The sequence below is a fragment of the Paroedura picta genome, chromosome 16, assembly GCF_049243985.1.
Source record: "Paroedura picta isolate Pp20150507F chromosome 16, Ppicta_v3.0, whole genome shotgun sequence".
Classification (NCBI taxonomy): domain Eukaryota; kingdom Metazoa; phylum Chordata; class Lepidosauria; order Squamata; family Gekkonidae; genus Paroedura; species Paroedura picta.
In genome coordinates, this window is record NC_135384.1 from 18,350,699 (window position 1) to 18,407,593 (window position 56,895).

General features: G+C 46.8%; 2 protein-coding genes across 6 annotated transcripts; one reads left to right on the plus strand and one right to left on the minus strand.

Moving 5' to 3' along the window:
- The first annotated feature begins 479 nt into the window (after positions 1 to 479).
- Positions 480 to 34,763, plus strand: SCAF1 (SR-related CTD associated factor 1). Of its 3 annotated transcripts, none has more exons than XM_077315929.1 (11): positions 480 to 635; positions 5,266 to 5,423; positions 16,672 to 16,738; positions 17,210 to 17,337; positions 17,677 to 17,795; positions 21,389 to 21,501; positions 22,790 to 26,026; positions 28,469 to 28,551; positions 31,219 to 31,503; positions 34,171 to 34,299; positions 34,388 to 34,763. In XM_077315929.1, exons 2-11 carry the CDS (start codon positions 5,286 to 5,288, stop codon positions 34,562 to 34,564), a joined length of 4,476 nt encoding a protein of 1,491 aa, XP_077172044.1. In that variant the 5' UTR covers positions 480 to 635; positions 5,266 to 5,285; the 3' UTR covers positions 34,565 to 34,763. The 3 variants fall into 3 exon arrangements, with proteins under 3 accessions (XP_077172044.1, XP_077172045.1, XP_077172046.1); XM_077315930.1 differs by having other exon boundaries at positions 492 to 635; positions 5,266 to 5,337; XM_077315931.1 differs by lacking the exons at positions 480 to 635; positions 5,266 to 5,423; positions 16,672 to 16,738; positions 17,210 to 17,337; positions 21,389 to 21,501.
- A 2,308-nt stretch (positions 34,764 to 37,071) lies between these two features.
- Positions 37,072 to 55,026, minus strand: IRF3 (interferon regulatory factor 3). 3 transcript variants are annotated; one of them, XM_077315932.1, is made up of 10 exons: positions 54,845 to 55,026; positions 53,916 to 54,106; positions 52,497 to 52,671; positions 52,299 to 52,378; positions 51,684 to 51,738; positions 47,833 to 47,943; positions 46,899 to 47,015; positions 43,190 to 43,558; positions 40,383 to 40,501; positions 37,072 to 37,821 (listed from the first exon to the last, which is right to left on the minus strand). In XM_077315932.1, exons 2-10 carry the CDS (start codon positions 54,078 to 54,080, stop codon positions 37,651 to 37,653), a joined length of 1,362 nt encoding a protein of 453 aa, XP_077172047.1. In that variant the 5' UTR covers positions 54,081 to 54,106; positions 54,845 to 55,026; the 3' UTR covers positions 37,072 to 37,650. The 3 variants fall into 3 exon arrangements, with proteins under 3 accessions (XP_077172047.1, XP_077172049.1, XP_077172048.1); XM_077315934.1 differs by having other exon boundaries at positions 47,833 to 47,940; positions 54,845 to 55,002; XM_077315933.1 differs by lacking the exon at positions 54,845 to 55,026 and adding an exon at positions 54,786 to 54,805.
- Positions 55,027 to 56,895: the final 1,869 nt, after the last annotated feature.

The following is a 56,895-nucleotide window of genomic DNA, read 5'->3' on the forward strand; positions in this document are numbered from 1 at the left end:
TTTCCGAACCTGGCCCTGGCAACCCTAGTTAAAAGACAGCATCTGGCCTAAGGAGGTGCGGTTGTATGGCATATCTCGACTGAACCCCTTCCCTACACTGCCCCTCGCCCAAATCGCCCAGAGAGGAGGCTCCCCGCCCGAAATCAGCCGCATCCCCATTTTGAACGCACACAAAATTCCATGCATCGCCACTCTCCCCGCACATGGAGGACCCTAAACAACTGTCACTGGAAATCTTCGAGCACTTGGAAGACTGTAGCCCTTAGGTCTCGCACAGCACCGCGGGAGTGACGGTCTTACTGGCCACCGAGGGCACGACAGACTCGTTACTACATCTCCCATCGCACCGTGCACACCGTTTCCCTCAACGGAGGTATGAGGCATTCCGGGAGGTCTAGTCCATTTGGACACTCCTTGTGCGAGGTATGGCGCCCTTGGGACTACACTTCCCAGCATGCTCAAGAGCTCTGTCGCCCCGCCTTTCTCAACTACCCTCCCCGCAGCAGGGCCGAGCTGAGTAAAATGGCTGCCGCAGAGGCCGGGCCCGGGCCGTGTTGGCGGCAGTGGCTGAGCGTCCTCCTCTTGTTGTGCTGAAGAGGGGCGGGTGGAAGGGCGTAGCTTTGCGGTGGAACCAGGTAATTATGGCAACCTACTGAGGAAAGGCATTACTGAAGAAGCTAATATTGTGGCCGGGGGTTAGGGGAGGTGTTGGGGGGGGGGGTGATATTAGGTGTGCGCAATGCAGGGTTGAGGGCCTGAAAACAACAGGGCGGCTTTGGGGTGGCCTTAGAGAAAGTGGTGAGACTCTAAAGCATGGGCAGGGGAGTGTGGGACGGGTGGTTGGGGGCTTAATTTGAATTTGAGAGGATCCCCCTACTTGTGGCGGGGGAACCCTTTGGAGCAGTTGCATCTGAAGGTTAGGAATTACGAAGGGAAGGAGGCAGTAGTCTACGGAGGATACGCCATGTATTTCTCTTGGGCGAGGAAGATCTTGAAGGGTCAGTGTGCGTTTTAAGGGGCCTGTCTTTCGAGGGAATCACTGGAGTGTTTTGCGGCCCGCTCGTCACTGCGAGCTGGTCGAGCTGGGCACTTCTTAACGTGGCTTGGGGATGCAGCGTAGGGCTTTCGTTGGCCTTGGCAGGATGGGGGGGGGGCTTTCTCTGTGTTAGGAGCAGGTCATTGAAGAATTGTGGTAGTGTCCAGTTAGCGGCCTGTAAACCTAAGGTTGGGGAAGGCTCCTTTTAATCCTCTAGAGCAGGGGTGGCCAGACTGTGGCTCTCCATGGACTACAATTCGCATGAGTGCCTGCTGGCACAGGAGAGCCACAGTTTGACCACCCCTGCTCTAGAGCCTAGATGGTTAGAGGATATGTGTGATTAATGGAATTCATATATACCAAAGGAATTGTGGGCCTGAGATGCAGGTTATGGAGAAGAACAACTCTGGCCAAATGCAGCTTGAGAGTGAATATGGATGAGAGCAGGAAAAATGAGAATAGGAAGTGCACAGTGAAATGATAGTTACAGCTGCTAACAGGCTGTTCAGAATGTGGGATTTTGGGGAGTTCTGTTTGATGCTTGTCAAGGGAGGTGATAGCCAGGTGTTGTAGTTTGGTATGAGAAATTGATGGGTTGGTGGGTTAGTGTTCTGGTGGTTGGTGTGCATGCATATGTGGAGGAAGAGGCAGTCCTGAGTGGGATGACCTTTAAAAAAGAGGTTGGATGAAGAACTGTCATGAGTTTAGCTGTGAGCTGTTCTTGGGGACAAGAAATGGGGCAGATGACCATCTGCTGGGTGGCTTCCAGCTGTCTGTGCTTTTTGCAATATATAACAGCAATGTGCATCTTGTGGTTCTGCTAATGTGTAGCATCTAACAAGCAATGGTACAGGGCTAAAGTTATTTAATAAAGGGAGAACTTTGGAAAACTAGGAGAGCAGTTGAGGCACTTTGGTCCTTCCCTCCTTAAAGTATAGAAAACATTGTGTTGAATGTCTTAATCCTTCCAGCATATCCCAAGTGGTATTTTGTCATTCTCTTGATTTGCTTTGTCATTCCAGTGCTAAAGATCCCACTGCTTGGACACCTTCTGCCTCCCATTTGAATTCCCTCCTGTCACTTCCCCTGATGTGCTTGTTGCTGTTAATTCTCAAGTTGTCCCATCACCAGGCTTTTATAAAAGGAAAGGATTGAGGTGTCCAGTGGAGAAAAAAGTCACACTGGAAAAGGCAGAAAGATGCTGTTTTATGGGCAAGGGGGGAGGGGCACAGCAAAGAGCCTATAAGCATTGTGGGCTGAGTCTTATATGGAAGTCAAGCAACTATGGAGGAAAGTTCATGTGTGGATAGTTTTTAACGATAGGAACCTGATTTAGCAAGTTAGATATAAGGGCTACAGAGGAGGGAATTAGTAGCAGAAGCCATGTTTCAGGCTTTAGCGTTTAAATGTCAACCTATATAGCATTTTCGTATTTAGCATTTCCCTACCAAGAGAGGGGCTCTTAAAGTTCACCAGTGCTCATCCTTAGAACACTTCTGGTTAGAATCATAGAATCATAGAGTTGGAAGGGGCCATACAGGCCATCTAGTCCAACCCCCTGCTCAACGCAGGATTAGCCCTAAGCATCCTAAAGCATCCAAGAAAAGTGTGTATCCAACCTTTGCTTGAAGACTTCCAGTGAGGGGGAGCTCACCACCTCCTTAGGCAGCCTATTCCACTGCTGAACTACTCTGACTGTGAAAAACTTTTTCCTGATATCTAGCCTATATCGTTGTACTTGAAGTTTAAACCCATTACTGCGTGTCCTCTCCTCTGCAGCCGGCAGAAACAGCATCCTGCCCTCCTCCAAGTGACAACCTTTCAAATACTTAAAGAGGGCTATCATGTCCCCTCTCAACATCCTTTTCTCCAGGCTGAACATTCCCAAGTCCCTCAACCTATCTTCATAGGGCTTGGTTCCTTGGCCCCAGATCATCTTCGTCGCTCTCCTCTGTGCCCTTTCAATTTTATCGACGTCCTTCTTGAAGTGAGGCCTCCAGAACTGCACACAGTACTCCAGGTGTGGTCTGACCAGTGCCGTATACAATGGGACTATGACATCTTGTGATTTTGATGTGATGCCCCTGTTGATACAGCCCAAAATGGCATTTGCCTTTTTTACCGCTGCATCACACTGCCTGCTCATGTTTAGTTTACAATCCACAAGTACCCCAAGGTCTGGTTCACACACAGTGCTACCTAGAAGCGTATCCCCCATCCAGTAGGCATGCTTTTCATTTTTCTGACCCAGATGCAGAACTTTACACTTATCTTTATTAAATTGCATCTTGTTCTCATTTGCCCATTTTTCCATTGTGTTCAGATCTCGTTGAACTCTGTCTCTATCTTCCGGAGTATTTGCCAGTCCTCCCAATTTGGTGTCATCTGCAAACTTGATGAGTAGTCCCTCCACCCCCTCATCTAGATCATTAATAAATATGTTAAAAAGTACCGGGCCGAGCACCGAGCCCTGAGGTACCCCGCTACTCACCTCTCTCCAGTCTGATGAAACACCATTGACAACAACTCTTTGAGTGCGGTTCTCTAACCAATTCCCTATCCACCTAACTATCTGAACATGCAGATTGTAGTCCTTCAACTTATCCATCAGAACATCATGGGGAACCTTGTCAAAAGCTTTACTAAAATCCAAGTAAATGACATCAACCGAATTTCCCCGATCCAGCAAACCTGTGACTTGGTCAAAAAAGGAAACTAGGTTGGTCTGGCAGGACCTGTTGGAGACAAATCCATGCTGACTTCCTTGGATCACCAAATTGTCCTCCAGATGTTTGCAGATCGCTCCCTTCAATATCTGCTCCATTATCTTCCCCACAACAGAGGTCAGACTCACTGGTCTGTAGTTTCCAGGGTCATCCTTCCTCCCTTTTTTGAAGATCGGAATAACGTTTGCTCTTTTCCAGTCCTCCGGGACATCTCCAGTCCTTAAAGAGGTTCCGAAGATGATGGACAAGGGCCGTGCAAGTTCTCTGGAAAGTTCTTTGAGTACTCTCGGGTGCATTTCATCCGGACCAGGGGATTTGAACTCATCCAGTGCAGCTAAATGCCTCTCGACAACCTCTCTATCCATGTTAACCTGCCACCCAGACACTATCCTTTGGCTACGGCCATCTCTAGATGTGCCTAATCCCTTTGACCTGTGGGAAAAAACAGATGTAAAATAGGCACTAAGCCTTTCTGCTTTCTCTTTATCTTTAGTTAGAGATTTATCCATTCGCACCCAACAGTTCTAACCTCTTACTATATTCACAAAGGAACAGATTTTGTTTTTAAAAATGCCAGGTGTGCTTTTGTTGCTAGTATATGTAGTAAGCGAAAGAGTCCTGTTATGCACAATTTCTGGAGAGAAATGCTGATATTTTCCCCTTCTTCCTGCCTCTAGCTTGCAGATGTGCCTGGAACATATTGCAACCTTTTTAACTTTGAGAAACCCCTGAAACATTTTTTAGGCTTCGAGAAATCCTAGAAGTGTCACAATTGTACAGAATATGGTTAAGAAGCATAGCTGTGTATACACTCACCTGGGGCCCCTCCCCACCCCTCCAGGCTGATCATTGGCCATTTTGGGAGGGAGGGCAGGTCAACATGACCATATATCATCATACCACCCAGTAAACCGCCCTGAGCCGTACGGGAGAGTGGTATAAAAATCTAAGAAATAAATACATAAATAAAAATAAATGTTGAACACATTTTAAAAATATGTGAAACATTAATAAACTCCCACCCATTCGGGAAACCATTCCAAGGCTGTCAGGAAACCCCATGGTTTCACAAAGCCCTGGTTGAGAAAGCCTGGTATCTGCAATAAGAAGCTTTAGTCTGATTTAAATACCGAGGCTTAATATGAGGCAACTGTTCAATGTTCTGTTATGGTATTTTCTCTTGTTCACATTTGGGTAATGCCCTGAATATCTCTTCAAGAAAGCCAGATGTGAGCTTATCCATCCCTAGCCCTTCCGCCTCTCTCACAAAATGCTTACCCCTGAATACAGGTGATAACAAACCTCAACTCTATTAGAGCAGGGGAGGGTGATTTCCTGAGAGGGGAGTAGGATTTGGTGAGTAGAAATTCAGGTCAGGAGCATATCTATGCATGTTCCAGGTTCGAATGCCAGGATTTCTGAATTCTGTGCAAGAAATTAGACTGAAGCATTTAGGGGATCAGATGCTAGACTATTGCTGATTCTTCCTTTCTTGGTCACTAGGATTTGCAGTTCTTGCAGACATGGAAGAGGAGGAGAATCAACACCCCCCAGTAAGGGAGAATCCTGCACGAGGTGGGGAGAAGCCGGCTGCTGAAACATCTCTTGATGCAGATTGGGACCAGTTGGGTGCCTTCTTTGCTGGCCAAGTTATCATTTTGGTAATGGATGCCTGTATTTCTTATGTGTCTGTTATGGATACCTCTTCTGATTGTGGTTGGCAGATGTGACCCATGCTGGGAAACTGCCTTGATAGGTTGAGATTTTAAGAATGGGAACAGCCATTGTGGGATAATGTGGTTGACAACAGATAATTTTGGAGATAGACTCCTTGCCGGTTTTTTGGAAGGGTTTGTCCATCTAGCCATCAATGTTCATTTGTGCAAACTTTTGTCTTGTACTCTGCCTGGGACACAGGAATCTGGAAGAGGTGGCTATATTCATACATGGCATCTTTATTTTTATTTTTTATTTTATTTATTAGATTTTTATATCGTCCTCCCATACAGCTCAGGGCGGTTTACATATAATGTCACGGGGTGATACATGGGATGACCTAAACACATAACATAATCAAAAGTAACATTAACAGTAATCCAACAGTGGTTCTAAATCAACACAATTTCAATGGTTTTGATCAACAACATAACAGGAACGACAACCTAGATAAGGCCCCCAGAGAGGTCAGACTGGTTTAGGCCATGTAGGGATATCTGAGGGGGACCTGTGGATGTTATTAGGTTTGGTTGGTCTCAGGCAAATGCCTGGTGGAGGAGCTCCCTTTTGCAGGCCCTGCAAAATTGTGGGAGTTCAGGCAGGGCCCTGATCTCTTCAGGAAGCTCGTTCTACCAGGTGGGGGCCAGGACAGAAAAAGCTCTGGTCATTGTTGAAGATTGACGTGCTTCTTTGGAGCCAGGAATCACCAGCCAGTTGGGGGTGGTGGAGTGTAGTGTTCTTTTGGGGGTGTAGGCAGAGAGACAGTCTCTCAGGTACACTGGGCCCAGACTGCATATTGGCTTGAAGGTAAGAACCAAAACTTTAAGCCTGATCCAGAATTCAATTGGGAGCCAGCTGAGTTGTTGAAGTATAGGCCGGATGTGGGATCTCCATGTTGAATTGGTGAGAATCCTGGCTGTGGCGTTCCAAACCAATTGCCGTTTCCGGGACAAGGATAAGGGTAGGCCTGCGTAGAGTGAGTTGCAGAAGTCCAGTCTAGAGGTGACCATCACATGGATCACTATAGCTAGGTGTTCTGGTGCCTAGTAGGGTGCTAGTAGCTTAGCTTGGTGTAGATGGTAGGCCAGCCAAGCTACTCATGTGACCTGCACCTCCATGGAAAGGAAGGCCTTGAGGATCACACCCAGGTTTCTGGCAGAGTAGGCTACTGCTAGACTTACTCCGTCTAGGTTGGGTAACTGCGTTTCCTCACTTGGTCCCTTCCTACCCAGCCACAGGACCTCTGTCTTTGAAGGGTTGAGCTTCAGATGACTCTGCTTGAGCCATTTTGTTACTGCTTCCCAGCATCTGGCTAAAGCTTCTGTGTGGGAAATCGGTGTGGTCATCCATCAGGAGAAAGAGCTGGGTATAATGTGCATATTGGTGGCAACCCAGCCCAAACTTCCATATCAGCTGAGTAAGAGGGCAAATGAAGATGTTAAATAAAATCTTGCAACAGGATCAGGGTCAGATGATCCCCCCCCCAATACAATACAAGTAGCAGAGTGCCCTTTTCCCTTTTCTCTATATGTGATGGTGTCTAGAGCAGTGGTCCCCAACCTTTTTCAGGCTGGGGACCGGCGGCAGCAGGGAGGGCGATTGCCCAGCCACGCATGCATAGTTGCGCATGCGCAATGCACATGCCCGACCGAAAACACACATGCGCTGCACTTTTGCGCATGCACGCTTCCGGCCGCACATGTGCATAGCGCGTGCGCGGCCCTGCTTCCCTCTCCCCCCCTCCCACAGTAAGAAGCTTGCCGGGCCGCAAACTTGCGGCCTGGGAAGTTTCTTACTGCGGGGAGAGGGAGCTGTGGCCCGGTGGCCAGGACCTTTGCGGCCCGGCACCAGGCCACGGCCCGGTGGTTGGGTATCACCGGTCTAGAGTAGTGGTCCCCAACCTTTTTAAGGTTGAGGACTGCCTCCGGGGGTGGTGAAGAGCCAGCGGCCCGGGCGCCGCGCATGTGTGTTAGCGCCCCCTGGTGGTGAAAAATTGCACGCGCGGCAGCTCCACGCCTGCACGTTTTCACCACCAGGGGGCGCTAAAGTGCATGCGCAGGAGATGCGTGTTTGTGCCCGCCAGCGGCCGCACCTGCATCTTCTCACAGCAGAAAACTTCTCTCGCCGCCTGGTGAGCTTCTCTCTGTGGAAGGGGGGGGAGAGGCAGGCGTGGTGGCCCATCACCGAGGCCTTTGCGGCCCACTAGTGGGCCGTAGACCACAGATTGACTACCCCTGGTCTAGAGTTCTCTACTCTACGTAGAGATATGCTTGTAAGGGAGGGGGAGCAAGCCCTGCAATACACAGTAAGGGGCATGGCTGGTTGCAAAGTGGATGAGCCTTCCTTGAATCTTTTAAGTTCTTGGAGGCATCAGTGTTCCTTAGTCATGTTTTATTTGCAAATCTGAGATTTCTTGCAAGAATCTGGAGGAGGTCACAAGGCTGAGATGTGGCCTCCCACTACTTGCTCCAGCAACAGAGATCTATGTTTCCTGTCCTGGTGTGAACTTGGGTTTTGCAGGATTTTTCAGATGCAGTTGGATTTTTCCACTGATAGCCACCATCTGTGATGTTTGGTGTGACTGTGGCCCTGTTTTCCAGGGCTACTTTCTCTAGCCAGAGAAAACAGAAGCCAAATAGTACGGTGGATGATCAAAATATTTGTGTTGTGTCTGTGTATAAAAAAATTCCCACACGTCTCAGATTTCAAGCATCTTGGATTGTCTCATGATTTAAAGATTAAAAATTAACAGGATTTTTGTTCTGTCATATGCTTTTAATGCATCTGACAGAGTGGTCCATAGTCCCTGAAAGGTTATGCTAGAATAAAACCTTGTTCATTTTTATGATACTGCACAAAAGGCTTGTTTATTTTTGCTGTGACAGATAAGTGGGGCTCCTTCTCAGGAGTTATTAACTTTCCTGGGGAACCATGAGATAATAGATTATTTAAAATGTCAAGCTAAGTATATGTCAAGCAGTTTTATGACATATAGCATCTCATTTATAGTCAAAGTTGAGAAAACCAGCCTTTCTCAACTTTTTTACTATTGAAAAAGCTGAAACAGCCTTCAGGCTTTGAGATACAGCAGAAATGGCGCAATTGTGCAGAATATGGCTGGGAAGTATAGCTGTGTTCATGCCCACATGAGGCCCCCTCCCTTCCCACCCCCTCCAAGCCTGTCCTTGGCTATCTTGGGAGTGGGGGGGAGTGGATCAACATGACCATATATGGTCATACCTTTCTGACCTGCCTGGTCTTTCTGACCTGCCTGGCTGACAATTTCATTTATCAAATGGTAGATGAACCCACAAGAGGTTCAGCCATACTGGACTTAATACTGACCAACAGGCAAGAGTTGGTGGATAAGGTGAAGGAGGTGGGGACCCTAGGGGGAAGTGACCATGTCCTCATAGAATTCCTTTTGAGATGGGGAACCAAGGAAGCTTGTAGCCAGACGCGGATGTTGGATTTTCGTAGGGCAAACTTTAATAAACTCAGAGACATGATGAGTGTCATACCATGGACGAGAATGCTGGAAGGGAAGGGAGCATGTGAAGGGTGGGCGCTACTCAAACAAGAGCTATTGCATGCTCAATCAATGACTATCCCAGAAAGACAAAAACACTGCAGGAGCTCTAAGAAGCCTATTTGGATGAACAGAGAACTTCAAGGGGAACTAAGAATGAAAAGGAAAATGTTCAGGAAATGGAGGGAAGGACAGAGCTCTAAAGAAGAGTACCTACAGGTTACTAGGCACTGTAGATCAATCATCAGAAAGGCCAAAGCTGAGAATGAGCTAAGATTGGCCAGGGAAGCCCATTGTAACAAGAAAAGATTTTTCAGTTATGTGAGGAGCAAACGTAAAGTAAAGGAGGCAATAGGCCCACTGTTGGGTGTGGATGGACAAACTCTAACGAAAGATGCAGAGAAAGCAGAAAGGCTTAGTGCCTATTTTACATCTGTTTTTTCCCACAGGTCAAAGTGTTTAGGCACATCTAGAGATGGCCGTAGCCAAAGGATAGTATCTGGGTGGCAGGTTAACATGGATAGAGAGGTTGTCGAGAAGCATTTAGCTGCACTGGATGAGTTCAAATCCCATGGTCTGGATGAAATGCACCCGAGAGTACTCAAAGAACTTTCCAGAGAACTTGCACAGCCCTTGTCCATCATCTTCAGAACCTCTTTAAGGACTGGAGATGTCCCGGAGGACTGGAAATGAGCAAACGTTATTCTGATCTTCAAAAAAGGGAGGAAGGATGACCCGGGAAACTACAGACCAGTGAGTCTGACCTCTGTTGTGGGGAAGATAATGGAGCAGATATTAAAGGGAGCGATCTGCAAACATCTGGAGGACAATTTGGTGATCCAAGGAAGTCAGCATGGATTTGTCTCCAACAGGTCCTGCCAGACCAACCTAGTTTCCTTTTTTGACCAAGTCACAGGTTTGCTGGATCGGGGAAATTCGGTTGATGTCATTTACTTGGATTTTAGTAAAGCTTTTGACAAGGTTCCCCATGATGTTCTGATGGATAAGTTGAAGGACTACAATCTGCATGTTCAGATAGTTAGGTGGATAGGGAATTGGTTAGAGAACCGCACTCAAAGAGTTGTTGTCAATGGTGTTTCATCAGACTGGAGAGAGGTGAGTAGCGGGGTACCTCAGGGCTCGGTGCTCGGCCCGGTACTTTTTAACATATTTATTAATGATCTAGATGAGGGGGTGGAGGGACTACTCATCAAGTTTGCAGATGACACCAAATTGGGAGGACTGGCAAATACTCTGGAAGAGAGAGACAGAGTTCAACGAGATCTGAACACAATGGAAAAATGGGCAAATGAGAACAAGATGCAATTTAATAAAGATAAGTGTAAAGTTCTGCATCTGGATCAGAAAAATGAAAAGCATGCCTACTGGATGGGGGATACGCTTCTAGGTAGCACTGTGTGTGAACGAGACCTTGGAGTACTTGTGGATTGTAAACTAAACATGAGCAGGCAGTGTGATGCAGCGGTAAAAAAGGCAAATGCCATTTTGGGCTGTATCAACAGGGGCATCACATCAAAATCACAAGATGTCATAGTCCCATTGTATACGGCACTGGTCAGACCACACCTGGAGTACTGTGTGCAGTTCTGGAGGCCTCACTTCAAGAAGGACGTAGATAAAATTGAAAGGGTACAGAGGAGAGCAACGAAGATGATCTGGGGCCAAGGGACCAAGCCCTATGAAGATAGGTTGAGGGACTTGGGAATGTTCAGCCTGGAGAAAAGGAGGTTGAGAGGGGACATGATAGCCCTCTTTAAGTATTTGAAAGGTTGTCACTTGGAGGAGGGCAGGATGCTGTTTCTGCTGGCTGCAGAGGACAGGACACGCAGTAATGGGTTTAAACTTCAAGTACAACAATATAGGCTAGATATCAGGAAAAAGTTTTTCACAGTCAGAGTAGTTCAGCAGTGGAATAGGCTGACTAAGTGACAACTTCCCCCTCACTGGAAGTCTTCAAGCAAAGGTTGGATACACACTTTTCTTGGATGCTTTAGGATGCTTAGGGCTAATCCTGCGTTGAGCAGGGGGTTGGACTAGATGGCCTGTATGGCCCCTTCCAACTCTATGATTCTATGATTCTATATCACCTTATCAATATTTAACAAATTATACATACATATCCACTCAGGAAACCCCTCCAGGGCCATCAAGAAACCTAGGGTTTCACAAAATCCTGTTCTAAGCTGTCTGTTCAGTAAATTGTAAGTACATAAAAATGTAAGAAACTAAAAAGACATGCACACCCATAAACACATCTGGAAGATTGGAGAAGATAGAAGTCACTGTTAGGATGCTACGATTTGAATGAGTAAAGAAATATTCTAGATGTTGCTAAGGAACTCCCGTTGAGTTAAGCAAGGGCTGCAAGCAGAGTGCCTTACTATGGCAATAACTGAATTGCATGATTGAGATCTTACTGCTAATTGGGCTCCAGTGGAAATAAGTTTCAGGTAACCTATACAACCATAGATAATGGTGAATTATGTGCATGTAAATCAGAAATGAGGCAACAATGACTTGAAAAGGCCCTGGAAAAAGTTTTGTTTTGACTCTGGCTTTCCTGCATGTCAAAAGGACTTCATAGGACCTCTTCTGTGCCTGTCTATAGATTTCTCTGAACTTCAGAATCATGTTTTATATCAGCACTTAATTAGTTGCTTAGACTAGGATACAAACTGTGTTTTTTTCTTGGCAGCCCTCTTTGTTGTAGCTCCTTGTATTCCCCAATAAGCCATTTCCTAAGAATACGCGGGGGGGGGGGGTAGATTCTGGAGCAGCATGCAGTAGAGCATGGGAAGAGGTTTTGCAAGCCCAAGCCCCACCCCATGCTTAGGGCTCTTCGCATTTTATGTCTTGCTGCTTCATTTTGTGGAAGCTAATTCTTGCATGTTTAATCCTTACTGACATGTTTCTATTACAGCACAGACTTTTTAAAAACCACATGGGCCTTATTTTAAGTACACTTTTTGGTTTCATGTTATTCTAGATGAGGTATTCATTTTATTTTTATTTATTGTTGCATTTTTAACATGCCACACTTCAGAGACTCATGGCAGGTTATAGTATATAAAACTCCCCAAAAACCCAATAACCATCAGACCCTCTAAGCACCCCAGTAAAACAAGATTGGCAGCATAAATCCCTCCGCTCCTAGCCTCACAGCAGTCTACTCCAGGGTGATGTGCACAAGATGTTAGTGTGTAGCCTGAGGAGGGGCCTTGTTGTTATTAACCCTGGCCTCAACTGAAGACCTGGTGGAAGAGCTTCCTCTTACAGGCCCTGTGGAACTCTGATAGCTCTGTCAGGGCCCTCAGCTCTCCCGGGAGCTCATTCCACCAGGTTGGGGCTAGGACTGAAAAGGCCCTGGCAACCAGTGCAGCTGCCTCAGCACAGACTGGGTATGAGCCATCCAAGATGTCTCTGTGAGGACCCTAGTAGCCACATTCTGCACCACCTGGGGTTTCTGGGTCAAGGATAAGGGTACACTGGTAAAGCGAGTTACAGAAGTCCAGTCTAGAGGTAAACGTTGCATAGCTCACTGTGGCCAGACAGTCTGGGGGCAGGTAGGGTGCTTACCTGAGGAAGGTGTGAAAGTGCTGTGTGGGCTACTCCTGTGACCTGGGTCTACATTGAAAAGGAGGCATCCAGAATCACCCCCAAGTTCCTTGCTGAGGACGAGATGTTAAGCTGTACCCCAGCCAATGTGGGTAAATGCACAGTCTGCTGCCTTTCTACCCAGCCAAAGGACCTCCATCTTTTAGGGGTTGTGGTTCAGGCTAATCTGCCCTAACCATCCAGTGACAGCTTCCAAACATCTGGCAAATGTATCAGGGGGGCGGAGTCCGGGTGGCCATCCATGATGAGATAGAGCTGGGGGTCATCTGCATATTGGTGACAACCCAGCCCATAGGTTTGGACCGTGTTAGAGAAGAAGAGTTGATTCTTATATGCCACTTTTCTCTACCAGAAGGAGTCTCAAAGCAGAGTCTCTACCAGAAGGAGTCTTTCAATCATCTTCCCTTCCTCTCCCCAAAACAGACACCTCATGCGGTAGGTGAGGCTGAGAGAGAGCCCTGATACTATAGCTCAGTCAGAACAGCTTTATCATGCTGTGGCGAGCCCAAGGTCACCCAACTTGGCTGTGTTTGGGGGTGGGGAATCAAACCTGGCTTGCTAGATTAGAAGTTGGTGCTCCTAACCACTACATTGCTGGTGCATGAAGATGTTAAACAATTTGAGGGAGAGTACCGCCCTCTGTGGGACCCCACAAGGGAGTCAATAGGGATGCAATTAGCCACCCTCTGTGTCTGATTCTAGAGAAAGGAGTGCAGCCACTGAAGGGCCATCCCCTGAATTCTGACCCTGGCTAGGTAGTGGGCCAAAAACTCGTGCCCTGATACAGCTTAAATTCTAAATTTATTCATAATTTATTAAAGTTTAATAGTTTTATTTAGCTTATTAATGCTTATTCATAATTTATTAAATTATTATTAAATTATTAAATTCTGAATTCATTCTCCATCCCCTACTTCACTCTTTTTGATCTGTGCTCATTTTTGTTTTGGTTTGTTTTGGTTTGTTTTGGTTTGTTTTGGTTTGGTTTGGTTTGGTTTGGTTTGGTTTGGTTTGTGGGGGGCAGTTATTCTACTGCTGTGGAAGTCATAGAATACAATCATAGAGTTGGAAGGGGCCATACAGGTCATCTAGTCCAACCCCCTGCTCTACGCAGGATCAGCCCTAAGCATCCTAAGACTGCCAGTGAGGGGGAGCTCACCACCTCCTTAGGCAGCCTATTCCACTGCTGAACTACTCTGACTGTGAAAATTTTTTTCCTGATATCTAGCCTATATCGTTGTACTTGAAGTTTAAACCCATTACTGCGTGTCCTCCCCTCTGCAGCCAACAGAAACAGCATCCTGCCCTCCTCCAAGTGACAACCTTTCAAATACTTAAAAAGGGCTATCATGTCCCCTCTCATCCTCCTTTTCTCCAGGCTGAACATTCCCAAGTCCCTCAACCTATCTTCATAGGGCTTGGTCCCTTGGCCCCAGATCATCTTTGTCGCTCTCCTCTGTACCCTTTCAATTTTATCTATGTTCTTCTTGAAGTGAGGCATCCAGAACTGCACACAGTACTCCAGGTGTGGTCTGACCAGTGCCGTATACAATGGGACTATGACATCTTGTGATTTTGATGTGATGCCTCTGTTGATACAGCCCAAGATGGCATTCGCTGCATCACACTGCCTGCTCATGTTTAGTTTACAATCCACAAGTACCCCAAGGTCTCGTTCACACACAGTGTTACCTAGAAGCGTATCCCCCATCCAGTAGGCATGCTTTTCATTTTTCTGACCCAGATGCAGAACTTTGCACTTATCTTTATTAAATTGCATCTTGTTCTCATTTGCCCATTTTTCCATTGTGTTCAGATCTTGTTGAACTCTGTCTCTATCTTCCGGAGTATTTGCCAGTCCTCCCAATTTGGTATCATCTGCAAACCTGATGAGTAGTCCTCCACCCCCTCATCTAGATCATTAATAAATATGTTAAAAAGTACCGGGCCGAGCACCGAGCCCTGAGGTACCCTGCTACTCACCTCCCTCCATTCTGATAAAACACCATTGACTACAATGGTCAACAAACACCATTGACAACAACACTCTTTGAGTGCGGTTCTCTAACCAATTCCCTATCCACTTAACTATCTGAAAATCCAGATTGCAGTCCTTCAACTTATCCATCAGAACATCATGGGGAACCTTGTCAAAAGCTTTACTAAAATCCAAGTAAATGACATCAACCGAATTTCCACGATCAAGCAAACCTGTTACTTGGTCAAAAAAGGAAACCAGGTTGGTCTGGCAGGACCTGTTGGAGACAAATCCATGCTGACTTCCTTGGATCACCAAATTGTCCTCCAGATGTTTGCAGATCGCTCCCTTTAATATCTGCTCCATTATCTTCCCCACAACAGAGGTCAGTCTGTAGTTTCCCGGGTCATCCTTCCTCCCTTTTTTGAAGATCAGAATAACGTTTGCTCATTTCCAGTCCTCCGGGACATCTCCAGTCCTTAAAGAGGTTCTGAAGATGATGGACAAGGGCTGTGCAAGTTCTCTGGAAAGTTCTTTGAGCACTCTCGGGTGCATTTCATCCGGCCCAGGGGATTTGAACTCATCCAGTGCAGCTAAATGCCTCTCGACAACCTCTCTATCCATGTTAACCTGCCACCCAGACACTATCCTTTGGCTACTGCCATCTCTAGATGTGCCTAAACCCTTTGACCTGTGGGGAAAAAACAGATGTAAAATAGGCACTAAGCCTTTCTGCTTTCTCTGCATCTTCTGTTAGAGTTTGTCCATCCGCAACCAACAGTGGGCCTATTGCCTTCTTTACTTTACGTTTGCTCCTCACATAACTGAAAAATCTTTTCTTGTTACAATGGGCTTCCCTGGCCAATCTTAGCTCACTCTCAGCTTTGGCCTTTCTGATGATTGATCTACAGTGCCTAGTAACCTGTAGGTACTCTTCTTTAGAGCTCTGTCCTTCCCTCCATTTCCTGAACATTTTCCTTTTCTTTCTTAGTTCCTCTTGAAGTTCTCTGTTCATCCAAATAGGCTTCTTAGAGCTCCTGCAGTGTTCTCGTCTTTCTGGGATAGTCATGGATTGAGCATGCAATAGCTCTTGTTTGAGTAGCGCCCACCCTTCACATGCTCCCTTCCCTTCCAGCATTCTCATCCATGGTATGACACTCATCATGTCTCTGAGTTTATTAAAGTTTGCCCTACGAAAATCCAACAATCCGGGTCTGGCTACAAGCTTCCTTGGCTCCCCATCTCAAAAGGAATTCTATGAGGACATGGTCACTTCCCCCTAGGGTCCCCACCTCCTTCACCCCATCCACCAACTCTTTCCTGTTGGTCAGTATTAAGTCCAGTATGGCTGAACCTTTTGTGGGTTCATCTACCATTTGATAAATGAAATTGTCAGCCAGGCAGGTCAGAAAGTTGCATGACTGAGGACGCTTCGTAGAGTTTGTTTCCCAGCACACATCAGGAAAATTGAAGTCACCCATGATGACAAGGTCCTGCTGCTTGGACAGTTGCTCAAGCTGCTCACAAAGTGCAGCATTCACATCTTCTCGTTGGTCAGGCGGTCGGTAGCAGACACCAACCACCACACTGTTTGTTTTCCCCTCGCTTATTTTCACCCAGATGCTTTCAGCACAGATCTAGACAATGGGAGTGTTTCAGAGAGGTATGCTATACAATATATTGTAAAGGTGACTTAAGGTCTAAAAATATCTCTGGATGTGTGCGTTTGCAGCACATAGCAGATTCTTCATTGGATGTGAGTTGTTTGTCCAGTGCATGTACATGGCAATTTGAATCAAACTTGAAACACAGAAAACTTTTAAACAACCCTTTCTCTTTGCAAATTATTCCTCTTGATGACCTGCTGTAGTTACTATTGGCATTGCTTTGTGCAATGTTCTTTCACTCATGTTGGCACTGGACTCATTCTGCCCATTCAGATGAATTCAGAGATCACTGGGGAGGGGGGACTGGCTGCTTGTAGTTGGGTTTCTGGTTGTTGCGATTAACATACTAACTCTGTTTCTTGTTTCCTTTTTAATTTTTCCAGAAAGCTTTACAGCAAGCTGTAGGCAGTGGCTTGGCAGCTGAACTGCAGGATCCAGCCAATGAGAAAGGTATTGTGAAACTGAGGGGCTAGCTTTAGACCAGGGTGGCCAAGTTGTGGCTCTTCAGATATCCATTGCCATCTTTGCTTTAGATGTTGAGAGGAGCTGGGAGAACCAGACTGGGGAGAGGGGTGTATCTTTAGCAATGGAAACCATGAGCCTTACAAGAATTCTTTCTTGGCAGAAGGATTGTGAGGTGGGGGAATGCCCTTAACACAGAAGCACCCTCACCTGGATGGTCCAGGCTAGCCTGATCTCATCAGATTTTCAAAGCTAAGCAGGGTCAGTCCTAGTTGGTATTTGGATGCAAGACCATCAAGGAAGTGCAGGGTTGCTGTGCAGAAGCAGGCGTTTCTGTTCATCTTTTGCCTTGAAAGTCCTTTGGGAGTCTCTGTAAATTGGCTGCAATTTGATGGCAAAAAAACCAACAGAGAATGCACTCATCCACCTTTGCCTGTGCCCTCTTGTTTTCATTTTCAGATGCTGAATGCAAACGCATGAGCCGAAGGAAATGGTGTCGGAGTTCCAGATCTGAAGGACTTGGAGGAAGTTGGTTGGGAACAGGGGATCCTGCATTGGTCTGTGTTAGGAACCCATCAGTGGGTGAGGTATGTTTGGCTGTGTATGTGTGGTTTGTATTAATGAGCTCACAGACCTTGGCAAATGGCTATTAGTGGAATGCTGCTAATTCTCAGAGATCTGTGGTCTTCTAAACAAGTTCTGGTGAATTCTGCATTTGCGCTCTATGTTGGGACTGTTTCATTGTGTGTGCAGGCATCATAATGGCACATTGGGATGAACAGTTACAGGTCTTGGGTCTGTATTCTGCCATTGCCATTCAGAGAAATGTGGAGCCACTTTCTTCAGCCAAGGGTGAAACAGAGTGGTTGGATGCAACCCAGTATGTTATGGATTTTGGGTATATTACCTTTTCCCTTTTCTTCCAGGTTTTTGAGCCTCATTCTCCTGCTGCAGTACCTGCCTTAGCTGGAGTCCTGGATTACCTGGAATGGACATACCATTTGACCCAGGAAGTAGAAAGCTCATTGGGGACCCAGGTGGTTTAGTAAGTGGGATTTTTTTTATCCAAATAGTTGCAATAGGAAATGAGCCTTGTCAGCTCTGTGTATTGTTCAGAATTCAGGTTTGAAATGCTTTACAAAAAGAGAGAAAATCTGTAGAATAGCATGCTTGCATGATTGACAATGCAGAAAAACGTTTGAATCCAGTGGCACCGTTAAGACCAATGAAATTTTATTCAAGGTATGAGCTTTCATGTGCATGCACACTTTGTTAGATATAGTGAAAGAATATCGTCAACTATTAAATATAGGTAGAGCCATAAACAATTCAATAACAGCACAGTAACACAAGGCAGTAACAGTTTTACAAAAATGAAATCCTGTTCACCAGTTTTAATACTAACATGAATATGTTGGACTCTTGTTTTCGTTATTTAATGATTATTTAAATCCAACTGGAAAAACAAGAGGATGTTTTAGAATCCATTCCAAGCCTATGAGCTACTGCCCTGGCAAGTAATGTTCAAACCGGAGGGGGGAGGAACTGCTGGTTCTGCACAGTCTGATGACCTTCAAGGCATTGCCATCTCTCTGAGAAAAGGGGAGGGCAAATGCTGAAAGTACTTATCAGAACATGCTATCTAGATGATCAGATCAGCCTTTCTCAACCTTTCTACCATTGAAACACTCCTGAAACATTCTTCAGGCTTTCACTGGCTGAGAAAGCCTGGATCAGACTGTTGGTGAACTCTGGAATTTCCACTGGGTCACAGGAAAGGAGACCATTTCTTAGGTATGCATGGTGAAAATACCATAAATAGCACCCAGCACTGCATAGGTCAAGGCAAATGGCAGAGTAGAGGAATGACGATTCTACCCTTCTAGGACTGCAAACTGGTGTTTTCAGAGCTACCATTAATAGCAGGAAATGAACAGATTTTGGTGGCAGCTCTCTATACCTTGCAGGCCCACTCCCACCCCCTGATAAAAAGGATGTGCATTTTGTGCTTGGAGCACTTATTTATTTAGGAAGTGTTTGGATGTAGGGATTCTCAAGATGGAGAGCAGTGACTATGTCTTCAAACTTTCGCTGGTAAAAAGCAAGGCAAAGGCTTTCTGCCTTCCTTTTAAGTCTGTTCCCATTTAGATCCATAGTTTTCACAATCTAATTTGGCTCTAGGAATTAGAAGAAAAAGAGGAGTTGGTTTTTATACCCTGCTTTTCACTACCCTAAGGAATCTCAAAGCAGCTTACAATCGCTTTCCCTGTGAGGTAGATGGGGCTGAGAGAGCCCTGACATTACTACTCTATGAGAACAGCTCTAACAGGACTGTGACTCACCCAAGGTCATCCAGCTGGCTGCATATAGAAGAAAGGGGTATCAATCCTGGCTCTCCAGATTTGAAGCTGCTGCTCTTAACCACTACACCAAACTGGCTCTTGATTTTTGGGACCATGGTGTAGAAATGTTCTTTGTGCCCGACTTTTTTTGTTAATTGCCTCATTCTAAATCTTGTTTATTTATTACATTTATTAACTGCTGCTTGCAGAGGCTTACAACAAGTAAAATATAGTGCAATAAAATAAATCAATACAATAGTCCAATAAAATAAAACTTTTAACAACAAAACCCACCCTCCAAAATTTCTGGCTCCATAGCCCATCATGACCTCAAGATAGGTGCTTGGAAGAGGGGCCTAATAAGATCTTCCTAGCCCTGGACTCAACCAAATCTTTGGTGGAAGACCTCATTCTTGCAAGCCCCGCAGAACTGAGTTTGTTCTGGCAAGGCCCTCGTCTCTTCTAGGAGCTCATTCCACCAGGTAGGGTCCAGGTCTAGAAAGGCTCTGGCCCTGGTCAAGGCCAGGCATACCTCAGGGATCGCCAACCTATTAGAATTTGCAGAGCAGAGAGCTCTGTGGTGGCATAAGGAGTTAACTATATCTGAGATATGCGGGAACCAGACTGCGAATGGCCTTAAAGGTTGAGACCAAAACCTTGAATCTGATCTGGAATTCCATTGATAACCAATGCAGCTTCCTCAGTACAGGCTAGATGTGAGCTCTCCAAGGTGTTCTGCAGAGGCAAGGGCAGGCCAACGTAGAGCAAGTTACAGAAGTCTAACTTGGAGGTGACGGTCGAATGGATCACTGTAGTTAGGTACTCTGGGGCCAGTAGCCTCACCTGGAAAATATGGAAAAACGACAGTTGGGCTTCCCTCATGACCTATACCTCCATTGATAAGGAGGCTTCAAAGGTCAGCCTTAAATTCCTGGCCAAGGGCAGGATCTCTAATTGCACCCCGTCAAGGCAAGGGAGGCACACCTTCCTACCTAGTCATAGGACCTCCGTCTTGGAAGGGTTGAGTTTTAGGCGACTCTGCTTGAACCAGACTGTCACTCCTTCCAAACATCTGACTAATGTTTCCTGGGGGGGGGGGGGGAGTTGGGCTGCTGTCCATTAGGTACATATTGGGGACAACCTAGTCCAACACTCTAGATCAGTCAGGCTGGAGATGTTGAACAGTGCGGGAGAATTGTACCTTGTGGAACTCCGAAGGAAGGTTGGTAACAGTGCAGTTGATTTTACCCAACTGCCACCCTCTGTCTACAATCCCAAAGGAAAGAGATCAGCCCCTGAAGGGCTGTCCCTTGAATTCCACTCCTGGCAAGGGCTAGGAACTTGTGGTTGACAATGTCAAACACTGCCAACAGATCTAATAACACAACAGATCTAAGAGTGCTGAACCGCCCTTGTCCATCAGGGGGACAGACGAAAGCCAGACTGGAATGGGTCAAGCACCAAACTCTCCTCCAAATATGCCAGGAGCTGATTTGCGGCAGCTGTTTCAATCACCTTCCCCAGAAATGCGAGATCCAAGATGGGGCAACAATTGGCCGGCTCCCACAGATCAAGCAATGGTTACTTTAGTAGAGGGCAAACCACTGCCTCCTTTAGTCCCTCTGGAAACTCCCGTAATGTAATTATAATATCCCAGGGAGAACTTCTTATCCTCCATTCGACTGACTTGAGCAGCCAGGAAGGACAGGGATGTAGGGGGAAGTAGTCGCCCTAACCGACCCCAGCATCTTGTCCACTTTGGTTAAAGAGAACTACCTGAAGCCATCAAACGTAGTCACCCAAGATTGCCATTGGGACTAAACCCTGTGAGGGAAGGTTGAGGGACTTGGGAATGTTCAGCCTGGAGAAGAAGAGGTTGCGAGGGGATATGATTGCTTTCTTATTTGAAAGGTTGTCACTTGGAGGAGGGCAGGGAAAGGTTCCTGCTGGTAGCAGATAGGAACCGCAGTAATGGATTTAAACTACATGGATAATGATATTGGCTAGATATCAGGAAAAAATTATCACAGTCAGAGTAGTTCAGCAGTGGAATAGGCTGCCTAAGAAGGTGGTGAGCTCCCCCTTACTGACTGACTTCAGGTAGTGGCTAAACAGATACTTATCCTGGAAGCTTAGGTTGGTCCTGCATTGAGCAGGGGGTTGGACTCAATGGTCTGTATGGCCACTTCCAACCCTGATTCTATAACTAGAACATTGTGTGGTGGGAATTCTAGGAGGTGAGATTCCTGTTCTGATTCCATTTTTCTCACTCCCCCTCCACCCCTTGCCCAAATAGTGGGGAAGAAGGTATGGAAGAAGTAGAGCTGGTGGCTGAAGTCCGGCTGGGGGACGTTGGTGCCTTGTCGGGCATCTTTAGAAGAGATCGGTCCTGGAGGATGCAGAAGTCTGGTATGTTTCTGTGTGGGAACCTTGGTGGTACATGTAATCTAGGCAGGGTGCAGGGGTTTCATAACAATTGCTCCCAATTCCCCTGTCCATCTACATGTATGTCATGCCAGCTCCTGTCACCCATGCTAGTATAGTAACCTTGGACACAGTGTTATCTCCTATCCCCCCTCCTCTTTCCTATCAATAACTGTCTTTGATAGGTCATTTCCTGCTGGGCCTGCCTGCCACCGATTATTCACTGTGCATTTGCCCCTCTCCCCATGAGTTTTGCAGTTATAGCAGCAAAAATTAACACTCAGTGGAATTCTTACACTTCTTATGTATTAGGAGCTCCCCAGAATACTAGTGCAATTCTTTTTAGAGGGTAGCTGTCTGCAGTAGAACAGTTAGAATTGAATCCAGTAGCATCTTAGAGTGCAACAAGTTTCAGGGTGCATGCTTTCAGTAGTCAACGCTCCTATCATCAGTTTCTGACAAAGAGAGTTTTGGGTTTCAAAGGTTTATACCTTGCAACCTTTGTTTTTCTCGAGGATGCTACTGGACTACTGTTTGGCTTTTTTGGTCTCTTTAAATATTACTGAAAATTACTAATAAAATTACAGAAACCTTGCAAGCTTATAAATATTGTGCTCAGAAAAAGTGGTTTTAACGTGGTGGAACCCAAGTACTTGGAAAGAGCAGTTGGTGGGACATAAGATACAAAAGGCTGAGAACCACTGCCTTATAGAGATAATGTTGTGTAGCAAAATGTTGTATGTACATTTAAATGGTAGATAGCAATTGGGTTTGTAGATGGACTATGGGGAATTTTCAACAGCATCCAGATATTGTGACTCCAGTTTAAAAGACCCCTTATCACCTTTCCTACCCAGAATACTTGTCTTGGAATGTGTTGGAGGCCTGTTGGGAGTCGCAGAAATCTACAGCTCTCTTTACCAAACATTTCTCAATTCTATCTGGCACTTAGGATCCCTGATAATCAGCCATGAAGAGAACTATGGCTGAAGGACCAAATCACAATTTTCCTAAGGCAAAATTTTGGCTGAGGATTTCCAGTGACAGACCACAGCTTCAGGGCTAGTTGGTATCTCACTTTGTGGCCAGTGGATGGGTTGGTACGCTGAGAACTTGACCTCTAAGAAGTGCCAGGTCTTCTCTAGGGCTGGGTAGGTTAAAGTGGAGGAAATGACACTGAGGAATGGTCTCCTTCTCTAAGGACAGGAAATCAAAATACAGCTCCTGTAAGCCTCTTAACCGCCTCTTTATTTTTTTTTCATGCTGTCAACAGTCTGCCTTGCATCATCAGCACCATGCTGGCGAGGAAGAAGGGACGGCCCCATCAGCCATTCTTCTCTTCTTGACCAGCCCTATCCTCTGGACCCGCATAGGACTCTGCCAGTAGTGGATAAGGGCCCTTGGACTTCTGCTTTGGTCAGGAGTGAGGTTTCACTGTCCCCTAAAACAGACAGGACTTCAACTTATCTGGGCATGACTCTAGGTACTGGCATGGGAATATCCAATGGGGGGCAGCAACGGCCGCAGAGTGCCACAGGCCGTGAATCCGAATCACAGCAGCGTTCCCAGCCACCGCCTGCCAACTCCTTGGACAAGGCCGATTCCAGCACCTCCTCCTCTTCCTCGTCCTGCTCTTCATCAGCATCCTCTGTGTCTCGTCATCAAGGCCTCCCTGGCGATGGAGGTGGCTCTGTCAACCCTTGCCCTGCAATGCATTCTCCAGACTTGGATATTTATGATCCCTTCCATCCCACTGATGAAGATAACCTAAATGGCGATTTTGGCTTTGGTGATTCACCCCACAAAGAGTCAGAGGGTGGCCGACATGACCAGAAATATGACCCCTTTGACCCCACAGGCTCCAATCCCAGTTCTTCTGCTAGCACCCCTTCTCCTGAGGAGGATGAGGAGGAGGAGGAGGAGGAGGAGGAGGAAGAGGAAGATGATCGTGACCAGCCGCCTCCTGACATGTCCCACAGTATCAGCCGCATCTCAGAAACTTTAGCTGGGATCTATGATGAGAACAGCTTGAGCCAAGATTTCCCCAGCTCAGACAAAGGGCAAGAGGATTCGGAGCCTGAAGCAGAACCTGGCAGAGATTATGAAAGTGAGTCTGTCTGTCCCACTGAGCCTCCAGAGGGTAAGGAGCCCCCTGGTGCTGATTCCACGCTCCCAGAGGAACTTCCACCAGCACAGTTGGACTCTAAAACTCCTGAACCACGCAGAAGGGTCTTTGTGGTAGACATAGCACCTAAAGGCCGCTTGGATGCCGAAGCAAAGCCCCAGCTAGAGGGTAAAGTGTCTCTGGAAGTAGTAACGGTCGGAAATGCCAAGCTAAGGACTGGGGAGAAAGCATCCAAGGGAAGTGGATATCACCGGGGTGGACGAAGGACCTCAATGGAATGGGATGGGAGTGGAGGTGGAGACTCAGAAATTGAGGAAGGGGAGATTGTCCAGCCAGAAGATGAAAGGTATAGTCCCATTCGACTGTTTCGGAGCAGGTGTCGCCCTGCTGAGCAGCGTACCCTGCGGGTGGTGGAAGGAGACGACTTCCTGTCATTACACGCTGACTCAGATGATGAAGGAGCCTTGCAGATTGACTTCAGTGAGAGCCAGCCGGATCCTCGTTGGAAAGGTGTGGATTTGAGGCGGAAGATCCTGACTCAACGCCGAGAACGTTACCATCGTGCCCCATCCCCCTTGCCGCCACCTCCCCCTCCTCCAGCCCCCAAACGCCCCACTTCCAAGTCCCACTCCGGTTCTAGCTCCGGCTCCTGTAAGAAATCAAAGAGGGAGCGCAAAAGATCGCGAGAACACAAGGCTTCGAAATCCAAGGAATCGTATGCCTCTTCATGGAACCCGAAGAAGAAGTCCAAGTCTCGCTCCAAGTCCAAGGAGCGTCGACGCTCGCGTCACAGGACCTCCCGGTCTCGCTCGCATCACCGGACCTCCCGTTCCTGGTCACCCTCAATCAGCACCAGCTTGTCTGCGGTTGGTTCTTCGCACACCTCTGCAGAGCGTCGCAAAAGCAGGCGTTCTAAGTCAAAGGAGAAGCGGAGGGGGCGTCGTTCCCAATCACACAGCAGCAGCAGCCGTGCCCATCGCAGCAGACACAAAGACAAACATCGTGGAGATAGCAGCAGGAAGAAGAAGAAACACTCCCGGTCTCACTCACGTGAGAAACATCCCTCCCGTCGCTTATCTAAGGACAAGGAGCGGGAGCGGGAGGTCCACTTGCTGGAGGAACCCAAGTCAGAAAAGGTCTTGATGGAGAGACGGAGAGATGCACGGACTGTGGTGCCACCCTCAATCCAAGACCTCAATGACAATGACCTTTTCACCATCAAGCGGACCATCACAGTTAACCAGCAAGAGAAATTAGAGGGACTGTTGGAGACCCCAGAAAGAGCGAAGCGAGAGGTGCTCTATGACTCTGAGGGAATTAGCTTTGATACTTGTTTCTCAGACCGCGAGCCTGCTGAGGAATCCAAGTCCAGTGGGGCTCGCTCAGTAACCAAGGAGGAGGCAGTCCCCTCCCGTAAGGATAAGCGGCCCGAGGAGGACACCAAGCAGAAATTGCCTAAGGAGAAGGAACGCAAGAGGACCTACCCTGAGGACCGTCCCAGTACCCGTGACAAATACAAAAAGAAGCTCAAAGAGGGGCCTCCCTGTTCTGAACAGCAGGAGATGCCCAAGGCAGAAAAGAAAGCCCGACCCGATAGGGACAAGGCTGGGAAGAAAATTAAAGCTGGAAGTCACAAGGAGAGCGGCAAGCTAGGCTCAGGCCGGAAAGTGAAGCTCCAGTCTAAGGTGGCCGTGCTGATCCGGGAAGGGGTAAGCAGCACCACGTCAGTGAAGGAAGTCGGCTCCATTGGCGTGAAATTTAGCCGTGATAAGGAGAGCCGATCACCTTTCCTCAAGTCTGAGGAGAAGGTGCTGATGGTTGGGGCTTCAGGAGCAGGGCAAGGTGAGATGGCCAACGTCAAGGAGCCAGGTTTTAAGCCCAAGAAAGCCAAAGGACTAAAGGCCAAGTTGGGCGTGAAGAAGCTAAAGGGAGTCAAGCCAAAAGGTGCCTCAGAGCCCAAAAAAAAGAAAAAGCTCAAGGTGAAGACAGGTCTGAAGAAGTCGAAAGCAGACAGCTGCAGCCAGGGCACAAGTAGCCCTATAAGGGTCAAGGAAGAGCCTTCATGGTCTGGCTCAGAGAAGTCAGAAGGCACTGCCAAGCCACCAAGCCCTCAGCCATTGGCTCCCGGCCAGGAGCTCACACCAGATTCCCAGACTGTGGATAGCAGTTGCAAGACTCCTGATGTCTCCTTCCTTCCTGAAGACCCCCCGGTTGAGCAGCCCATTGTGCTGGAGGATGAGCCCGAAGCAGACAGCTTGTCTGAGACCAAAGAGGAGCAGCCGCCACAGCAGCCTCACCACACTCCACGCACTTTGCCTCCCCCATCTGCTCCCATGTCTTGGAACCTGCAGGGTGGGGTTGACTGCACCAGCGGCGTCTTGGCATGTATGTATCCTGACAGGGAATTAAATTGAATGGAAGTAAGGGTAGGTTGCCTTTGGTGCAGCCCTCTTTGATGCTGGTTGTTGCAGCTCCTGGCAACAGTTTTTACATCCCTGCAGTCCCATCCTAAGTGAGGTGTTCTGCAAAACTAACACTGGAATTTATTTTGGAATGGGTTTTGTTATGCAACTATCTTGATCTTTTCTCAGAAGCTAGATCCGCCATCCTGTGGGGGGGAAAAGCCCTGTTTAGGGTCAGGTCTCCCATAGTTTCACTGCTGAAGCATCTTAATTTATGTCTGGCGCATAGGGTTGGATGTAGCCTATTTTTTTCTCCATCTGAGCCTATTCCCCTCTTTCTTATAGCCTCCACCCCACATATTTTTTTTGTCTGTGCAAGTCCTATGATCCCTAGCATGGCCTTTTTGGGCAACCAAGGGGACCCTTCCCTCCTTTTCCCCCCACCAGCAGAGAAGCTTGGTTTGTTCCAACCCAGATATTGGAACTCCAGCAAATACTAGGACCCCCTTCAGAAAAGAGAGACAGGTCTATTTTTACATGGTTGTATGTTAAAATTTCAACATCTGCACTCCAACAAAAATTGGAGGGAGTGATGGTTGCCAAGTGCTTCCTGTCCCCCTTTCCATCCTCCATTCAAATTCATGACTCCCCAAATCCCAAAGCCATTAAGTAGCTGAAGGAAAGGCACAAATGCACATGTGCATAATTTTTGTATACAGAGTTGAACGATTGCCATTGTGATAATAGATGCGGCCAAGAAACCATTGATCTGCATATTTTACATAGTCCAGTCCCCCATGTGCCTCCTTTTCTATGGGGGAAATGAATGGAAGGAGGTAATGTGAGTGTAAAGTTTTAAAGTCTTTAGAGGCCAGGAAATAGACACCAGGCAAGAGCCTTACAGAGTTGGCCTGGGGCATGAATAACTGAATTTATGGGTCTTTCCTTCTCCATCCCTTCTAAAATTGCCTATGAACTTTCTCTTTCTCCCCCACCACCGCACTGATGAAACCATCAGCATTTTTGAGACTAGTTACAAGGGGAAACATGCTCTTCATCTAGGCTTTTCCTGTCAGCCTTGTGCAGCCTTTTTCAGCCTTTTGAGCATGGAGGTACACATGGAATATTTTTCAAGGTTTATGGTACCACAGAAGTGATGTTAGCTAGCCATGCCCCTTGCCAGGCCCCCATATGTAAATTAGAAAATACAAATAAAAATATGCAAATGAACATAAAAACTAGCCCCCATCTCCTCTCCTCACCCCACCACACTTTGCCTGCAATGCCTCATATGCAATTACAAATAAAAATAAAATCTACCTCCCCCCATTCAAGAAAATCTTGACACCCAACTGAAGATCCACTGGACCATTTTACTTCTGCCACAGGGGAAGAAGCAGTGCTGCTGGGGTGGTGACTGCCCTCTTGTTGCAGGTGTTCCCCCATGCCATGGTGCATCTGAGGGCCACTGCTCTACCCCAGTATACTGACTGGGAAATCCTGTCTTAGAAGTGGCATGCCAAACTGTCGTGTGACAGGCTGTCTGCTTGCCCATTTCATACACTGAAATCTGGCAGAAGTGAGATGCTGGGCTCTGTGCCTCTGTCCCATTGTGACTCCAAGACAGAAGATCCAGGGATTGCTCTGGGATTTGTTGACTAGAAAGACAGGGCCCTTCCATTATATTGAAAATTTGACCTGTCCAAAAAAAGGCGAGGTGGAAGCTTTCATTCTTTTTAAGGCTGGAAGTTGAAACAAGCAAGACACGCACAAAGAGTTGGTTCTTACATGCTGCTTTTCTGTACCAGAAGGAGTCTAAAAGCGGCCTTCCCTTCCTCTCCCCACAACAGACACCCAGTGAGGGAGGTGAGGCTGAGAGAGCCCTGATATTCCTGCTTGGTCAGAACAGCTTTATCAGTGCTGTGGCGAGTCCAAGGTCACCCAGCTGGCTGCATGTGGAAGAGCGGGGAATCAAACCTGGCTCTCCAGATTAGAAGTCCACACTCCTAACCACCACACCAAGCTGGCTCTGGTTCTTAAGTGGCATTGGCTCTTCAAGGTCTTAGATCTTTTGTAGTGCTTGATTATTTTAACAGGAGATGCTGAGAATTGAACTTAGAACTTTCTGCATGCTAAGCAACCTTTTCCCACTGAGCCATGGCTGTATCTGCAAGTGGCCAGTCTAACAGGGGAAGAAAAGGATGCTAAGGTCTTTGAATGAGGACTTACCTTTTCCCATCAAACAAGTGGATTCTGTGTCTACAGAATAGGCTGATGCAGGGCTGTCCAGGGCAGCAAATACATTAAAGTTCACCCATTTTAGCCCTGAGTCTTGGATTACTCAAGAGGAGGCTTAGCAAATTGTCTGCTCACTTCTGCCATTTGGGGGCCTGTTCTATACCTAAGGCTCTTGTTTCCCACCTAGTGACTGCCTTGCTCTTCAAGATGGAAGAGGCCAACCTTGCAAGCCGGGCAAAAGCCCAGGAGCTTATTCAAGCAACCAACCAGGTATGAAAGCCTGTTTTGTTAAAGGGCTGGAATACGATTCATGGTATCAGATTGAACAGTGGGATTGCTGTGCAGGGTGTGGATTTCATTCCTGCTCTTGGATAAAGGGTGCTGGTGGTGCTGGTAATTGATTTCAGCAACAAGCTTGTCTTTGAAGCATCAAAATTTCAAATGCAGATGAGAGATCTTGTTTTGACAACTCTGCTTTGATTTTTCTGATTTATTTGGATAGTTCTTCAAAAAAGTGTGGAAAATTTGTTCTAGCTCTAATGTGTCAGGGGGAAGGTTTTGAGGCTCACTTTCCAGAGAACAGTGGGACACAGTGGGAGTGAAACTCCTGCAAAAAGCTTAACATCTACAGTACAGCAACAAAGGTGTGCACTTCTACACTTACGTGAAGTAGGGCTTGCTTCAAAACCCGGACTGTTGAATTCTTTTGAATTTACTGGGCAAGTGGGACCTGCTGCCTGCCATTTTGTTGGCACCCTCAGAATTTCAGTACTTAAAATTTGTCTAGACTGCCCCGTACCTGTGAGCCAAAGGCCACATATTTGTCTTTTGACTAGACTGCCCTGTCCCTATGAGCTAAAGGCCACATATATATTATTTAAATCCTGCCAAGAAGAATTGATCCTATTGAAGGACTTCATTAGCAAACATTAAGTTGAAAAACAACCACTGATGAAAACTCACTTGAAAACAGTTATAACCTGGAGGCCGTTTTGATTGTTTGATTAAAAGAAGAGATTAGACACATTTAGTTACATTCATTGTGAAATTGTTTATTATAGCCTAGGATAGGTTCTTTTTTCTGTTATTATATTCACTAGTAATAAAGCCTGCTGTACTTAAAATACAGCGGGCGCTAGGCAAGGGAGCCCCCGGCAGTCGCGCTCTGTGCGACTGCCGGGGGCTCCCTTGGGCGGCGGCCTTACACGGCGAGAGGCCGTCGGGCAGGAAGCAACTGCGAGCCGCGTGGCTCGCAGTTGCTTCCTTGTCGGCAGGGCGGGAATCGGCCGGGCCAATTAGCAGGCGCTTTGTGCCTACCGGCCCGGCCGATGGTTTGTCCGGAGGAAGGGGCCAATCGGCACCCTTCCTTATCCTGGACCGAGCCCGCCCTAACTCCTCCCACTAAGTCTTTACGGCTTTATTTAGTCCGCGGCGTCCATGGCGCCGCGGGCTCTGTTAAGATTTTGAACCGTCCTTTTTTCCGTGGTGTACTCTTAAGCCTGCCATTTTGTTGGCACCCTCAGAATTTCAGTACTTAAGATTTGTCTTTTAAATTGTATTTCTGGCTTGTATGGTCTGTAGTTCGAGCATGGCGATACCCTGGGCTAGTGAAAGCTTGCATTAAGCTGGGGCTTGGTTAGTTTTCATGCTGAGGCTCGAGGTGGAGTGGTAACTCTTTCTCCTTCGCCTACTTGTTCTCCAACAGAGCAACTAGCTCTGGTCTTTGTTCTTTATTATCTGGCAGAGTTCCTAAATTATTTGGCTTAACCCAACCTCACTTTTGCAGGTATAAAATTTGCACAGCCCAGGCAAATTATTTGCAGGTATAATATTTGCACAGCCCAGGCAAACTGGCACAGACCATTGCTAAGTCCACTAGTGGTGGATCCAAACATTCATTAGTGGAGAACTGAGTTCTAATGGGAGGTCAAGGATGCCAGACTGTTTTGTCCAGCCAGCTTGCATTCTGCAAATTGGTTCCATGCTTGCTTCTAAGTCTCTTCCATGAAGCTTGCTTCCTTTCCTTGTAGTACTTCCATTGGTGTAAGAGCTCATTGAAAACCTCTAATCCTGCTCAAGAGAAAATGCAAGCACAAGAGATATCACAGTGTGGCAAAGGCTACATAGTGTGGGCAGATCTCATTCATGCTGATCTGAACCTTCTAGTGACAAGCAGATGATATGGTGTTTGGAACCACCTGCATGGTGTGCATGTGATACAGGCTGTGCTGATAATGGCATACTCTAGGTATCAGGACTTTTCATAATGGAACCCTGCTAAAGAGTGCTCCTGGATGCCTGGTTAATTTTGCTACAGTAGACTCACATGTGGCTACTCCAGGATTCGAAGATCTTTTCTTGACACTGAAATAGCTGTGCATGATAGAAGACTTGCTGTACCTAGAATCATAGAATCACAGTTGGAAGGGACCTCCTGGGTCATCTAGTCCAACCTCCTGCACTATGCAGGACACAACCCTATCGCTCATCCACTGTAATCTGCTTACCTCAAGGAGTCTTGCTTGCAGCTGATCATCCTACTGTTTGTAGCTTCTGGTTCCACCACCACCTGATCAATTATATTTTGACTACTTTTATTTTTAAAAAACACAAAAAACAAATTGGAAGTTTTGTTTCACTAGTTCCGAAAGTCTGTCCTGGCAGTAACCAAAGGGTAAACTATTCTCATCTTTGAAATTTCTTATTATACCCATTTGTGGCAGCTTGTCTGCAAAACCCCCATTTAAAGGATAAGAGAGCAAATTGGACTACTGCCAGTGGAGGGAATCCTAGCACCAATGAGCCCTTCACAGAGAAGGAGTTGAGAGGGGTGCTTTCTGTCCTGGGGGAGAGGAATGCATGGCTCACCCAGCCCCTCCACTGTACAGCAGATTGCAGGTATCCCACTTACTTTCTCCTGCTCTTTTTCCTCCTTAGATCCTGACCCACACCAAGCCTTCAACCTCCTTGGGGCCTCCCCAACCACCGGCACCACCCACCCACCCACCCGTGTCACATCTGACTGTCCCACCTGTCTCATACCTACTTCAGAGTTCCTTGCCTATGGGAGGATGTGGCTCAACGCCCCCCACCCCTACGGGGGTGCTGCCAGGGGCTTTGAGCCAGGCTCCGGCAGGTCCACCCTCGGCTGGCATCTTTGCTTCCTCGTCGGGCACCGATCTGGGCAGCACCAGCTCTGAGGGACGTGGAGACAGTGATAAGGTAACAAAACAATGCAAAATTGTTTTGAGAGTAGGAGAACAGTTGCCATTGGAATGGTATGCAGATGCTCTTTAAAATCTCTCAGAACTCTTTGGTTCAGGACTCCAGACAGGAGTGCTGCTTACTTTGTGTTATTCTCTGTAGCTGAACAGTCTTCGTTTGGGGTGGATGGTAATCAGTACCACCGCAGTGATTCTGGAGCTTGGGACAAAACTCAAGGATGGGGTCACAGAACCACTCAGGCTGGGGGGGGGGCAGAATCTGACATAATCTCTATGGTATTTGTGGGGTTAATCACTCTCTCAGACTGCCTAAGGAAGTACAGAGGGACAGCTATACGGTGGTTGGGCAACACCAGTGTCCTACAGCTAACGAGAGCCAGTTTGGTGTAGTGGTTAGTAGTGCCGACTTCTAATCTGGCATGCCAGGTTCGATTCTGCGCTCCCCCACATGCAACCAGCTGGGCTCGCCACGGCACTGATAAAGCTGTTCTGACCGAGCAGGAATATCAGGGCTCTCTCAGCCTCACCCACCCCACAGGGTGTCTGTTGTGGGGAGAGGAATAGGAAGGCGACTGTAAGCCGCTTTGAGCCTCCTTCGGGTAGGGAAAAGCGGCATATAAGAACCAACTCTTCTTCTTCTTCTTCTAACTGCCCTCCTCTGCCTGTAACTTGGGCAATATGGGGGATCAGCAAGGGACTCCATGGTGGCAGGATCTTCAGGGCAGTGGTGGCCCCCAGCATGTCCCGTTGAGTGCATTGGACACATGGCAGCTGGTCATTTAGGAGAAGGCTGTCTGAGACAGTGCAACTGTCTCCCCCTCCCATGCACACATGCTGGGCAACTGGACCTGCCAAAATTTGCTGTCCTCTGTTGCTGTTTAAAAATATAAGAACTGTGTCCTGTCTTAATTTGGCTATTACAGGGAGAAAAAGGAAGGATGATTGTCTGTAGTTTGAAAATATGAGAAGTCAGTTCCATGTTGTAATTCATAAAGCTGGAAATTAAGTTAGGAAAGGCAATTTCCATAAGCCTCTAAACCAGCCTTTTCCCACTGTTTTATCCCTGAAATATTCTTCAGGCTTTGAGAAACCCCAGAAGTGGCATAATTGTGCAGAATATGGTTGGGAAGAAGAGCTGTGGCCACACACTCCCTGGGGCCCCTCCCCTTCCCGTCCCCTCCAAGCCCATCATTGACTTTTTTTGGGGGGGTCAACAGTATATGTATATTAAAAAAACTCCCACCCATTCAAGAAACCATTGCAGGGCCATTGAGAAAGCCTGCTCTAAACTTTAGAATCTAAAGAATATTGCCCCAGATTTTGGGCAAGGAACAGCCCAGTTTTTCATATGTATGAGAAAATTATTTGTGAATCCTTGTCAGCTACGTGAAAACTCCCTTCTACTGAATCAGACCCTTGGTCCATTACTGCCCAGACTGGCAGTGGCTCTCCTGGGTCTCCAGCAAAGGTTTTCACATTACTCACTGCTAGTTCCTTTAACTGGATTGAACCTGGGACTGTCTGCATGTTAAGCAGATGGTTTTACGCTAAGAGCCTCTTGTGGCGCAGAGTGGTAAGGCAGCAGACATGCAGTCTGAAAGCTCTGCCCATGAGGCTGGGAGTTCAATCCTAGCAGCCGGCTCAAGGTTGACTCAGCCTTCCATCCTTCCGAGGTTGGTAAAATGAGTACCCAGCTTGCTGGGGGGTAAAATGGTAATGACTGGGGAAGGCACTGGCAAACCACCCCGTATTGAATCTGACATGAAAACGCTAGAGGGCGTCACCCCAAGGGTCAGACATGACCTGGTGCTTGCACAAGGGATACCTTTACCTTTACCTTTTATTACACTGAGCCACAGCCGCTCCCGAGGGGCTGATGAAGGCTGAGCTAGGAATTAAAACTATTTTGTATCAGGACAAATCAGGTGAAGATCCCAGTATGGAACTAACCTCTTTGGGGGATTTTGTGCTGGTCTCTCACTTATTTATCTCACAGGAGGGTGGTGAGAATGAAATGGAGGAAGGTACATAATATGCACACTGTCAGAGGTCTTTGGAGGAAAGGCAAAATGAGATGCTACTAGATGGACAGAAGTCCTAAATGGCCTGGAAGAAAATAGGTCTCACCTAGGCCAGAGTTTTTCCCTATATGGCCTGCTCCCTATGTAACCCTTTCTCCCTATGAGAGCCGGCATGTTATGGTGGTTAAGAGTGACAGACTCTAATCTGGGAAACGAGTTGGATTCCCCACTTCTCCCCAGGAAGCCAGCTGGGCGAGCTCAGGCCACCCACAACTCTCTCAGAGCTCTCATTCTCCTTCAGTGGGGGAAGTCCTCCAATATATTTAGTGTGGAGGACTTCGCCCCGCTGAAGAGAAGAAACCTTCACGTAGGCCAATGTTTCGTTCTCCTTCAGTGGGGGAAGTCCTCCACACTAAATATATTGGAGGACTTCGCCTCACTGAAGAGAAGAAACATTCAGGTAGGCCAATGTTTCGGTCTCACCTACCTAACAGGGTGCCTGTGTGGGCAGAGGAACGGTAGGGAGTTGTAAGCCACTTTGAGACTCCAGGTAGTAAAAAGCATGGTACAAAAAGCCACCTTCTTATTATTGGAGACTCTGTAACATCCCTGTTCCCCACTAATTTGTCTCTGTTTCACTTCAGTACCTGAAGAAGCTTCACACCCAAGAGCGAGCTGTGGAGGAAGTGAAACTGGCCATTAAACCCTATTACCAGAAAAAGGAGATCACGAAGGAGGAATATAAGGATATCCTGCGCAAGGCCGTCCACAAGGTTAGAAGGGGCGTGTGCATGTAGAAGGGAATTTTGGGAGCAAAGGGCACAAGATGCTAACTGCTCCTCCTTTTCTGCTCCTGTCTAGATCTGCCACAGCAAGAGTGGAGAAATCAATCCAGTCAAGGTGAACAACCTGGTGAAGGCCTATGTCCAGCGATACAAGTATTTTCGAAAACATGGGCGCAAGATGGATGAGGAACCAGGCCCCCCCAAGGAAATGGGGGGGTTGGACAAGTCTGGCTTACCCATGCCCCCACTCTGATGGAAGAAATCAAAATAAGGCCCTTTTATGCAAATAGGCTTGGCGGAGATCCCTCCCCCCTCTCCCCTGGTTGATGTGGGATGTGGACAGAAGGATTGGGATGACTCGTTTTTTTGTTTGGGAAGGGGTGGCATTGGAGAATGCAGTTCTTGTTCATCTGCTACCTGCCCCCTTGGCCCTCCCCTCTCTGCCCCCAACACTTTCAGCTTTTAGCCACAAAATCGACATGTGTTTTGCCCTGTAAATACGAGATGGAAATGAATGGGAATAATTTTTAGTTCCACTGCTCTGGAATTCCCCACGATGAATCGGTGGATATTGTTCCTTCTTCCCCTACCTAGTTTTTATTCATTTAGCATGTTTTTAATTTGATGGTTTGATTGTTGCCCTCCCTCCCCACCTCCACCAGCTGAGAAGCAGCAGTACCGCCTTTGGCTGATAGAGTTCGACTTCTTGCCGAGGTTGGGGCAACACCCCCTCTTGCAGGTGTAAGTTTGTCTGTCATACTCCCCCCCCCCCCAATTTCCCTCTCTCCATAAAACTGCATTTAGCCATCTAAAACTTGGCTCATCTCTGTGATCCTTTTAGGGCAGTGTGTTGTGATACTTTAGAGCAGTGGCCCCCACCCCCGGTCCGGGGACCGGTACCAGTCCATGGATCAGTCAGTACCGGGCCGCGGCTCCTCCTCGTCCTCCTCCCCGGCTGCTGCCTCGGGGGCTGCCCTGCCACTCTGCTGCTGGCTCACCTTTGGTGCTCTCCAGCGGCCGCTATAGCTGGGGCTCCCCCTCGACGTGACACTCCGCAGCTGCTGCTGGAAGCACCCCCCAGCGGGCGGCAGGAAGTCAGGGGTGCCGGCGAGAAAGCAAGTGGAGCAGGGGCTCAGGTAGCGGCGACGATGTCCCTCAGCAAAAGACTACCCCCCCCCCCCGGGCCTCAGTAAAATTGTCAGGCATTGACCGGTCCCTGGTGATAAAATGGCTGGGGACCACTGCTTTAGAGGACTTTTTAGCTTTTGGGGGGCAAGTCTTCCCACTCCACCTTTTCCTCCTTACAGACTGTGTTTGCTGCTTTAATCCCCCCCCATTTCCACTGGGGTACCAGCTGTTTTGCAGATATGCTCCCCGTCCTTGAGGTTGTCCCCAACAGTATATAGAGGCTCCTAAAATTATAACTCCCCCCATTCCCCAGTTTGTCTAGATTTATGGGATGGAAGGGAAGCTCCCTTGTGCATTGGTAGAGAGCCAGCTTGGTGTAGTGGCTAAGAGCGGCACCTCTAATCTGAAGAACTGGGTTTGATTCCCCACCCCTCCACATGCAGCCAGCTGGGTGACCTTGGGCCAGTTATAGTTCTCAGAGCTCTCTCAGCCCCAGGGTGTCTGTTGTGGGGAGAGGAAGGGAAGGCTGTTGTATGCTCTCCTTCCTTACCACTTTTGAGCCTGCTACAAACCATTGTTTAATTGTTGGATAGGTTCTTGGGTCACCCAACCCCAGTAGCAGTAGGCCCTTCCTGTTCCTGAGGCCAAGAATATACAATCCAAATTTTCCCCTAAAATTGAGGCAGGAAGTCGTTATGGTTAAGGAATATTGGGTAACAACAGGACCTGTGGGGAGGGGGGGAGGCAGGGAGAGAATAAGGCAGCATCAATTTATGTGCCCATTTTCATGGTTTTAATCATAGTTGTCCCCTCCCCCCTTTTCTTCTTTGGCATCAGAGGAGCTCAGGACCTGGTGCTGTGCCTAAGCTACTGGGCAGGCTGGCATACCATGGAGGGCACTAGTGGACTAATGGGGTTGAGTTCCCTCCTGGGAAATCAGCTCCTTGGGAGGTCTGGGTCACACCTACCCACCGACCTACCAAAAGCCATCACTTGGTGGTGTCTTGTTTGAGAGCAAAAATGCCTTGAATCAGGCCAAACATGTCTTGAAAGCAGGGCGGTGGGTGTGGGTTAGCATCTGGTTAGAAGGCAGTAATCCTGGCCACAAAGGTGGAATTTAGAGGCAGTCAGTGGGGTGACCGAGTGTTGACTGAAGAGCGTTTTGAGAAGGGCAGCAAGATTTTGTTTAAAAAGCAGGGGGTGGGGAGAGAAAAGGGGCATTCAGAGCATAACTCAGACCAACTTTGGCCCACAGGCATTCAGTATGCTAAAGGGAAGCAAAAGGCTGGACTTCAAGGTAGTGGGTAATTTTTGTGGTTCCTGGTAAAATGAACTTAAATAGGATGTGGAAGATGGGCAATAGCTGTTAAGTACTTGTTTTTGGGTACTATTGCTATTCTTACACTAACCAAACTCCTTTCCACTGTTGGTCTGTTCTTTCCTCCAAATCATAGATTTAAACTGTAAATCCATACAGTCGCCTCTACCAGGCCCCTGTAAAATAGATTCAGAAGGCTCACTGTTTAAAACTGAGCAACCTAAGTTTGAGGAGTAAGGGAACAGATAGGGAAGGGAGGGGGGAGTAGAGAACCAAAAGAAAATTAGGAAAAAAATAATTCTGAGCCCAACATCTAAGAGGTTAGAAACTTTACTGTATTGAATAAGTAGGAAGCAAAAACTTGAAAACTGCACAGGGAAGAGGAAATTGTACCAAAATGGCAAACTGAACAGAAAAAAAGAAAAATGGAATCAAGAACCTGGAAGCATCAAGTTAAAGAACTTTAAAAGCAAACAAAGATTATTTTAGAAAACATAATGGTAACCAGGACTTGAAATAACCAAGAGCTGAGATTTGTGAGATTGATTTTAATGATCGCCTAACCAAGAACTCATGAACAGTATTAACCAAACTCTCTTCTATACCTTCCCCAAACATACCGAGTACACTAATAGCAGTAGCAAAACAAACAAAAAACATTACAGCATGACTGGAAGTGGCCTTGCCTACACTTTGTTTCAGACCGGAAGGGCGTACTACTGACTGGTAATTCTGAAGTAAATAAAATCAACTGCCCCACTGGAAGTATGACTGAGGAACAGTTGCCATCACCTTAAGGGAGGTGGGCTGCAGCTTGGCTGGCTGAATGGGCGCAGGGGATGGGAAGGCCCAAAGGAAGAGTGTTGAGTGTGACTGAGAGCCAGTTTGTAGGGCTAGCAACTGAACTGTACATCCATCCTCTCCTCCCAGTCTCTCAGTCGCTCCAGTAAGGTAGAGTCCTGCAGGGAGTCTGATATCCTCAGGTCTGGTTCAGCTCCATTTAACGATGATGCCCCACTTGCCTTGCTCAGTTCGTGGAGTGTTTCAAAAACCTTGGGGATGACCTGGATGGGGACAATAAAATGGGGGAGTGCAGACTACAAACTGCATTAATTCCTGATACTGCAGAACCTTATTCTTCCACAGAACAACTTCAAATATCTTCAAATTTTATGCTCAGCTGAAAACATTTTTCCACCTTTGTCTCAGAACTGCAGGGCAGTAAGGGGCGAGGAAAGGCAACTTTCTGCTGGAGTAGCAGAAAATGCTGGTGTCAATATGAACTGACTTTCCATAGATTGGAATGTAGTTTATGAACTACATCTTCTGTTGGCAAAATATGTGGGTAAATGCAGGTCAGAGAAGTTTGCTCAATTGCAAACAAAGACTAAATGGGTATGAATTTAACAAAATTTGAGTCCAGTGGCACCTTTAAGACTTCATTTGGCTGTTTCAGACCAACACAGCTACAGTCCTGAATCTAATGGCATGTCTAAATTCTACAAAAAGCCATGTGTGCAAGAAAAACAGCCATTTTAGGAGGTAGGGGTTCCATTTTGTCACTATGGTCACTGAGGAACATCTGCATGATGTCTGATCCCCTTTTAAAGCTGTGTATAGTCATAGCCATCACTGCATTGACTCTGCAAAAAAGTCACAGGACTATTGTTCTTCATTGCATGTCACAGGTGCTCTAGTGCTCCCCCTTTTTAAAAAATTACCTGTCCTATTTATCTGCCAATAGGATATCTTGCACCCAATTACATGAACTCAGTCTATGAAAACTGCAAGAACAGTGCTTTGGTGCTTCAACACCATGACTAGGAATGAAGTTTATAAACTAACCTCAGGGTTTCATGGAAGTGAGGCCTTGGTCAACTGAAAACAGATCTTTTGCTAATGGAGGACTGTTTTTCTGTGGCTGTTCATTCCCAAATCATATCCTCTCTGTTCAATTCCAAAGGGGAGGCTTTCTTAGTTTGGTACAATAGGAACATGTGGCATAAGCAAGACTAATGGATCTCTTGTGTGGCTACCCAAACAGCTTAAACTGGTGAAGGGGATAAGAGAGTAAAGAACTGATAGAACAGTCAGGCTGCTGTAGAAATACAAATGAAAGGGATGTGGGGAGAGGAGGTTTATCTGGGAAAGTGTTATGGCTGGAGAACAGCAGGACAGAAGACTGAATATGAAACAGCAACAGCTGAGCTTCAGTACAAGCAGGATACAGAAAATCTAGTGGGTATGTGTGGAGGGATGCTCATCCTGAAAGTACTGACTCCTGGCCCCATAGGGAAGCGGAGATGGGAGTCTGTGGCTTTCCACCTTAAGGGAAACTCTCCAGAACTGAGGTCCTCCTTAGACCTGGCAGTTATTTATTCTAATACTGTTGTGGGTTTCTGCAGAAGAAGAAAAGATTCTCTCCCCTTCCTATCTGAATGATGGCCATTCAGCAGCAACCCTGCCTCTTGTGCATGGCCAGCAATTTATTGTGTTAGTATGAATTCTCTGATTCACCTGTTTTAACAGAAACAACCAAGTTTCAAACTGACCCTTGATCTGCCCATTGTTGGGAACGGAATACAAGCACCTTGAGGATTTTTCAGTCTGAAATGATGAGACCTAATGCTCATGAAGCAAAATTTGAGTCCAACAGCCCCTTTAAGACCAGCAAGATTTCCGGGATATAGGCTTTCAAAAGTCAAAGTTCTCTTCAGATGTCTGACAAAGGGAACATTGGCTCTCAAAAACTTGGGAAATCTTAGAACAAAGTTTTGAGTCCAGTGACACCTTTATTCTGGCTGCTTCAGACCTGAATCTATCTTTTAGAAGTCTTGGTGGTATTTAAGGGGCTGTTGAACTATAATCTTGTTCTTCTACCACAGACCAGTGTGGCTTTTTGCCTGAAACATTGCTGATCAAAGAAACTCAAAGGCATCTTTCTTTAACACATTTCTAACCATTTTGATATTGTTCAATATAGAAAAGAGTTAGGAACTTGCTTACTAAAAGATAGCTTTTTTTCTCTATGGAAAGATGTGGCTATTGGGCCTAGACAAATCTCAGAGGAATGACTAGGCTCTCCATGAGTACAACCAAAAATGGGGAGAAAAATACAACCCTGCACAGCTAACCAAAAAAGTTGGAGCAAAAAAAGATTAAGCTGTAACTATACATGTAGTAAAAATGTACAGAATATGAGGTATAATTTAAAGCATCCTGAAGTGCTAAAGTTTAATTAAAAACAGTGCTATGATTCAACCTAATCCCAATATAAAGACCAATGTCCAAAAATACAGCTTTAAAAGCACATATTATCTCCATATGCAATGGCTAATACCCACTGTTTTTTAGCCTCCTGCCTTCCTCAATGGTATAAAACTGAACACTCCATTAAATCTGGCCCGCTGTTTTAGCAACACATCCACAAGAATATATTAAATTTATCTGCTACATGAGGAAAATACAAGTATGAAATGGGCATTGCTGTCCGTGCCACAAGTTTGCCTTCACATTTGTCTTCCCTCACCCAATTCTCCCTGGAATGAGTTCATTACAAGTCAGACAAGTGAAAGAAGCACAGAGGAAGCATATTGTGGCAAGGGACAAACCTGAAAACACATACCTGTACCATGATGAGTTTTTTCTTCCAAAGGCAATTGGGGTCAGGCCAGTCCTCCCCAAAACACAACCACAGGGTATAGTCAGGGGAGCCATTGCGTCCTTCCAGGAATCCAATTAGTTCTGGAGTGGAAGAGAAAAAAAATATTTTTCTCTTCTTCCTGTTGTTCCACCAGATGAAGATGTCATGTTTTAGTCTAAGGGTGGCCAAACTGGCTCCCCAGATGTCCAAGGAGTATGAATTTGCTGGATCATGGAAATTCGGTTGATGTGTTTGCTGGATCGTGGAAATTTGGTTGATGTAGTTTACTTGGATTTTAGTAAAGGTTTTGATAAGGTTCCCCATGATGTTCTGATGGATAAATTGAAGGACTGCAATCTGGATTTTCAGATAGTTAGGTGGATAGGGAATTGGTTAGAGAACGGCACTCAAGTTGTTGTCAATGATGTTTCATCAGATTAGAGGGAGGTGAGTAGCGGGGTACCTTAGGGCTCGGTGCTTGGTTCGGTACTTTTTAACATATTAATGATCTAGATGAGGGGGTAGAGGGACTACTCATCAAGTTTACAGATGACACCAAATTGGGAGGACTGGCAAATACTCCGGAAGATAAAGACAGAGTTCAACGAGATCTGAACACAATGGAAAAATGGGCAAATGAGAACAAGATGCAATTTAATAAAGATAAGTGTAAAGTTCTGCATCTGGGTCAGAAAAATGAAAAGCATGCCTACTGGATGGGGGATATGCTTCTAGGTAGCACTGTGTGTGAACGAGACCTTGGGGTACTTGTGGATTGTAAACTAAACATGAGCAGGCAGTGTGATGCAGCGAATGCCATCTTGGGCTGTATCAACGGGCATCACATCAAAATCACAAGATGTCATAGTCCCATTGTATACGGCACTGGTCAGACCACACCTGGAGTACTGTGTGCACATCTGGAGGCATCACTTCAAGAAGGACATCGATAAAAATTGAAAGGGTACAGAGGAGAGCGACGAAGATGATTTGGGGCCAAGGGACCAAGCCCTATGAAGATAGGTTGAGGGACTTGGGAATGTTCAGCCTGGAGAAAAGGAGGTTGAGAGGGGACATGATAGCCCTCTTTAAGTATTTGAAAGGTTGTCACTTGGAGGAGGGCAGGACGCTGTTTCTGCTGGCTGCAGAGGAGAGGACACGCAGTAATGGGTTTAAACTTCAAGTACAACGATATAGGCTAGATATCAGGAAAATGTTTTTCACAGTCAGAGTAGTTCAGCAGTGGAATAGGCTGCCTAGGGAGGTGGTGAGCTCCCCCTCACTGGAAGTCTTCAAGCAAAGGTTGGATACATACTTTTCTTGGATGCTTAGGGCTAATCCTGCGTTGAGCAGGGGGTTGGACTAGATGGCCTGTATGGCCCCTTCCAACTCTATGATTCTATTCTATGAATTTGTTTAGGGGCAAGGCAATTGCTCTCCTCCTTGACTCATCACTTGGAAAGCAGACACCTGCTTTCCACTACTGGTGTCTGTCCCATCTGTGTGAAGCAACAGCAGAAGGGCCCTGTTCTGGTGATATGGAAAGTGCCATCAAGTCGCAGCCAACTTTCAATGCAAGAGATGAGCAGTGGCAGTTGAATAGCAACCCTGGATGTCCCGATGGTTTCCCATCCAAATACTAACCTGCTTAGTTTTTGAGATCTGACAAATTGGTGGATTTGGATATTATTAGAGACATTTCTAGGCTGCCTTTCCACCCAACTCAGAGTTGCCATGGTAGTAGACATTAAAACATCTCAAACTTTGAAAGTGTTTAAAATACAAGTATCACAACCTCCAAAACAAATAAAACATATAAACACATTAAAACAGGAGGGGAGGGGAGTGAGTATGGGAATGACAAAACAAGCAAGAAAAGTCTTCCGCGGCTGGTGGAAAACAAGGATTGAGAAAGACAAATCTCAGGGTCTGAGCTCCAAAGTTTTGGTGCCACAACTAAGAAGGTCCTTTCTTGGGTTGCCATCCAAAGGTTCCATCACTATGAGGGACTTTGTACTCTATCATGTAGCACATAATAGTGATGTTGGGTTTGGAGGAGAGTTGGAGAAAGCTTAGAAATGGGGCCTATTTAAGCTGTTCTTCCCAAAGCATATTTTATTTAGATGTTTATAATCTGCTTTTCTTCTCAATGAAGCTACTGATATTGAATCAGGTCCCTGGTCCACTAAGGTCAGTCTTATCTACTCTGATGTGTAGCAGCTCTCCCGATTCTCAAGAAGAGGTCTTTCACATACCTACAACCCTATATTTTAACAGGAGATACCAAGCATTTGCTCTACCACTGAGTCAGCCCCTACCCAAAGCAGTTTTTACACAATCATCCTTCTGTAGCTTATTTTATCCATGCAACCACCACCCTGTGAGGCAAGTTAGGTTTAGTGTGACTGGCCCGAAGTTATTCAGTGGTTTTCAAGGCAGAGTGGAGGATTTGAACCTGGGTCTCCCAGATCTTAGACTATCCAGTGTACCATGCTGGCAGCACTTCTGTGTGTCCTCCACTTTTCCTCTAGCAGTGCCGTGGTGGAGCAAAGCTCAAGCAAAGCTACTGTGGTAGAGCACTAGCCTAGTATGCAGATGGATCCAGATTCTTTCCCCGACATTTCCAGTTGAAGAGACCAAGCAGTGGGTGATGTGAATGATTATTGCCTGAGAACCCAGAGAGCTCCTGCCAGTCTTAGTAGACAATACTGATGGAGCAAGAGTCTGATTCAGGATAAGGTAGTTTCATGGGTTCAGCCCCCAGAGGATTAGAAGCCATACTATCATACCTTGAACAAACTGTTGCTGGCTATAAAGGCTGCTGAAATGTTCCTTTGGAAGCCCTCCGCCACGCATCCCAGTTGTGGGCGTCTCAGACTGGCTCCAGAAGACATGGCAAGGGCCCAGCCGACTACCGCAAAGTGATAGACCCTCAATGCGGAGCAGCACCCCAGGGGCCAGGCGGCTCAGAAGACGATTGGTGTATGCTGCTTGCCGCCGGTCATTCAAGGCAGCAGTGTCAGGCAACACCACAGTAGCCAAATCTGGATAAGAAATCTGGGATCCAGGAGGTACGAAACACAAGCCCTGCACATTGCTGAACGTGTTGGTGAAGACCAGCCGACCTCGATAATAGACCCGCACTTCAAATTCTGTTTCTGAAGAACAGAAGGGATGGGGGGAGAGGGGACAGATGAAAACCCATTGTCTTCCACAATTACTTGCAGGGGTACCTTTCATTATTTCACTACAAGAGAAGTATTCACACCTTGACATGTTCAGCCACTGGAAACATTATTCTTATAAGAGTGGAATAATTCAATGTCGCCTTCCTCTAACCATCTCAATTGCCCCTTTATGTAGTCTACACAGTGTGCCCCAAGCCCCGGGCCGCAGCCCAGTATCGGGCCATGGAGCCCTTGTAACTGGGTACAGGCACCAGCGCACCTCCCTCCCCCCCCACAGCGTAGCACTCGCGTCGGAAGTGATTGGCCGCTTCAGCAGCCGATTCACTCAAGCCTAGCCGCGCTGTGGGGGGGGGGGGGGGGAGGCACGGGCACAAATGCACAGGTGCAGCAGCTCCACACCTGTGTGTTTACGCCCACCATTGAGCGCCACTCTCCCTCTCTCCCCCCGGTCCCCGGCCTGAAAGAGATTGGGGACCACTGGTCTACGAGGTTGCCTCAGGCCTTTCGACAAGGAAAACTTGGACTGTGGACTGGTATGCAATTATTATTCTTCCATGCAGTACTATGTCCATGTATTTTCTTGCATGCATGTGCATGCTTCATTACTTAAGAGTCACATGCTGGATGATTCTAAATAGTAGGAAAAAATCTTCAGAATTGGAAATCTGACAGCTTTAATGCAGAATTGAATCTTTGATAAGCACAAATGTTCTTTCATAACTATACTCCCACAAGGCACAATTTTTTGTCTGGTCACACCTTAGAAATCTGCCTTGCCTTTAAACTTAATGGAACCTCATCTCTCCACTTGCTTAGGATTGCCATTTTCTTTTTTAATTGCCACAAACGGCACCATTTGCAGGGGCATCAGCTGAAATGCTAGCCACAAAGTTCTGGTCTTACTAAATCAGTTCTGTGGTTCTTGTGTCCAAGGCAAACAAATTCCTTTTAAGTCAGTTACCAGAAAGCCATGCTTTGAGGTATGTGTGGGTAAAAATAGGGTAATCCTCTTTTGGTGTACTTATTTGACAGGCTGCAATATGAATATTCGTATTTCTATTGCCTTTAAACACTCAACTTCTGGTGCAACCCTATCAAGTGCAAATAACAGAGTCCTCTAACTTAAAATTAAAATATTTTAAATAAAGGAAAGTAGACCTCTAAATACCCTTTCCCACCTATAGAAAGATATTATGACCCTTGCTAATTGGGTGGAAATTTTACAGCAAAGTGGCAAATCAAAACTGGTCTCTTTAATCTGATATTCCCCTGTATTACATAGCCTTCGTTTAGCAGCAGAATGGCAGGAAGAAATTAAAATAGGTGATGTTCAGTCCATCACTGCTGTATCTGTTATTGCAAAAGTTAAAGCAGACACAAAATGCAGAGTTCTGGCCTTCAACTGGTAGGCAGCAACTGACAGGTGGATTGCCTTGGGATCACAAGCAGATCACAGCAGTGGTGCTATAACATTGCATCTCCCTCCCTGACTGTGACTACAAGAAGGGGGGAGTACTCTGTGGTGGGGTGAGGGTAAAAAATAGCTGTTGTTCAGTTCATGATGAAATCCTAGCTGGTGGGGAACTAGACTGTGTCTCAGAGGGTCGATTTATCCCACTCTTCCTTCAAGGAGCTCAGAACGGCATATACCATTTCCCCATACTTATTTTATCCTCACAACAGCTCTGTGACGTAGGTAAAGCTGAGCTTGACCCAAGGGCAGAGATTTGAACTCAACTCTCCCAAGAGCCTTGTCTGACATCCTAATCACTGCACCACACTGGGTCTCTAAGGGAATGAAGAGAGGACAGAGAAGAGAATGCAGGTTCTTAGGCAGGGTTGCCAAACTCTAGGTGGCACACGGAGCTCTCCTGCTACTATAAGTCATCACCGGACGATCAAGATCCATTCCTCTGGAGAAAATGGCTGATTTGGACGGGGAGGGTTCTATGATATTATATACTTCCAAGATCCTTCCCTTCCCCAAATCGCACCCTCTCCATACTCTAACTCCTCCAAATCTCCACATATTTTCCAACCTGGAGCTGGCAACCCTATCCTTAGAGTTAACACAGTCTTTCCCAACCTTTCTACCATTGGGAAACCCCTGAAACATTCTTCAGGCATCAAGAAACCTCTGAAGTGATGTCAGCAGGCCACACCTTCCTGCCATGCCCCTGGAACATGTCACCAGAACTGACATCGCCCACACACTCCCATCAGATATGACATCGCCAGGCCATACCCACAGCACAGGAAATGACAGCACAGAATAATTTTCAGATGATTTTTAAATAGAACCATATCTGTACTCTGGGCTGGTTACCAGTTTGCTATTTACCAAAGAAAGCCTGCAGAAACAGAGCCAGGATCAGTGCCACTTTGTGGCCCCCACATCCACCCCAACAGCAGAAACATGGCCGGAACAGGTCTATGCTGTTCCACTGACCCTCCCCCCATGCCAGAAACGGTACTAGGCAGGCCTATGCGCCCCCACCCCCAATTCCAGAAACAGGACCAGAGCTGGCTAATGCTGCTCTATCCCCCACAGTTAAAATGAGAGTACTTACCTCTCTGGACTGCAGTTGCTACCATGTGTGACAAGCCTTGGCTAGCAAGGATTTGTATGGTAGGAGCCCTTCTCCTTCCCCTCCTCCAGGCCCATCATTGGCCATTTTGGGAGGGAGGGTCAACATGATCATATCTGATCATATCACCCATTCTCTCTCTCTCTCTCTCTCTCTCTCTCACTCACTCACTCAGCAAAACTCTTCTAGGGCCATCATAAAAAAGGTTGGATTAGAGGTTGGTCACAAACCATTACTCTGGAGCAGTGGTCCCCAACCTGCGGGCCGCGGCCCGGCGCCGGGCCGCAAAGGCCATGGCGCCGGGCCGCGGCTCCCTCTCCCCGCCCCCCCCCCCCGCAGTAAAAAACTTCCCAGGCCGCAAGCTTGCGGCCCGGGAAGCTACTTACTGCGGGAGGGCGGGGAGAGGGAATCAGGGCCGGGCTGCGCCCGCGCGGCCCGCGGGTGCGGCCCAATCCACGGGCACGGCTGGCGGGCGCGGCCCGATCCGCGGGTGCGGCCCGCGGGCGCGGCTGGCGGGCGCGGCCCGATTCGCGGGTGCGGCCGGGCGCGGCTCGTGGGCGTGGCCCGCGCGGTCCCTGCGGGCGCAGCCCAATGCCCTGCCGGTCCCCAGCCTAATAAAGGTTGGGGACCACTGCTCTGGAGTACAAAAAGGAAACAGCCATGGCTGTGTCGGATGCAATCTCAGATTTGGCCAACAGAGGGCCTACATCCAAAAAGCTTACCTAACACGTTGGATTCCATGATCTGTTCCCATGATATTGATGGGGCTGCTGGTGGGGCCTGATCCAAACCAGATGGAGGCAGGCCTACACAGGAAGCTGCATTATCTGCTGCTGGCACTGAACAGGGAACAGAAAAAAGGGTAAAAGAACACTTGAGAACTACACTGCTCTACAGGGCTGGAGAAAAATGCCCAGTCCATTTAATAGGGGCATAAGATGTTATTTATCTCTGTGCCGTGAAAATCTGCTACTGTCTATTTCCATGCAATAAGCCTCTAGCCATTTTTCTCCAGGCCAGCTGGCAGTTCTTAAGCTTCAAAAATGATGCCTCTTGTTTCTCTTCTTTGCTAGTGACTGCCAGGGGGGAAAGCTGACGTGCCAAAGAAAAAAAGGTCGGGTGGGAATCTATAATGGCTGCCACTTGGTGCTTCTGTTACACTCCTAGCTAGGTTGTCAAATTCCAAATTCTTCCAGAATTATGCCTGATCTCCAAACTACAGAGATCAATTTCTTGGGAGAAAACAGCTGATTTAAAGGGTAGACTATATGACATTATGCCCTGCTCCCCTTCCCTATGCTTCACTCCCAAATTTCCAGGAATTCCCCAACCTAGAGTGGGCAACCTAATTAGGTAGTGTACATGAGATGGCAAAACTCAGGGGATAAGAAGAAGGGGAATCAAGACAGACAGCATTTAAAAAACCCTACAACCATTTAAAACAGGTCCCAGGTTTGACAGTGAAAGGCTTCTGGTCCTGGATCAGAAATGCTGACCACTTACCCTTAAGAAGGGGTGGCCAAACTGTGGCTCTCCAGCTGTCCATGGACTACAGTTACCATGAACCCTTGCCAGCATAATGGGGTGGCAGAATGACTGAACGCACATGCTCATGTCGGGAGTGTGTAATATATCCTCCAGTTTCAGACAGCCTACCGAAATTATTAGTGCATAAGACTGGTTCCAACGGTATCATTGGGACTGTTAGCAGAGCTGGATCCAAACCGGATGGGGACAGGCCAACATAGTAAGCTGAGTTTTCTGCTTCTGGCACACGATATGGAACATTGTAGAAGAAAGAAAAGACAACAGAATGCTTGAGAACTGACAAACACAAAAACTCTGGAATTAAAGAATGACCTAGCACAGCTGTCCCCAACCCCCGGGCCGGAGACCGGTACCAGTCCATGGATCAGTCGGTACCAGGCTTCGGCTCCTCCTCGTCCTCCTCCCTGGCTGCTGCCTCAGGGGCTGCACTGCCACTCTGCTGCTGGCTCACCTTTGGTGCTCTCCGGTGACTGCCATGGCTGGAGCTCCCCCTCAGCGTGGCATTACGCAGCTGCTGCTGGCAGTGCCCCCCAGTGGGCAGCGGGAACTCAAGGGTGCCGGCGGGAAAGCAAGTGGAGCAGGGGCTTAGGGCGGCGGCAGCAATGTCCCTTGGCAAAAGACTACCTCCCCCCGGGCCTCAGTAAAATTCTCAAGCATTGACCAGTCCCCGGTGATAAAAAGGTTGGGGACCACTGACCTAGCACATGAGCCACAGACAGTGCTGAAAGGAGATTTCCTGGATTCTTTGGAGGGTGGGGAGACTGGAGTGCAGGTCTCTTCTTGCCAGTCCTTCCCACCAAACCCTTGTTGCCTTTGCAGTTTGGTTGTTCATAGAACATTTTTATAGATCTCTGTACTATTAGAAAAGTGTGAGAAGCCTTGGACTCCCATCTGTTGAGTGAATTAATTTTTAGTGGTTATTATGAAAATCTTGTGCCCCATCTAGAATGGTTCTGCATCCTACCATCAGCTTAGAACCACTGGCCTAAGGAACTGGGAACAAGCAGAGGATAGAGGAGGGGAGACAGCACTGGAAAAAATTGAAAACAAGCCCCGTGTCTTTGTTTTAAAAAGCTTAGAACCACTTATTCTACTGGTAGAAAGGGTGGCAGGATGATTAAATGCAAGTCATATTTTGGCCCCACCAAGATTTGATACAGATTATGGATCCAAAAAGGTACCCTGAAATCATTTGTTCCCAAGATCAGCTCCATAGGGACTGTTGGAGGAGCTGGATCCAAAACAGATGACAAGTCTGTGCAGTAAACTGGATTTTCTGCCTCTGTCACTGGATGGGGAGCATTGCAGGAGAGAGAAAGATTACATAATGCTTTTGAGGGTCAATATGGGATTTTGGGCTGTATCAAACGGATTATCGTGTCCAGATCACTCTGCTCTGGTTCAGCCTCACTTGGGAGTACTGTGTTCAGTTTTGGGCACCCCAGTTGAAGAGGGATGTTGACAAACTGGAACGTGTCCAGAGGAGGGCAACAAAGGTGGTGAGGGGTTTAGAGACCAAGACGTATGAAGAAAGGTTGGAGAGCTTGGTCTGTTTAGCCTAGACAGGAGACGACTGAGAGGGGATCTGATAACCATCTTCCAAGTATTTAAAAGGCTGCCATATAGGGGATGGAGCAGAGTTGTTCTCTCTTGCCCCGGAGGGACAGACCAGAACCAATGGAATGAAATTAATTCAAAAGATATTCCGTCTCAACATCCGGAAGAAGTTCCTAACAGTTAGAGCGGTTTCTCAGTGGAACAGGCTTCCTCGGGAGGTGGTGGGTTCTCCACCTTTGGAAATTTAGATAGTGCAGGGGGTTGGACTAGATGACCCATGAGGTACCTTCCAACTCTTATTATTCTATGATTCTACGATTCTATATATACAGAACTCTGTACTGAGTGCCTTTGGGGCAAGTAGCCCCAAAGATCAAGACTCTGGGGTCACTTTGGAGGACACAGAGTACAATGGAGATGGAATGCCGGGCTCCTGTCTGGCAATTCGCCAGAAAACAAGCAGATTCTAGGGATTTACAGATTCTTATAAATTTCTTGCATTCTGCAGGGGTTTGGACTAGATGACCCTGGAGGTCCTTTCCAATTCTATGATTCAAGGGGGTGGAAGGACATACAGAATTTATGGATTCAAGTGTGTAGCCATGTTGGTCAGAAGCAAAAAAACAAAGTTTGAGTCCAATGGCATGTTTAAGACCAACAAAGTTTAATTCCGGATGCAGATATCCAATGAGGTGTGCATGTACATGAAAGCTTATTCCCAGAATTAAACTTTGTTGAACTCAAACTTTGTTAGAATGTACAAATATTACTCCTCACTGCATGATTCATACCCAACTTAATACCCAAGTTAGTTAGGCAGAATTCTGTTAGTAAGTTGATGCTAATTTTAATAATATTTAATTTATAAGCTACTATATTTTACTCCATGTTGTAAACTACCCCAAGCCCTTATGGAAGGTGAGCAGCATAAAAATCCAATAATAAATAAAACAAACTTCTCTTCCTATGGGGGTTTGCTTCTTGTGCTTCTTCATGCACAAACAATTTCCACATGGCAGGTATGTGGCCTCCCAGCCCCTGAAGGCAGGCAGCATATTCCTCCAGATGATGTTGCCTATCTCTAGTGGCTGGCTCGCTATTTCTGCCATCTTAACCCATGAATGCGGGAACCCTAAAAAGTAGATTCACCACCCTGAAATGCGCAATCCCCCAGCAAATAACCTGCCTGCAAACAGTGTGGGGGAGGGGCACCGTGGCCTACATCCCATCCTCGCTTCTGCCCTTCTCCCCCCATTCCCTGCCCAGCAAAGGCGGCAGATTTCCCCCCACCTTGCCTTTGCAAGCAGCAAAATTCTCTTTTTAGGTGCAATTTTCCCGTCCTCTTCAGTCCGCAGACCTGTCCCTTCAGCTGCTCTTTTCCCCCCACCACTCCTCCAGTCCATGGCTGTCCATGGTCACCCAGGTGCCTTCCCTCCCTCTCTGTGTGCCTCATATGCCGAGCGCTGCCTCCTCATTGCCTGCATAGCACCCTGCATATGATGTGCTGGGGAGGGAGAGAAGGCGTCTGGGGTGACTGTGGACTGGCATGGACTGGCAGAGCAGCGGGGGGGGGGTGTGGAGGAAGAGAGCAGCAGAAGGGACAGGGTGAGGAATCTTCCACCTTCGCCATATCCTCAGCTGGCCAGCCGTGATTTTGTTTTCACGTTTGCTGCTTGCACAGCATATGGGGAGGGGAAGATGCGGCAGGGAGGCTTTACGGTATAGAGGGGAGTGATAGCATGATTCACTATCACGCTACTGCAGGCGTGAGGAGTTTCGCCATTTTGGCCACTGTGCGGAAATGGCAACAGAATCTGGTCCCTGAAGCAGAACTTCTGTCCCTTTTGCACTGCAGTGAGCAGAGTTGCACCATGACACACCTTTGCTTTGCAGCAGTACAGTTTCAGACACAAAGCACACAGTTTTCTAACAGTAAGGAGATCTGCAAAAATATACATGTTGGCTTTTGTGGCCCCTTACACCTTCCTCCAGTCGTCTCCTCCATCTGTGGCCCACCAACACACAGTTCCTTTGACTACAGCACTCACACTCTTTCCAATATGTTATAAAAAGCTTCAAGCACAAGATGCTGATGGAAACACAGTATATCTGCATGCTGTACTATTTAATTAATTAATTTCAACACCACCTTTCTTCCCAATCGGGATGCAAAGAAGTTTAAAATCATTGTCTTCTCCTCCATTTTAACCTCATAACAACCTGGTGAAGTAGGTTAGGCTGAAAGAGAGTAGCTGATTGAAATTTATCCAGTGAGCTTCCATGGTAGAAACATTCAAACATTGGTCTCATGGATCCTGGTCTGACACTCTAACCACTTACCACTTTTGGTCCTTAATCACCAGCATCCTACCCAACCTTTTACCAGACCCCACACTACTTACCTTGTTCACCACCTGAGAGGTCCAGGGACTTCAGTACACTCTCTAGTGGGTCATCCTGAAGAAAAGGTTAGAGATAGCTCAAAGTCCTTCATTCTGTCTCCTGCCTATCATTCATTCCTCCCCTCTGAATTCAAGGGACCAAGCCCTATGAAGATAGGTTGAGGGACTTGGGAATGTTCAGCCTGGAGAAAAGGAGATTGAGAGGGGACGTGATAGCCCTCTTTAAGTATTTGAAAGGTTGTCACTTGGAGGAGGGCAGGATGCTGTTCCCATTGGCTGCAGAGGAAAGGACACGCAGTAATGGGTCTAAACTACAACTACAACGATATAGGCTAGATATCAGGAAAAAATGTTCACAGTCAGAGTAGTTCAGCAGTGGAATAGGCTGCCTAAGGAGGTGGTGAGCAGTCTTCAAGCAAAGGTTGGATACACACTTTTCTTGGATGCTTTAGGATGCTTAGGGCTGATCCTGCGTTGAGCAGGGGGTTGGACTAGATGGCCTGTATGGCCCCTTCCAACTTTACGATTCTATGAATTGCTCTTCTTTATCACGTTGTTTGTATTTCACGTTTTTATGACTGGTAGGAGGGGGGAAAGAGTAAGAGAGAGACTAACCTGGCAAGAAGGTGAACTGTCTCCACATACCCCCAGATTTTCATGCACCTCACCAATTTGCTGTGCATGGTCATTCTGATCTATGAGAGAAAATAATACATAAACAATGATGCTTTCCATCTCACCTACAGCATCTGTTCCTTCTTCTGGATTCCCATCAGAACCCCTCCTCCAGATATTTCGCTAATATGTTCTTACTGGCAGGATGCTGGATTTCAAACACTTTGTGAGGGTCTTCTGAATCTGTGCTGTTATCAGCTATCACATTTATCTCTGGCTTTCGGTTCAGGGCAGAGCGGAAGTTTCTTTTCCAATCCGAAGGTGTCCGCTGATCAGTTCTTGGATTGTAGCGGCCGCTGGCAATGGCCCAAGCCTAGAGCAAGAAGAGGAACTTTTTCAAGTTGACAAACAAACTCATGAAGGATACATCCACCAATGGCTATTGGCTGTGATGCTCAACAGAGCCTCCATGTAATGTGATAAACGCTCATTCTGAGACCAGCTAGAGACCAACTTTGCCTGGCCTGCAGACCTTGATGGGGCATCTAGTTGGCCACTGTGTGAATGCTAGATCAAATCAACTGTTGTTTTTATCCATCATGGCTGCTCTTAAATCCTTCCAAAACCTTGCTTTTTATTAGCAGCAAATCAGAAATCTCAGAAGCAGCGCATGAAAACAATGTCCTTGTCCTATTGTTTCTTCCCTGCATCAGAGATGGAGGCTGTTTTAAGTATCATGATAACTGTGAACAGAACTGATCTCCATGAAATTTGCCTATTTCAGTTTACTTTTGAAACAGTCATCTGAATTAGGAGCTGTAATTACACCTTGCTGCAGTATATTATGTAAATTCAAAGGAACTTATTTTAGGCTTTCCACTAAACTTTTCATTTGCTGTAACAGCTAGATGCAGGAGTTTGCTTCCATTTTATAGACCAGGATGCAAAACCAACATTCATCTCTACCGACCCTGTTAGGTAGGAGTCCCCAGTGTGGCACCCAGGGTAGCCTGCAAAGTGTTTAAGAAAGTCAGTGTGGTCAAGTGGAATTCTGGCCCAGCAGGAATTCTGAATGGCTACTGGAGAGCTTGACTGGCTGTGCAGAAATGAAAATATCGTTTCAGTGGCAGCAGCGTTGGTTTTATTCTTTCTCTCAACGTTTTTTCCCCTTCTCCCCTGCACTTTGCCTTCCTCTGTGTTTGCATGCATGTGGCTCTGCCTCCTGTGGTGGCCATTTTGTGGTTGCATCCACTGCTGTTTCAGAATTCCAAAAGTGCCCACAGGTTCAAAATGCTTGGGGATTCCTGCTGCAAGGTATTATAGTATTATAGTAGTTGGTTGTAGAGCAATATTTTAAATATATATATATATGCTATATGGCTCATGACCTCTGTTTGAAGGAGCTTATTAATGAAAAACAAAAGGCTATTAAATACATTATTATATTAAATAAAGCTTGCTTTACAGATTTCAACAAATTACATGTACCATTTGCTAGGCATTATTTTTAAATAGCAGTTTAACAGTGAACAATCACTGGAGGTAAATAAATAATTTTAGATGTGGTTCCTACAAGAGTTGGGACACATCCATGTTCCATGCATGGAACAGTTTTACCTCAAAGAGCTGGAAATCCTCTGGGATGGTACTGTGCCGAGATCCATGCTTCCATGGTATTCGGAACTGGGTCCGTTCCAGGTTCAGCCACGACACCCCTGGAAATCGCTGGGCATTTAGCTGGTCCAATAGCCAAGGCACAATGAGGGTCCTCTGAGCCCCCATGGGATATGGTGGATATAGGGCCTGGCCTGGAGAACAAATAAAGTGTGGCAATGTAATCAGCTGGTCAGATAATCTGGGTGTGGACTCATTTAGATACATTCCAAAACTTGGCTTGGCAGGAACCGCACAGTGTTTTCCAATCTTTTTAAGGTGTATTTGCAAGGTGTATTGACATCTTCTTAACCTGTCGCCCTCATACTAACTCCAGACTATAATATATTCAGGGCTGGTTTATCCATATAGCATGCGTTATGGGCCACGCACTTCCAGGGCCCCCACATGGTGCCTTCTCCCCATGGATCCGGTCTGTAGCGTCTCTCCCCCCCCCATTTCCCCCTTTCCCTTTCCACTGTGGGATCCCCCTCCACCTCCAGTCTTACTTTTCCTGCCACAATTGTACTTTTCTAGGGTCTCACAAATCCTTAAATTGGTTCTGGTGCTACGGGCCCACAAATCCTTAAACCACTTCTGAATGTTTGCCCATTTTACAACTGGACAAGGCTAAACTAAGGCCGGGAGACACACACATGTCCCAGAGGCGTCCAGAGTAGGCTGTGCGTGGAAACCCAACCATCTGATTCCCTGGAGAGTTCAGATTCCCTGGGGCTGCGAAAACTATTTGGATCCTCCTCTCCCTCGCCTCCTCGGGTGGGACGGTCAAAATCTCGGCGGTCTCTGTCTGTCCTCCCCCCCTCCCTCCCATACCTGATTCTCTTTTTCCAAGGGGGAGGGGTCGTCACCGCTCACCCCGCAGCAATACCCACCTGGCAAGGGAACCCTTTTCTCCTCTCTATGGTGCAGTAAAACAGGATCTCCTTAGGATCACATGATTAGAGGGGGAAAGTTGGTTTCGATTTCTGATGCGAGGATCGTTCCGTGCAGCCGAACTATCCGCCTCCTTCCGTGGAGGAGGGAAATTGTTCTAGAAAACAGGAAGAAGGTACTTCCTTTAGCAAGAGGCAACTTTAAAACAGAGAAAGATCATACCTTTTATTAGTCTGATGAAGTATGACTAATAAAGACTAATGCCTTGAATAAATCTTTGTTGGTCTTAAAGATGCTAGTGGACTCTGATTTTGTTGTGCTACTCCGTACCAACACGGCGACCTATTTGAATTTGATGATACAAAATACGCAATGAGCTTCGGAGTTCTGCAGGCTGGATGTAAAGCAAAACAAAACGATGCGGGAGGGGGGGAATCATTTTATGATAAAAACTGTACTTTCCTTTTGAACCAGGGCAGCCCATCTCAACTTTGTTAGCATTGAAACATTCTTCAGGCTTTGAGAAACCCCAGAAGTGGCGCGATATATAGAATGTGCCTGGGAAGAAGAGTTGTGAACACAGGGCCCCTCCCCTTCCCGTCCAGGCCCATCATTGGCAATTTTGGAAGGGGGCGGCTGATCCATATGACCATATATGATCATATCACCTAATAAATGCTTCACAAATTTTAAAAAATATATTAAAAATTTAACTCCCACCCATTCAGAAAACCCATCCAGGGCTGTCAATAAACCACAGGATTTCATTAAACCTTGTTTGAGAAAGCCTGGAGTGGGGTCTGGGAGTCCCAGGTTTGAATTCCCTCTGCACATAAAAGCTCAGCCTAAGGTGGCAGTTCCAGGTTGGAAAACTGGAGATTTAGGTGCTGGAGCCTGGGGAACTGATCTCTGCAGGCTGGAGATGAATTCTGGGAGATCTCACCTGGAGGCTGGTGCTTCTAGGGCACACTGGGAAATCTTGAGCCAGTCAGCCTTTTTCAGCCGCGTGGGGTCGTGTGTTATGAGGGTAACACCAAAGAGACAACAAGGTTCTGTGTTGCTTAGACTAGAGTCCCCACTGGAGATAGAAAGCAGGGTATAAATGTCTACACTAAACAAAGGCATTTACTAAGAGGGAACAGCTGAAGTGTCATGCAGGATTAATTAACCTGAGACATTCTTTGTACCTAGAATAGACAGCTTACAGTAATTAAGTCTGTGTAACACTTCCTGTGCACTCTCTGAAGGCTGTACTGAGTGGCAGATAGAACAGCTGTTATAGTGCCTCAGTAATATATTTTCCCCCTTCCTTCTCTGCCCTCTTTAACACTTAGCTAGGGGAAACTCCAAAGCTTGCTCACTAAAGTATGATGCTTTTGATTAGGTGCTAATCAAAGTATTAATTGTGCTTTGGGATTTAGGGGAGGAAAGGGGGAAGTTTCTCAGGAAACAAGAAGTAGACAGCAGTTTGCTGGAAGACAGCTGCATTTCATGTTTCTGCATCTTGCTTTTTATCCAAAATGAACAGGAGTGGGAATTTGGACTAGAACATATATGCGCGCACGCATGTGTGTGTAAAGCCTTGTCAAATCACAGTTGACTTACCATTGGAAACATACCTGGGAAAAAGGTTTAGAGACTATGGACTATGCTTCTGTCTAGTTCATTCTGTTTGTTGCTGTAGGAAGGTTCCTGCTATGTAATTTCTGCATCATTTGACATGCCATGTTAATGCTTATGCTTTGTCTCAGCTCTCTGCTGATTTCTACTATATTCCAAATTTCTGCAGTTGTACTTCACTGTTTACTAAACATCCTGTCCTGTTGATTGCAATAACTGACACTGTGTCATCTACCCTACTAGTTGAAAGGTTCCCAATATAGGCTACAGATTGGACAGGTTGTTAAGTGATCAGAACACTCAGGCTGCCACATTTTGTGCTGCTGCCATTAAAATTTGTAGTTGTAAAATAATTTTCAAGATTATCTCTTGTTCACGAATACTGACATGTTTTAATTGCATTGTGTTTTATGATTATATATATTTATAT

Coding starts and splice junctions, on each gene's coding strand:
- SCAF1 (XM_077315929.1), top strand. CDS start 5,286: ATGGAAGAGGAGGAGAATCAACACCCCCCAGTAAGGGAGAATCCTGCA. Junction 16,739..17,209: donor GGATCCAGCCAATGAGAAAG/GTATTGTGAAAC, acceptor TTTCATTTTCAG/ATGCTGAATGCAAACGCATG. Junction 34,300..34,387: donor TGCGCAAGGCCGTCCACAAG/GTTAGAAGGGGC, acceptor GCTCCTGTCTAG/ATCTGCCACAGCAAGAGTGG.
- IRF3 (XM_077315932.1), bottom strand. CDS start 54,080: ATGGGGGCTCAGAGGACCCTCATTGTGCCTTGGCTATTGGACCAGCTA. Junction 52,379..52,496: donor TGAAATCCAGCATCCTGCCA/GTAAGAACATAT, acceptor TTTCTCTCATAG/ATCAGAATGACCATGCACAG. Junction 47,944..51,683: donor CCTCTCAGGTGGTGAACAAG/GTAAGTAGTGTG, acceptor ATCGTGTGCCAG/AAGCAGAAAACTCAGCTTAC.